Here is a 72,089-nt window from a genome sequence, read left to right on the forward strand (position 1 = left end):
AATTGCCTTCGACAAACTCGGCCTGGAAGAAAAAGAACTCAGAGCATATTCGGACAGCCTGTTCGGGCTAGGAGATACCCCAGTTCAATCGATGGGATACATCTCGCTCCACACAACTTTCGAAAAAGGAAGTCAGTCAAGAACACTCAAAATAGATTACATTGTAGTCGACGTAAGTTCAGCCTACAATGCTCTAATAGGTTGGACAACGTTAATCAGCTCGGCGCAATAGTCTCGACTCCGCATTTATGCATGAAGTTCCCAACTGCAGGAGGGATAGCTACGATAAAAGCAGATAAGAAGATGGCGCGCCGCTGTTACAACGAAAGTCTAAACCTCAGAGGCAGAGGAGAAGAATTCCACACAATTGAGCTCGGTGGAGTTCACAGGCGGGAAGAGCTCCGCCCATAACCTGAAGGTGAAATAGAGAAAATCCAGATCGGGGATACCCCGGACCAAACGACCAATATCGGCACACTCCTGAAAGGAGACATAAAAGAATCACTCATACAGTTTCTACGAGACAACGTCGACCTCTTTGCGTGAAAGGCCGCAGACATGCCAGGCATAGATCCCAAGCTAATGTGCCACAAGCTAACAGTCTACCCAGGATCTCGGCCGGTACAACAAAGGCGTAGAAAGCTAGAACCAGAACGCTCTCAAGTTGTGGAAGAACAGGTGCGAGCTCTACTGGAGGCAGGTTTCATAAGAGAAGTCAAATACCCGTTATGGCTTGCTAATGTCGTATTGGTAAAAAAGTCAAACGGGAAGTGGCGAATGTGCACTAACTATACCGATCTCAACAAGGCCTGCCCAAAAGATCCTTATCCATTTCCAAGCATCGACGCACTGGTAGATGCCTCCTCTGGATATAAATACCTCTCCTTTATGGACGCATACTCGAGATATAACCAAATCCCAATGTACCCACCCGACCAAGAAAAAATTTCATTCTTAACCCCAAAGGCAAATTACTGCTACATTGTCATACCCTCGGTCTTAAAAACGCGGGAACCACTTACCAAAGATTAATGAACAAGGTTTTTTTGGATCACATCGGAAAAGTCATGGAAGACTACGTGGACGACATGCTAGTAAAGACGCAAAACGAAGAGATGTTATTATCCGACCTGACACAAGTATTCAACACTATAAGACGACATGGCATGCGACTCAATCCCGCAAAATGTACCTTCGCAGTAGAAGCTGGTAAATTCCTGGGTTTTATGATCATACAGAGAGGAATCGAGGCAAACCCGGACAAATGCAGGGCCATACTCGACATGAAAAGTCCGACTTGTGTCAAAGAGGTACAACAACTCTATGGAAGGTTAGAAGCCTTGTCCAGATTTCTAGCTAGATCGGCAATAAGATCTCTTCCCTTCTACGCTACTCTAAGAAAAGGAAAGAAGTTCGAATGGATAACGGAGTGCGAGCAGGCCTTCCAAGATTTCAAAAAGTTCCTGGGACAGCCACCTATCCTAACTCGGCCATAGGAAGGAAAACCACTCGTGTTATACCTCGCAGTAGGAAGTCAAGCGGTAGCCTCAGTGCTAGTCTGAGAAGACGACAGCAGGAAATAGTCCGTATACTTCATCAACAAAGCATTACAAGGATCTGAGCTGAACTATCAGAAAATAGAAAAATTTGCTTATGCTCTCATACTAACATCACGACGACTTCGCCCATACTTTCAAGCCCACACCATTAAAATTCGGACCAACCAGCCCATAAAAGGAATCTTACAGAAAACAGACTTGGCGGGCAGAATCTTGCAATGGGCAGTCGAGTTGTCCGAATTCGATCTTCAATACGAAGCTCGAACAGCCATCAAATCGCAATATCTGGCCGACTTCATTGCGGAATTCACGGACACACCGGAAATCCCCACAGAATGGAATCTCTATGTGGATGGTTCCTCAAACAAAATGGGAAGCGACGCGGGTGGATAATTGAAAGCGACCAGGGAACCCAAATCGAACTCTCCCTCAAATTCGGGTTCCCTGCCTCAAACAATCAGGCGGAATATGAGGCACTACTAGCTGGTTTGAAGCTAGCTAGGGAGGTTGGAGCTCAAAAACTTATCATCTTCAGCGACTCACAGGTAGTTACCTCACAAATAGCAGGAAGTTACCAAGCCAAAAACCCCACTATGAAAAAGTACTTAGACAAAACCAAGGAACAGCTCGGACACCTCGGAGAATATGAGATCCATCACATACCCCGAGAATAGAATACCCGAGCTGACGTACTCTCAAAACTAGCCAGCACCAAACCAGGGGGCAACAATAGAAGCCTCATCCAACAAATTATACAGAATCCATCAATCTCAGAAGAAGAAAAAGTCCTAGCCATAACAGGTCGCGATCAGGGATGGATGACTCCCATAATTAACTACCTCAAAACAGAAGCTCTCCCCACAGAGGAAAAAGAGGCAAAGAGGTTAAAACGGGAGGCACAATACTATATCATCATAAATAATACACTTTATAAAAGAGGGATGTCAATACCACTGCTAAAATGCGTGCCGACTTCCACACAAAGGAAGTCCTAGAAGAAATACACAGTGGCATTTGTGGCAATCACCTCGAAGCGCAGGGGCACTCGCCAAAAAAGTACTTCGGACAGGATTTTATTGGCCAACCCTACAAAAAGAAGCCATAGAATTTGTAAGGACATGCTCACCATATCAGAAACATGCCAACTTTCACACCGCCCCACCAGAGGAACTCATCAGCGTAACTTCACCCTGGCCATTTGCAAAATGGAGACTCGATCTCCTCAGACCTTTTCCCCAAGGACCATGAGAAGTCAAATTTCTCATAGTAGGAATAGGCTACTTCACAAAATGGATTGAGGAAGAACCCCTAGCTAAAGCCACTACTCAAAGAAGTCAAAAAATTTTATATAGAAACATCGTCACAAGGTTTAGAGTTCCATACTCCATCACTACAGACAATGGTACCCAGTTCAAAGATGCAGGCTTCAGAAAACTTGTGGCCGACTTGAATATAAAACAACAATTCACCTCTATCGAACACCCCCAAGCCAATGGACAAGATGAAGCTGCTAACAAAGTCATATTAGTAGGGTTAAAACGGAGATTACAAGATGCAAAAGGAGCCTGGGCTGAAGAGCTCCCACAGGTCCTATGGGCATATCGAACAATGCCACATTCCACCACAAAGGAATCACCCTTCCGATTAGCATATGGAATGGAGGCAATGATCCCAGTAGAGATTGAAGAAAGGTCACCTAGAGTGATCCACTATAGCGAAGAAGCCAACTCCCAACTTCAAAGGGAAGAGCTCGACCTACTTCTGGAAGTCCGAGAAAGAGCTCGGATAAGGGAAGAGGCATTAAAACGACGAATGGCTTCCAAATATAATCGAAAGGTAATACAGCGAGCCTTTGCTGAGGATGACCTCATTCTAATCCGAAACGACATTGGAATAACACGACCTAGAGAAGGAAAACTGACAGCAAACTGGAAAGGACCCTACCGAGTCATAGAAGTGCTGGGAAAGGGCTACTACAGGCTTTCCGAACTCGACGGGAGAGAGCTTCCTAGGTCATGGCACGCCTACAACCTAAGAAGGTACTATAGTTAGGGATAATAAAGGACCTTGGGACAAGGCGCACTCTTTTTCCTGAAAAGGTTTTTTAACGAGGCGCCAAGACCAAGACCTACAAATCACCCGACTTAGGAAATTAACCCCCGCATGTATATATTTGCATTTTCTTTTAATAAAATCTGTTCAGATTTTCTACAAACGCTCAAGCCGCATTATTCCGAAACATTCATCGCCCGATTATAAAGCTACAGATTGATAGAAAGTGAAAACCAAATTCGCTGCCCGATCACGATAAAGACTAAAGATGAAAACCAAATTCCTTAAAAGGTCGACCAAACGAGGGTTAAAACCCGAACTTTTTGAAATCGGCAAAGATGAAAACAGAATAATGCAAGAAATTATAGAAAGTGATCCATAGAAAGGACATGACGAGGTCCTAATAAAATGGATTGCTATAAAATAACTTGAAGACTGGCCGACATAAAGAAGTCAGACCAGCCACAACAACTCAAGTTATAAGTAAAGCCCTGTAAAGAGGTCTGGCCAACCCTATAAAAGAGGATTACTATAACTTAGAAGAGCCCGACATGATGAAGTCAGACTCCTACGAAAAAGTTAAAAAAGGTAATCCCTGAAAGAGACCTGAACAAGGTCTAAGAAAGAGGGTTACCAAGTAACTCGACAGGGCCCGACATGATAAAGTCAGCCTAAGATATAAAGTTACAAAAGGTAATCCCTGAAAGAGACCTGAACAAGGTCCAAGAAAGAGGATTACCAAGTAACTTGACAAGGCCCGACATGATGAAGTCGGCCCAAGATATAAAGTTACAAAAGGTAATCCCTGAAAGAGACCTGAACAAGGTCCAAGAAAGAGGATTACCAAGTAACTCGACAAAGCCCGACATGATGAAGTCAGCCCAAGATATAAAGTTACAGAAGGTAATCCCTGAAAGAGACCTGAACAAGGTCCAAGAAAGAGGATTACCAAGTAACTCGACAGGATCCGACATGATAAAGCTACCCTTGAAAGAGACCTAAGTAAAGTCCAAAAAGGAGGGTTACAAACAAATAACTCGGGCAAAAACCAAGTTGAAGAAATCGGCAATCTCAGTATTATAATTCCTAACGAAGACCTGAACAAAAGTTTAAAATTGTTGAAAGCAGCGTCAGGCAAAGGAATCAAGTCGATCATCCCAATACTCTCAAAGACTACAAAGATACCAAGACAAGCGCAAACAGATATGATATAAAAACAGAGTCATAATAATAGCCAGCTTCAGAGGCCAACAAATTCAGCCTACAAAGCCGGAAAACTATTTTGTTTATCAAAATAAAGTTGCTAAAACCAACAACTAAAAAGGTGTCGAAAGTCAACAAAATTAAAAGTTCAAAAGCCCACAAACCGGGCTATCTACACAAAGTAATTACAGAAATCAATCAAGCACCCGAAGGCTTCTCGGCAGCATCAGCACGAGGTGAAGGAGGGTGAGTCTGGAGAGGCACTACGTCCACTATCCCGTCATCCCAATTCAATATCTGACAATCAGGATCTACGTCAGGACAAGCAGGAGCTGAAGAGGCCGACACAACAGAAGCTTTGGCAACAGGCTCAGAGGGAGGCTCAACATCATCATCATCAGGATCATCGGGAACGATCTTGCCATCCTTCACGACATTATCCAAACTAAACAAAGCAAGGTCGACCTCTGGGGCAAGAACCCGGACCTACTCTTTTAGATTCTCATAAGCAGCAGTTACGCTGCCCACAAGGTGATCCTGAAGCTCGGAATAATCAACCCGGGCCGACTCTAACTCCTCCCGAAGACGCATCACTTCCCGGTAGGACGTGACATAGCTTTCTTTGTGCCTCAAGGCTGTGTCCTCGGCCAACCACACAGAAGCTGCCAAAGCAAGGGAACTAGCCTTCTCCCCCTCCAACTCCTTCTTCAGTATAGTCACCTCCACTTCAAACTCCTCCTTCAGACCCTTCATCCGATCAAACTCTCGCTTAGCTTCCTCCATAAAGGCTTTGTAGCATGTAGAGGAAGATTTTGAGCAGTCTGATACAGAGCAGCTCCCATATGAGCCATCTTAATGCTACTCCGAGTTATGAAATCTAGGTGATGAAGGAAAGATACATCATCCATAGAGAGGGCACCATAAGGTGCGATCTGCTGGTCCACAAAGCCAATAGGGTCAAAATTCGGGCATCCAGATTGAAAGGTTCAACGGTTCGAGGTCTTTTAGGAGGAGGGACGGCCGAAGAAGAAACCACAGCAGCAGTAGAAGATTGTGAGGGATCCACTAAACGGACCCGAGGTGTCAGGATCATTCTCCTTGGGCCAGGAGAGCTCGGCACAGACGGCTTCAGTGGGACCTGAGAAGTCCCTTCCCAATCTACACGGGCCAAGGTGCTTTGAGCTGTAGTAGCTTTCCTCGCCTTCTTGAAGGCCTTCATTGCATCATTATTCTTGGCCATCTCTGAAAAATGGAAAACAACAATTTATCATACTGGGAAGAAAGGGGAAAAGCAAAAAATAAGAAATAGTATACATCAAGTAATACCCAATATATCTCGGACAAGGGAGGGGTCTCCCAAACATTTTTTGGTATCTAAATGAGGAGGTTCCCCCCAAAGATCCTCCAAAACCGTCACAAAGGCCTGTTCGACCTCATCAAGCATCTCCCACATATAACGGGACACTACTACATTCTGCTGCCAATGTAAAGGGAAGGATGGCTCTCCATTCGCTTCCAGAAAAAAGGGACGAGCTCCCTCAACAGCTCGAACCTTATAAAAATAATTCTTGAAGTCCCTAAAAGACTCATCGTACATGGTAAAAACCTTATGTCCTTGTGCAGATCTAAAAGAAACCCATGAGGCTTTTTTTTTGAAGAGATCCCGGGCTTAGTTAAAACAAACAAGTAAAGGAAAAGAGTTTGAGAATGGGTAACATTCAGTTCTTGACAAAGAAGTTGAAAAATCTTAATAAAGCCCCAAGAGTTTGGATGAAGCTGGGAAGGAGCTACATTACACGACCATAACAAATCGGTCTCAAACGAGGTAAAAGGAAAAGTGATATCCAACTGGCTGAAGAAATAGTCAAAGGCATAAAAAAAGGCGCTCCCCCTGGGTCAGGACAGTGAAGCAAACCCTCTCCTCGGAGTCAGGTGCCACCAACTCATAATTCTTCTCGTGATCCCTACTCTTACAGAGATGGTGATGCTTCCTAATCACCACACAGAATTCAGCATTAACCACAGAAGCACACATCAAAACAAGGGAGTCCAACCAATCGAACATACCCTCAGGAACCTTAGAAGATGTCTCTATAATATTTTTGCGAGAAGACATAACCAACTAGTCCTACGAACAAGAAAAGGGGAGTGGATTACTAAAAACATCTCGGATGAAATCAAAGCAACTCAGCCAGCACAATCCAAACACGGCACAAACAGCAAAAGGAAACCTCAGGACCCACACCAAGAAGGTCCAGGGGCATCCTTTGGAGGCAATCAGGGAACAAAAATTCAGAAAAATCTACAAGACTAATGTCCCAACAGAAACCCGCAGCAAGAACAAAGAGAAACCCTTTCCAAGAAAAACAAACGCGAAGAAGATCAAAAGAGCCGCCAAAAGAAAAAGTTACAATAGTTCAGAAATCAGCAGTAGCATACAAAGCCCTAAAGAGCCAAAACCAGGAAAATACACTCAGAAGCATACGTAAGGTCAAAAGGAAAAAGCATGCATCACAGTAACAAACCAGGCGCGATAAAAATTCAAGCTTTCCAACATGCACTCAAGTCAAAATCAAAGCTTCAAAATCAAACACAACGCAGCAGAAATAAACGGTGAAGGGAAAGCAAAACCAACCTGAGAAAGGAGAAGAATACGGAAGAAGGTTGAAGACGAGGAGGCCAAAAATCGCCGTCGAAAGCACTTACGATCGCCAAACAAATGTCGCAAGAAGAAACACCAAGAAACGTAAGTTTTCAAAAGAAAACAGAAGGAGAAGAGAAAAAGGGAAGTCACAGCAAAAGCAAGAGAGGAGAAAAACGTTTTTTGAGAGTAAATTTCAAAATAAAAGCCAAGAGAAACAGAGCATCAAAAACCAATTAATGGGGCATTAAAAACCCTCGCACGTTCCCAAGGCCAGGACACTAATCCAAAAGCGCGCGTTTTCAAAGGAAGCGAAAGGTTCTGCATTCAAAAAGGGAACCCTACAAAGACAAAAACGATGAAATGCTCGAGTTCGGCTTCACCCGAGAAGGATCAAAGTCTTAAAACTAAAGACTCAACCTCAAAAGGAAGACTGAGCTCGAGCAGGGGCACTGTTCATACCCTGGGTCGAGCTGTCCAACCCGGGATGTTCTACCGACAAAACGACTGACCTCCTTAGGTCAGGACAACCCGACCTCTTCTCAAAGAGCTCGGCCAAACTACCAGAAAAGCCGAATAAAGGGCCCAAACAGAGGAACACGACCCAAAATCCAAAGACAGCCCAAGCCTACAAAGAGAAGGGCGGTTCCCTTGAAGATGCGAGGACCCCAGTTAAAGATAAGATAAGATAAGATAAGATAAAGATAACTAACTTATCTCATCTAAAGAGGTCACTCTACACCATTATAAATACACTGGAGCACCCAGGTATAACTCATACTCTGATTCTACTCAATACCTGCTTAATACCCTTGCTAACTTAAGCATTGGAGTCCCTTGCAGGTACCCCCTACCCTCCGGGGATGAAGGATCAGCACTACCAACAAGTCAAATAGGTCGGACACAACAGCTCCGACCAGAACAGAAGATCTCATCCGAGATCGACCTACAGTTTCAGGTAATCCTCGGAATAAAAACCAAATGGGCTGAGAAGTAAAAGAAGAAAATTCAAGCCCAAGTTGATCCTACCAAGCTTCTCATACAATATTGATGTCTTCATTCTCTCTTATTGCTCCGGTCAGCAACAAAACACAAAAAAGAGAGCTTCGTCCTTCCTACTTATTTTATCAAAGAAGAAAGAATGAGAAAGCCTAATCACAAAGGCCTCAAATTTGATGAAGTGAGCCCATATTCATAAGCAAGCCCATTAGGTGATCTAAGTCCATTTCTTATCTAACTTAGTGGCTAACCAAGTAACTAAAGTTCATTTGCATCTGAACTAATCCCTTCTCCACGGAACCAACTCTCTGTTCTCGTTCTTCTCCTCTCTCACCCATGCATGACAAAATGGCAATGCCAGGGTTGACATCCTAGAAGAAAAGAAGAGTTCCTAGTCGCAAGCTTGGTCTTTCTGACAATACACAAAGAAGAAAAAAAAAAGAAGAAGCTTCTTGAAGAAAAGGTCAAATCAATGAAGCCAAAAGCAAAGGGCTCCTCTAACTTAATCAGAAGATAAATGTAGATTGTTTCCACTTATATGCATGTTGATAGCTTGATTGAAACCTACCTTCTTCTACTCATACCCATTTCTGGTAAAATAAAAAAATGGATGTTATAGAGTTCTGCTGTGGATCAACGGTCAAGAAAGGAACTTGAAGCTAAAGAAAAAATAAATGGTTTAGATTCAAGTTTACCTTTGAAACTTGTATCTTTGCTGATCTAAGGCTTTCGGTCAAGCAAAAAAGGGTCTGTTCCAGCATTTCATTTTTAGAGGTAAATAGAAGAAAGTGAACGGCTGGGTTGGTGAAGCACACTGCTCAAGGGTTGACCTAGGAAGAGCAACCAAGCTACATGCAAGGAGATAAAAGAGGATTTTTCTTCTTTCAGAACTAAGGAGAAAAAACCAGAGTTTGGTGAGTTATGTTCGGTGAAGAGTTCCCTAAAGAAGTTCCTCTACTTGGATAATGCTTTCTTTCAAAGAAGCATTCGGCCAATATTGAAGAGCTAAATCAGAGGCTTGCAAATCTGGTTTATCACATAGCAAAGAGGCTGTTGATGAGTAAATCTCCTTCGTGTTTTTATAGATTGTATTTTACTTTTCAGTGTTTATCTTTCCGTAATTTCTTGAGTAAAAAGGCATATTGAGAGAGCTCAAGTAAAAGCCTATGAGTGGAAAGAGGCTGAGTGATACACTTGAGAGAAAAGCCTAGAGTTATTTCAGATTTCTTTAGGTATGTCTGTGTCTTGTATCTTGTACCTGTGAGGTATCCCTTTCTTAGTTGGGTTAGCACTAAGAGTGAAGAGTTAGGTATTAGCATAGGCAATGTTAAGTTAGGTTAGAACTTGAGTGTGAAAGGATTGTGTCAATCCTGTGGAATTGGGGTATGTAATACTTATAACTATAGTGGAAATTCCTCCATTGTTGTGGAGGAGACTGGACGTAGGTTGCATAGCACATGGCAACCGAACCAGGATACATGCTGGTGTTAGCTTCTCTCTTCTCTGCTATGTTATGTTTTCTGATATTCACGAGACAAAAATAAATTGTCTCATAAATTTTCCGCTACTGAGTTCAAACAGAATCAGAATTGAAAGTTTGCTTTAAAGGGTCATTTCAGTAACTTAAAAGAAAGGCATAGATTCAACCCCCCTTCTCTAAGCCTATTTAACCTTCACTCTTGGAGGCTTTTTATTGGGGAGATGGGTTTATTATTTTGTATTTTCTCTAGTGATATAAAATTTTAGCCAACCTTTCTTCGCGTGTCGAGATTAGCACCTATTGTGTATAAACTCTAATATGAATTTTCTTAGTCAAACCTCTGATATTCCAACTTTCATATATGATGCTTATTGGCTTTAATACGTACATGTGTTGTAACGACTTACGATGTTTGAATTTTTCTTATGGGCTCCCAATTTTAATATTATCCTTATATATATATAAGTCTAAGTGTAGTAATGCTTCGCTATCATTGATTTATGACTTAAGCATAAAGTTCTGTATGGTAAGGTGTTGCACTAGAGATAATTATCCATAGCAATAACAAAAAGGTAAGAAGAAATGGGGTCTCTTTGTTGTATTCCCTTGTGGGAGAGAACTTTTCTATTTTCCTTCTATTCTAGAGAATGTTGTAGGTTGGTGGAGGTGACATGTTCCATTATAATTCTGGTCAATCTTTTTGGAATTTCAAACTCCTCTAAAAACCCTTTTATAAAACCCCATCTAAGCTTATCATAGGATTTTTCAAAATCAAATTTAATTACCATAAATATTTTCTTACCCCTCATCATCTTCATGATATGGGAAAGTTCTTTGACAATTAAAATATTATCCTAAAATTTTCTTTTAGGCACAAAGCTAGATTGGTGAAGGGCTATTCTGCTCTCTAACGCATTCTTTAGTCTTTCACAATGATCTTTGTAATGCACTTGTAGCTAACATTGCAAAGGGCTATAGGACAAAATTGTGTTATAAATTTTGATACCTGAGTCTTTGGAATAAGGGAGATCAACATTTTATTGCAGTTTCATACCACTCTCCTTTATGATGTCCCAATTCTCCTTATAGAAAATAGCAGAAAATTCATTAGGTTCAAGCGCTTTCAAGGTGCCTATGTTGAAAATTTCTCTCTTAATTTCCTAATCCCTTGGGGTAGAAGGGCTTATTCGACTACTGCTAACCTCGACTAGAGGACAAGTTCTATTGGTTTTGAACACTCTCGTCCCGGTCACCTCTTTCTTATACAACCTCTTGAAAAAGTCGACAATGTGGGGTCCCAAAGCTCCTTCTTCATCTATCCAATCTCCTTCTTGAGACTTAATTTTAGATTTTTGCTCTTTCTTCTTTTAATAATCATCTTAGTGTGGTAGTAACGGATGTTCTGGTCTCCATCCACTATCCAAGCATTTCTGGATTTTTGCATCCACATAATATTTTCTTTGCTAAGGATATCATCTAGCTCCTTGTTCAATTCAGTTTTCAATTCCTCCAAGAAAGGATTAATGCCACAGTTCGAAGATCTTTGGATGTCCTCTATTCTATTAAGAATTCTCCTATTTTGTTTTTTCATGTGGCCAAAGATATCTTTGTTCCATTTTTGTAAATTCCTAGTCAATGACCGGAGAGATGGGTCAAGAGGGCTCTAAGTATGACAGTTTTTGTTTACAAAATCCTTGAACTCTGGGTACATGCTTCACATGGCTTCGTATCTGAAAGGCTTCTCCCTTGAAGTATCGCTTAAGGGTTCTAGGGTGATTAGAAGTTGATGATGATCAGAGTTGGTTATAGGGAGCAAGTCAACTTTTGCATCCAAGAATCTGATTCTCCAATTGGCATTCGCTAGAGTTCGGTCTAGTCTCTTGAAAACTCTATCTAAGTCTTCCCATTTCGATCCCTTCTAGGTGAATCTGGAGCAAACATATCCAAGATCTATTAGGGAGCAATCATTTATCCACATGTTGAAGTTTCTACAAGCTTGTAAGTCAGTTTGCCCTCCTCTTTTTTTCTCTGTAGGATTAGCTAGTTCATTAAAATCACCTAGAATCATCCACTCCTTGCTCATTGTATTTGCTATGTTCTTGAGGGTAGGCCAAATTAGATTTTGTTACTTACTTGAAAGCTAGAATAAAGGATTGTGAGGTTCCATTCTTTCTTATTGCCTTCTATTATCTCCATGTGAACAAATTGTGGCTATGAGCGAAGGATAACAGTATTCAGGTTGGGATTATTCCACAAGGTCCATATTCCACTGCTGAAACCTATAACTTCTTCAAAATGGTTGAGCTTAAACCCTAACCTTTTGTGGGGTTGTTCCTCGCTGCACTTAGTTTCCATGAGGATCACTACATCAAGTTTATGAATCTTTATAATTTCTGTCAAGGCCCTGATAAAAGCTTGACTAGCAGCACCTCTACAATTCCAAGCTAGAACTATCATGAGAACATTATTAAAAAAGGGTCAAAATAGTGGCGACCAGCCTAATCAGGTTAGTGTCATATCTTCATCTCCTAGTGGGAATTATTACTTTGCATCACAATCTCTCCCTTTTCAACTGAAATTTCTCTTTCTTCCTCCTCCATGTCTTCATCGACATTTGGATTTCTCTGTTAGCTTCATATTAAAGTGCATCTTCAATCATTATATCAAAATCAATAAAGTATAAGTTTGGAGGTTTAGGATTTAAATGTTCCATTTGCTCTTTTCTATTTTGGGCTGTTTTTAAAACATCTGAATCTACCATGTTTGTGTCTTGAAGGGAGTTGTGTGAATGATGTTGGGTTGTCATATTAGTTGTGGTGCTTAAGGGCAGATCTGATTCATGGTTTGGATTTGTGAATCTTTTGGGGGTGAATCAGGTTGTGGGCACTATTAGAATATCAGATGTGTTGTTGGATTGGTTAAGGTTAGGTGTTTTCTGGAGGATGGGGCTGTTGTGTGATTGCTGAAGTGGGCTCAAAAATGGACTTATTGTGGACTTTTTATGTCTGGTATAATGAGGTGTTCTTTGTAGTTTTAGACTCTTTATGATTTTAGGTATTATGAGGTCGGGTGCTTTTTGGTTTTGTCTTGGGTCGGCCAGGGTTTGCTATGGTTGTTTTCAAAAGGGGGATATTCTTAGGCTCCACATGATTAGTGCTTCTATTCTCATTTTCCATTAGGATATTCTCGTTCACCTTTTGTAAGGCAACGTACCTAGTCTCGTACGAGGAAGATTTGCCTCTTGTGCTTGTCTCTCTCTCCAATCCACTACCTGTTCCACTACCTGTCCTTCCTGATTTCCCTCCATGCATTGGCTTTTGGACAACCATCCATGGGCCGTACGTGTTGTGTTCCTTTCTAATTACTTCTTTACCCTTATTTTCATTTTGTTTTTCAATATTACCCACATATCCTTTCCTTTGAAGTGTCTGCTCATTTTCTCTTTTTCTGCCATTATTGTCTGTTCTGGTTTGGGATCCATCCTGCTCTTGTGTCTTCTTGCTTTTTCTTGGACATTTATCTTTGTCATGCCCTACCATACCACAGGAGAAGTATATCATGTGTATTCTTTCGTACTCCACCATGCATCTTGTTCCCTTGATAGCATATTGTGAGACTAAGGGCTCTGTTAAGTCTAGTTCCACACACAATCTTGTAAATTTATCCCTGCTTTTTTCTTTTGTATTGGAATCTACTTTGAGAGTTTTCCCAATGACATTGCCTATGAATTTCAACATCTCTGTCTCATAGTATTTTATAGCCAGTCCTAGCAATCTCACCCAAGATGTTAGCCTATCATTGGTGGCCTCCATCAGGTTAAAGTTCGGCTTCCAAGACCTGATAAATATGTAGTGGTTGAAGATCTTTCAAGGACCTCCTGTTAGAGCAAAATCAAGGTCCTCTTGAGAATAGAACTTAACAATGAAAAAATCATTTTTTGAATCTATAACTTCAATATCTTTTTGCTTTCTCCACATTATCTCCAGTCTTCTACTAAGGACGGGTAGTGAGATTCTCCTCCCCATAAGTTTCACGATCAAAGCTTTCTACCAAGGGTTTCGTAAAGACTCCATGGCTATAATTTCATCTTTCTTTTCCACTTTGATTCTTAGTTTTCCTCCTGTGGTATTAGCCCCATGGCTTTTGCTCTTTTTGTTTTCTTCCTCCTCACCGTTCTTTGTCTCGTCTTTCCATTCAGAGTTGGTCGGATCGTCCTCCTCCATAGTGACAGTTTTTTTATCCTACTTCACTGAAAGATTTCTTTGGGCCTTCTAGTTTCTTGTCTCCCTCCCAATCATCAATCATCCAATCTTCTTCTCTAAGAACCAAAGTGGTGTCCCCCGTAAATGCTTCTCCTTCATCTCCTTTTTTCACTTTTTTCATGCTCTTATGATTCTGTTCTTTGTCCTTTTTTAGTGGTTTTCTTGGCTCATATGCCCTCGAATGTTCTTCCTGGACATAGCCACTTCTCATGGTGGTTGGTCAATGTTGACAGTTGTTAAAAAAAGAGAGAAAAAATTTTTTTATTAGGAGGATTAGACAGCCCTTAATATGATTTTGTTCTTTGTCCCTTCTTAGTAGTTTTCTTGGCTCATGTGCCCTCGAATGTTTTCCCTAGACATAGCCACCTCTCATAGTGGTTGTCAATGTTGACGGTTGTTAAGAGAAGAGATAAAACATTTTTTTGTTAGGTGGATTAGACAACCCCCTAATACTAGACATTATTCATGCACCACACACCCATATAACACACTCACACACACTACATAGATTCATTTTAGGGTTCATTTTTCCTTTTGTTGGACTTGAATCTATGTGGTTGTTAAGGAGGCATATGATATGCCGGATTTTTCACTAAAATAAAATAAAAAATGATTATTTTTCAAAATTCTATTTTTCAACTTTAATTTCCCAAAAATGAGTTCTTTTTCAAAGCAAGTTCGCCGCACCTCCCGCGAATTCTGTAATTTTTATAGAGTTTGCGTAAACCCAGGGTGAAACTCCCCTTCAAATTCTAAAAAAATGACTAACTCAACTTCTTAAGCTTTACAATAAACAATGGCAACCATTATTATCGTCTCCAATGGCCCGTTTGGTTGGTGTCCATATCTATCAGAGACATGAACACGGTGACACATGTATATTGTTTGTTTAATGAGACACAAAAATTATCATAGACATTGTGACACACACATGGACACAAAATACATATTTTTTGTGTCTCACCTTTAACATGTGACATAGATTTGAGACACAGATACAATTTTTTATTTCCACTTTTATCCCTGTTATCTTTTTTATTTTCATTTATACCCTTCTCCTTTTAACCCTAATCCACTTCTTTTTCTCTTCTTTCTCACATTCCTCCTCATTGCCTCCTTTCTTCCTCTATACCTCCCACCCCAACCACCGCCTCACCTTCTCTGTCCCTCACCACTACTTCCATTCCTTTGTCCTTTCTTGCCGCCTCTTCTCCTCCTCCTCTTCCTCCTCCTCCTCCTCCTCTCCACTGCCTCAACTCTTCTCTCCCTCCCTGGCTCCCTCATCTTTGAGCCTCCTTCTGCTTAGATTCGTCGTCGCCTCTACTTTACATCTGTCTTTACTAAATCCACTTCACCACCTCTGTCGTGCCTCCCTCTCCCTCTCTCAATGTGCCTCATAGATCTACTTTGGTCTCTCCAACTCTTCCAATTTTGCCTTCGCTTCTCTTCTACAATTCCTCCGTCTCTCTTCTTCGTTGCCAGATCCATTTAGTTCTCTGTTTTTTAATTCATATATTATTATTATTATTATTATTATTATTATTATTATTATTATTATTATTTAAATGTTGATTGAAAATTGTGTTTATATATTAAATTAGATTGGATTTGAATTTTTAATTTATCTTGTGTTTGTTATTATTAATAGTTGTAATTTGTATTAAAATGGTGGTAGAGAGGTGGTTATGGTGGTTTTAATGGTGGTAATTTGAACTGAAATAATGGTAAAGAAGTGGTGTTGATGGTTTGTGGCAGGGATAACATTGTCATTTTGTTAGAATGGTAAATTACAAATAGTGTTATGTCCTTGAGTATCGAACAAGTTCTCAAATTTCATGTGTCATTGTGTCTATGTCATTTTATGTATTTGTATCGGTGTCTTATTTATCTCCACCACTAACCAAACGAAAACCAAAGTACATAGGAGTACACAAGAGTAGACAGGAATAACTCATATTTTTATTGAAAAGATAATGATTTTTTTAATTTATAAGCCATTGCCATCGTCTCTAGAAATACACAGATACACGAGAATAAGCCATATTTAACAAGAATTTTTTCTCATTATAAATTAAAAAAATATATTTTTTTCCAATAAAAATATGACTTATTCCTATATACTCTGAAGACGATAATAATGATTGCCATTGTCTATTGTAAAACTTAAGAAGTTAAATTAGCCATTTTTTTTAGAATTTGAATTATAAAATTCGTCGGGTGCAATGAACTTTCTTTAAAAAACTCATATTTAAGAAATTAAAATTAAAAAATATATTTTTAAAAAATAATATTTTTTTATTTTATTTTAGTAAAAAATCCATAATATGCCCATCAACCAAACCTCCAACAAAATTTCTATTCTTAGTTAAGATAGTCTTTATTTTTTTTTTCGGTTTACGAAGATATTCTTCTTTCTTCCTAGTCAGTAGGCTTAGGCCCACTCTCAGCACCCAAAAAAATTGGAAGGCGCTTAAGAAAATTAGCCAACACGGACCAAAAGAACAAAAAAAAAAAAATGGAAAAAAATTAGGGCAACGTAAGCATGAAGTATAAAATGCATGAGGTGGCGTAGCTGCCTCCGAAGTCCGAAGCTGAAGCACTGCAACTGCGCATCTCGGCAACTATTCGGTTTGTTACGCTTTTCTTTCGTCCAATCATTTACCGATCTATCTCTTTCACCATTTCCATTTCAACTCGAATTTCTCATGCCTTGCGCACAATTAATTGTTTTGTGCGTTTTGAGTGGATATCATAATTGTTGAATCTATGTGATTCTCTCTGTCCTTATTCGCTCGCATAATGTTATTTGTGGTTAGGGTTTAGGGTTTTGGTTCCTTTATAAACGCCGGCTTACACTTCACATTCTCTTTGATTGCTGTAGCCACTGGTCCTGTACTCTGCCGCCTTCATATTAGCTCAAATCCAAATCCAAATCCAATGGTAATCGCTCAGATCTTCTCTTGTCTTCTTTAATTTGCTTGTTTGTGTGTTGATTTGGAATGTAAATGAGAACAGGCTTCGGAGAAGAAACTTGCGAATCCAATGAGAGAGATCAAGGTGCAGAAGCTCGTTCTCAACATCTCCGTGGGTGAGAGTGGAGATCGTCTCACTAGAGCCGCTAAGGTTCGCCTCGCATTGCTTCTTCTTTTAATTTTTCTTTTTATTTATAATTAAAGTTGTTGTCTGTTTTTTTGCAGGTGCTAGAGCAACTTAGTGGCCAAACCCCAGTGTTTTCCAAAGGTTAGTTATTATAATGATTAATGAATAGTTGAATAATTCTGGTCGTAATGAATTTGTATGACTCTCAGGTTCTATTGATTAGGGTTGTTTACAAAGTAATTTGCGTCATATTATGTATGTTGCAAGTGAAATGAATGTCAAAAAGGTTCTAACTTCAAACCTTAGTGTTGGTATTGAGTCTACTTTTTTATGGTTTCTACCCAGGGTTCTGTTTTTTTCTCCGGCTTCTCTTATAGAATAGAATAGTGAAAGCATGCGTTGTGTTAGAGATAATGGTTATTTGGGTTTAGCAATATATTTACTAAACAGATTTAATTATGCCATGAATGAGAACCAGCTGTGTCGTGTAATTCACTCTTCAGCTGTTCTGGGATTCAGAGAGGGATAGGGTTAGTACTAGCATTATGACTTATTTTACATCAAGTCTACTGTTTATCCCAAAGTTATTGCTGATTTACAATTTTGCATTTTTAGTATTACAGTTCATATTGATTAATACTGTTCTTATAGCTCCACTGAATTTGTAGTCCTCCTATCCTAAGTTAAATCTGTTACCAATTTATCTTTGCTCTGATATGTTGGCATCTGTGGCTGTCTTGTCATTGATTTAGTTTTATCTTATTTCTCTTGGTTTTGACAGCAAGATACACTGTCCGTTCCTTTGGAATTAGAAGGAATGAGAAGATTGCATGCTATGTCACTGTTCGAGGTGACAAGGCAATGCAGCTTTTGGAGAGTGGTTTGAAGGTTAAAGAATACGAACTTTTGAGAAGAAACTTTTCTGAGACTGGCTGCTTTGGCTTTGGTATTCAGGAGCATATCGATTTGGGAATCAAGTAAGCTATTGGATTTCTGTGACTATTTTACATTTTTCTGCTGCAGAACATCTGTATTCAAATTTTGGATTTATCTGAACTTATTTGCTCCACTTGCTGCAACCTTTGACTCTGCAGCAAAACTCCTAATGTTTTAGTGTTTTTCTATTTCATCAAGTGGTTGGTTAAGTTGTTTTCAAGGCTTGATGGGTTTAAGAAACCAAGACTTCTACATGGCACTGCCAATTCCCTCAGTTTTCAATTCGTTCCCGTGAATTTATGTTAATTGACTTTTGTTTCATTACCTTCCAAGTTCTTTGGTTGTCAGAATAAAAAGCGCCGAGGCTTATTATTTGTTCATATTAAACGATGTTCAACATAAAGAAACTTGGTGTCGGTTCAATTGGATTTGCTTTACTTTTGGACGTAGTGTAGAAAGATTTCAAAATGGTTTTTAATTGTGGGTTTTATTTATGCTTGGGCTTAATGTTGTGTTTTATTCTGCTTCAGGTATGATCCTTCCACTGGTATCTATGGTATGGACTTCTTCGTTGTTTTGGAGCGACCAGGATACCGAGTTGGAAGGCGCAGGAGACAGAAGTCCCGTGTTGGAATTCAGCACAGGGTTACCAAAGAGGACGCCATGAAATGGTTCCAAGTGAAGTATGAGGGAGTTATTCTGAACAAGTCCCAACAAATCTCTTAATATTTTAATAGATTGGTAGGATTCAGCCTTTGGTTGTCTAGGTGTCACCCAATGATTGGCCGTTCCAATTTTCCCTCCATTTTGATTCTAATGGTTATGCCCATTCTCTAAGGATGTTAAGATATGCTATTGTTGTAATCCTTTTAGACAATTCTGGTATAAAGATTTTATAGTTTCTATCGAGCACAGTGAACTTGCATTGTTGAATACTATGTTGGTGACATACATTCTCACATGGTATTACATTTACCAGATACTTTTGCTCCTCAAAAGAAAAAAACACCCTAAACACTGGAACGAACAAAGTATTTCTGTCAGCGTTATGATTTACAAAATAGTTATGATTACGACAAAACAATCTTATCCTTTTGAGGGGGAATCGGTTATATGAATTATAGTATTTTATTATGTACCATATATATAGTATAACTGTTTAAGCATACACCACCATTTTATGCAATGTTTTAACTTTAGTTTATTGTATTTGGTCCATATCAGGAATATTCGACAAAGTTTTACGTATGAATGGTCTAATAGAAATCTCTTTTGTCTGCCCTCGGATCAGTTATAGAATATTAGAATTCTCTATAAGTAGATTTGCATTTAAATTTCAAATGCTCTAGTTCTGTTTCTATGTTCTTTGTTCCCCTAAGATAGACATTGGATTTCTTTTGAAAAAGAAAAGAAAAGAAAACCTCCCAAGAGGATGGGTCAGTAAGAAATTGAGCTGGCGAAGAGGTAGGGTGTCGCCGAAATGCGATTATGAGAGAAAAGGTAGCAATGAGCAGAGGCTGGAAAAGGAGAATGAAGAGGAAGGATGATCAGAGAAAAGGGAGCAATGAGAAGAGGCTGGAAAAGGAGAACAAAGAGGAAGTACCCCAGTTGATCCACAGCGGAGGAATGATGCCCGTAGGTGGAGGGGAATAGAATAGAGATGAAGGGAAGAGTTCATGTACTGCATATAGATGGTACAGGGCCAGGAGCATAAGCGAGTTGATATTTAATTTGATCCCTTAAATTTAAGGTCGGATTCAAATCGACACCTAAAATTTTAAATGACTCAAATTAGACCTTCCAAATTTATAATCATAACTCGCGTTAGCCTTAAGTTCATCTCTGTTAATGACATTGATTTAATACATGAACTTGTCATGCCACATCGAACAAAACAAAACAACGTAATTTTATATTAGCATCTAATCTTCAATGAAATGATGTCGTTTCAAACAAATGGGGTAAAACGTTTGTCGTATTATGACCATCACTAATGAAAAAGAGAAGTGTTACGTGAAACTATGATATTTCGTTAAGGATTGAGCGTCAATATAAAACGACGTCATTTTATCTTATCCAGCATGACAAGTTAAGGTGCTAAATTAACATGCCTTTCACGGAGATGAGTTCAAGTACTAAGGTGAGTAACCTTGTAAATTTGGGGCTTTAATTTCGGTCAATTAAAATTTCAGAGATCAATTTAAGTTTGATCTCAAATCAGGGTCAAATTTTGTATTAACTCGAGCATATTTGTGCAAAATCAATGAACATGAACAGCCTCACATTATTAAGGATTCTCGTTCAAAGTCTCTTTTCTAATTTATACCTCCTTATGTGAAGAACATATTAGAGTAATTAGATATGCTTATTTCTTTTGGTTTATATTCTCTCTGACTTTTCACATCTTTTATCAGTTCTATAATTTTGGGTTTATCCCAAGTTTTTTCTTGAGAAAGCTTTGCATTTAGTCTGTTTGATGAAAAGAAAGAAGAGAATACGAAGAACGAAGTTTCAAAAGAACAGAATAAAAAGCATGAAGCTATTAATAAAATCTAATTCAGTTGGCAACATGGGTTTCTTTCTTTCTTTTTTTTTTTTGTTTGGTCTCTTTAGTTTAGCTTATATAATTTTGGACGAAGAATTTTACTATAACACTTAAATTGAATATGTATTATACTGCCATTACAAACTCTCTTATAAATTGTAAATTTATATATATGAACCCGCTTATTTTGTTTTCTAACCTTCTTCCATTGCATGGAAGTTCTTTTTGGTAATATGCTGTAAGCCTGTAAGGCTGTAAGTGCTATTTGAGTTTTGGATTTGGATTTTATCAACCTTCTCATTATTTCGTTGTAAAGATAATGAAACTCCAAACACCGATTGATAATGTATTTATAATATAATATGAGCCTTATTTTATGCATAAACAAATGAGTTTAGGTGGTAGACTAAGGATTATTACTTTAGCTACAATAGATTTTATTCTCCATTGGGTTAAAAAGAACGGAAAAGTTCTACATCCATGTAATACATGGATGTTATCCAAGTAACTTTCTCCACACGCGTGTTTTTCCATCCCACAGCGGTTTGTTATACACGCACCTCATATAACGTAAACCTTTTATGCCCGATAAACTTTTTTGAACGTAAACCTTTCTCAACATAAACCTTGTTCTCTTCTCGCATTTTCGTTCTTCTTCTTCTTCTCTGTTCGCGTTCTTCGTCTTCTTCTTCTTTTTCTTCTTCAACCTAATAAAATTCCTTGTTCTCTACATTATGGATCTGGATCGACTTTGACGTAATTAGCTTCATCATTCTTCTTTTTCTTCGTTTTTTCTTCGATATGGACTTTTGAATTGAAACAATGAATGAATCAACTTCAAATCAGTTGAATGAGTGCGATTTGGATTATTCTTCCGAAATGCATCAATTTGATGAGGTTTGAATTATTGAATTTTGAATCGAATTCAATGGAATGCAATTGCTAATTTTATTTGAATTGAATTGAATGGACAGATGTGATTTGAATCTGAATTGAATTGAATTGATAATATTTAAATTGTAGATAGAGTTGTTTCGAATTTGTATAATGGATTATCTTTCGTTTACTGTGAGTAACCTTTCGGTTCGGTAAGTATTATAGAATTGTTTCACCATTAATGACGTTTTCAGTTCACCGTGCAGACCAGCTGTGTTGTGGATGATAGATTTGTCCTAAAGGTGGGGATGATTTTCGAGACACTAGAAGAAGCTGCAAAGTTCTATAAACATTATTCCAAACTTGCCAGTTTTTCTACCAAAATAAGGAAAACGACTCGGGATGGAGACAAAATTAAGAATCAACTAATTGTATGTACCAGAGAGGTGAGGTGGAAATCCAAGATATCTCCAACTCTGAAAACAAACCCCTCAACTGGGTTAAATTGTCCAACCAGGATTTATGTACACATAATGAAGAACGTCGGTCTTTGGACAATTTCCAAAGTTGTTTTGAATTACTCACATCTTTGTTGTCCAGAACGGGTAAAGATGCTCAAACAACGCAGGGAGCTTAGCATGTTTTACAAAAGAGATAAAACCGACGAATAAGAAACAAAACTCATTAGGAAAAAAATATTTTATCTTTTATTCTTTTTTTATGGAATATACACATCAATCTTTATGGATCATACCTTTCATTCCGCTTCCAGTTCCTATGTTGATAGGGGCAGGACTTCTATTTTTTTCCCACAGCAACAAAAAATTTTCGACGTAGATAGGCTTTTCTCAGTATTTTATTGTTAGGTATAGTTATGCTTTTTTCCGTCGCGCTGTCGATCGATCAAATAAATAACAATAAGAGTTTCATCTATCAATATGTGTGGTCTTGGACGCACCATTGAAACCCACAAGGAAGATGGAATCAGACCGAGCAAAACTTACCAATCATTTGTGACAGCAGCTGGCAGCCACCGTGAACTAGGTTTTATAGAAAAAGACGTGAGGAATTACATCACAAAGAAAGTAAGGAATATTTCCGAAGAAGACGATGCCAAAGAATTTGGGAAGTACCTACTAAGAATGAAAGAGAAGAACCAAAATTTCTTCTTCGAGCTCAACCTTGAAGGCGATCACTGCATTAAACATGCATTCTGGGCTGATGCATGAAGCATGGATGCATTTGAGTATTTCGGAGACGTGGTTTCATTTGACACCACCTATAATACAAACAGGTATTTTGTTCAGTGACATATATTTTCATGTTCTTTGAATGTATATCTTTCAGTTCACCACGATCTGGGTGCGCTTATTTATGCAAGTACAATTTGGTTTTAGGTTCTTTTGTTGGCGTGAATCACCACGGCTAGTCGACACTTCTTGGATGTGCGTTGATTAAAAATGAGAACATTCAATCATTCAAATGACTATTTGAGTGTTGGCTACGTTGCATGAGAGGGAAGAAACCAAAAGGTATTCTTACCGATCAATGCGCATCGATTCAAAGGGAAATTGAGCTATGCATGCCAACAACAATTCACTTCTGGTGTATTTGGCACATCATGAAGAAGATCCGAAACAAACTAAACAGCTACAAGGGACACATCGATATTGAACAAGAGATGAGCCATGTTGTTTGGAACTCGTACACAAAAGACGCATTTGACAGAAACTGGAATGATTTCCTCACAAAGTATGGCCTTGGAGGTAACAAGTGGCTTTCAGGTAATTGAGGTTTCAATTCGAATTATTTTCATGCCCATACCTTTTTTTCTTCAAAACATGCACTGTTTTCGGTTCACCACACACCTTATGGGTTCAGTTTTTTATGTAGAACTGTACGAGGATCGGCATATATGGATTCCAGTTTACTTGGATTACCACTTCTGGGTTGGGATGTGAAGCACACAAAGGAGTAAGAGCATGCATTTATTTTTCAACAAGTTCATTACACGGAATAGCTCCTTGAGACAATTCGTGAAGCAATACGACAATTGCCTAGCAAGCAGAGAGAGAATTCGATGCTGCAGATTTTCACACTATGATACCGTGCACAACAAAATCAGCAATAGAGGCACATGTTCAGTATGTATATACCCATGAGAAGTTCAGGGAAGTTCAAGCTCAATTCAGAGGTAAAGTAAACTGTATCACAAGATCAATGCATTCCACTCTAGGTTTCACAACATATGAAGTCATAGAGCAGGTTTCCAACTCCACATTCAACAAGTTTTTCGTCACCTACGACATAGTATCACGAGAGGTAAAGTGCCAGTGCTTGCTGTTCGAGTCTAGGGGCATATTGTGCTGCCATTCCCTAAGCATCCTAAGCTTTGAGCGAGTGGATAACGTGGCACCAAAATACATACTGGAACGCTGTAGCAAGAACATAAAGAAGAGGCACACACACATCAAGAGCAGCCAAGATGAGCCTCTACTGGAGTCGAGAAGTAAGAGATTCGACGAATTGGTGTTTCAGCCATACAATATCTGCGAATTTGCATCCGAGTCTGAGAAGTTGACTAGAATTCTGCACCGGGCGTTTGACAAGGTCATGACTGAGATGCAAGAATATAAAGAGAGAAGCAAAAAAAAGGTTTGTTATGCCACGAAGAAGTGACACTGAGCGATGTGAATGACCTTCAAAGCCCGCCACGTGTCAAAACAAGAGGCCGGCCCAAGAACAGACTTGGATCAAACTTGGAGAAAAAAGATCTCAAATGCCATGAAGAAAAAGAAAAAGATAGCTCTAAGTGAGGTAAAATTAACTTGCTTTCGCTTAGCTAAAAATTCAATTGTGCATTTTGCTGATATACAATTAATTATGTCTTTTGTAGCTGAACCTTTTAGATGCTGGATCATCGATTCAGTCAAACTCCACTCTTTACAATGCACCAGATATGAATTATCCAAGAGAGCATTATACGAGTTTTAGTTTTTATTAGTATAATTTTTTGTTAATCTTTAATTATTAGTCATTTTTTGTGAAATTATTTATTCTGAAGTCAATTTTTTCTTTATTGAATAGTATTTCAATTATCAGAATTTTTGTACAGCGTGTTTGCAACTTTCGGTTTGGCCAGTGTATTAATTTCGGTTCACTGTGTTACTAATGTATTGGTAAATACACTGATTACAATCACTGAGAACCTGGAATAAAACAGTAGCCAAACAGTTCCAAGATATTTATAAATTAACATCTCAGATGAATACATTGAATAAATTGAAAAAAGTATTGATATTAAGATTAGATACGTAGATTAATATTTACATTAATATTCACATATATACATTGAAAGAAGCATTGTTTGCTTTTTTAAACAAGTTAAACAAAAGATTTTCAAATACAACTAGTGAATCACAGTATATCCTATTTATTATCTAAATTCCCAAATGTGAATTTACAATAAGGGCTGGAGAGGGCAGCAGATGGCTTTGGCAGTCTTATTGCTTCAAATTCCCAAATCACTTGCTCTTTGATTTTGTTCATTTCATGCAACAGAAGATTTGGACCATATTGGTACCTGAAGTCATCAATCTCTTCCTACATTTCAATTGAAAAGAATTAGTTACATAACAAATGAACCCAACTAAAATGAGAAAAGAAAGAAGTTTATTAATTTAGAAAGTACTTACTTGTATCCAAGCTCTATATTTATATCTCCTCCCGCTTTTGATCTTTCGTGGATCAATTATTTCGAGCCATTTCATGACATATATTCCACAATCATAGCTAAGCAAGAATTGAGTATAATACAATTAATAGTATACAAAATAAAATACATTAAATATAGCCCATCCTCCATTAAGGGTTCTGTCCCAGCGTAAACTCTCATCTGAGAAATTATTAATCCCTGAAAGGGACACAAAAATTAAAAAAATAAGCATCAACAGTGAATCAAACTCATTTCATGTACTAAATTATTTGAATAATTTACAAGAAAAATAACTTACAACAAATTTGTTCAGCATCACTCTTGAATTAGGTATATATTTTTTCGGCTTATTGATAGGGTCAAGCACATAGAATTTTTTTCTTGACATCAGCAATCCACAACCACCAATATGCTCCATTGCAAATTGGCACAAATAGCTTAATTGTGGGTAAATGATAGAATATTTCAGTGGAAACAAATAACAAATGAGAGAATTATTGAAGAATTTTTAGAAATTACAACTTACAAATGGATGCAAAGCAAGTTTTCTTTTGTCAAGAAACTGTCGGTGGTGGACATACTGCTCAATATCAAACCGGTATGCCTTATTTGTCGTTTTATCAATGTACTCTACGCCATGTATTCCGAGCATAAAATTATGCAAAACGAAGATCAGTTAAATCAAATTTCTACCGAACCGAACACAATTCATATGCTGAATATGACGTGAAAAATATTCAATCATGAAGAAAAAAGTTTTCTTCATGGAAAAGAACTTAACACAACACATAACAATCAGGTGAATCAATATGAATATTTCCAGTGAACCGAACAGCAATCGGTACAGAATAAGAAATTTAGCTTACCACAATATCCAGCGGCACAATGTATATTTGTTCCTGATACCGGCGAGTTTTTATTTGGTTGAGAATCATGCTATGTATACTGACCACCTACGTGTAGAAAATTTATGAGATATACTCTATAAGGGTGTTTAGAAAAATCATTAACGTTAATGCAATTGGGAAAGAATTTACCGTGACATGCACTTGTTATTTGGGCATTAGAGATATGAAATATTCTCTTAACCCCTCGTAAAGTGCCTCACGTTTCAAGACGAATATTGCATCATATTCATTGCTACTATCTTTTATCTTTTTTACATGTGTCATCTAATGATAACACTTTTCGATCAACTCCTTTGAGATTTTTATTTTTTTTCCGGAGTTTTTAAAACTGCAGCAGCTGGTAAGGGTGGCTCAGAAGTTATTGCTTCAGAAAACTTTAATGCTGCCGTCACTCCAGCATCTACCACCGCCTCTGCCAGGATTTCAAGCTGTGAAACAGGCGGCTCAGAGGGGTGAGTTGGTTGAGATGCTGGTGGACTTATCCCAAGGCTAAAGGAAGGCATATCATCTTCCCTTTGGCTAGGTTGCTGTTCTTCTTTTACAAGACTGCTGCATTAAACAGATAACAGTTCTAAAATAACCCATTAAAATTAATAAAAGAATTTTTATGTGTAACTTACTCATCATAAAAAATTTCATAGAAATAGTCATCTTTCATTAATTCTTCAATAACAAAACTCGTAATAGACAACATAGGTTTTGGCTCTATTTTCCTAGGTGAAGATATCTCGACAGCCTGCTTTTTAGGTTCTGGAGGGCAACTATAAGAAACAGAAAAGATAAAACTTACAATTAAAACATGTAGTGAAGTGAAATTATCGGGATTTATATAAGTAGTGAAACTTACACATTAACATCTACTTCTTCTTCCGATTGCTGCACTGTTGCTTCTTTGCTGGGGTGCTGTTGTGGTTCCAGAGGGCTGCTACATTAATAGATGTTGAAGTGATTTAAAATAACCCTAAATCCTGAACAAACTATCTATCAAGTGATTTAAAATAACCAAACCAACTGAACCTGAATTAAGCAATGTGGTGAATAATGGTAAAACTTACAATTCAGGTGGTTGTTGTTGTTGTTATTATTGTTGTTGTTGTTGTTGTTTGGGAGGGCTGCTGCATTAAACAGCAAATATTTCAGTAATGATTTAAAATTACCAAGCCCACAGAACCAAACAAGATTCATGAGGTGAATAAATATTTATAAACTTACTCTTTATTAGAGGTTTGTTGTGTTTGACTTTCTGGAGGGACATAGATAAATTCTTCATTGATAAACTCTTCCTAAAGAGAACTTGAAAGAGATAATGCAAGAGGATTTCTAAGGAATCTAAACAAGAAAGAAGTTAATATTGAATAATTAGAATTTGTTCTAAGAAATAGGAATCTACACATTGAAAAGCTCACATTTTCAAAGGTTCAAAATGAGTTTCTTGTTGAACCTGAATGATTTGTAGCTCAGAATTGGGTGTAGCGCTACTGACATTTAAACACGTTTTCCATGAGATTAATTAAACAAAATTTAATTACCTAAATCTAAAAGAGTAACATAAATATTTTTAACTTACATTGGTGGACTTTTTAAAGTTTTTCTTGGATGTATTTTCTTTTTTCTAAAATATTTTACCGTGGATTCCGGGATATTTTTCCTAAAAAAAAGATACAAATTAAAATTAGAAACAAAGATTAAAAGTAGAGGTCTAGAAACACATCAAATTTATTTTTGGAAACTACCGAACCGAAAGTAAAGAGTACAACGAACCAATTTACCTGATATTGTCTTGGGCATTTACAGATGGCGCAGAGCTTCCCTGAGTCTACAAGAGAGGTTCGCTTATGAGATTTATAGTCTGCAGTCTAAGCAAGTTAAATAAATATTAGTAATTGAATCCATAGGAAAGAGAAAAGGTTCTAGCAATAGTTAGCAAAGAAAGAAAAATAACTCGGCATAAGAAGCCAAATCTTACGTCTCAAACAAATTATTTTGTGGCTCCGTTGACTCAAACTAATTTGGAGCAATGTTTGTTGTTTGAGCTCCATCATTTTTTTTTCTTTGATCTCTTTTCTCTTATTTTCTCCAACGCTTCTCTTCTTTTTTCTGTAGCACTGTCTTTTATTTGTTTAGATCTAAAACTTCATAAAATAAGTATCAAGGAACGTAAAACAAAAGGATCAATAAAGTAAAAGAAAATATTATTCAAGAAACTTACTGCTTGTCAGATTGTGTTTTCTTTTTTGCCACTCTTTGTGGTTATTTTTTTATTATGGGTGTTTTCTCAATTTCTTTTTCTCTGTAACACAGACAAAGACATTGAATTTATACCGGAGAAAAATATAATCTAGAAAGATACTAAAAATCAGGTGAACAAAACAAACAGAATCTACCAAACCAAAAGAAATCCAGACGCCGAACAAAACATGATAGTCATTCAATCATCAAGAAAAATATTTCCGGATTAAAAAGAACTCGACTTGAGCAACTACACTGAAAAATATCACATATGTGATTTACTTTTACTTAACAAGCATACATAAACAATTTTCACTAAGGAATTGCAAAAACTAAACCGAATGAATATCATACAATCATATAAATGAACATCACCCAATATTTACTGGCTTTTAGATTTGCTTGTGCCCTCTGAATCTGTCCGCAAATGCTTTCTTTTTTTGCTTTGTTTTCTAACCACCTTCTGTGGTTGTTTTCTTTTCTTTGTGGCAGTTTTTTCAATTTCTTCTTCTCTGCAATACATAAGAACAAATGCATAAGAACAACTTTAAACAAATACAATTTAAATGAAATCAATATGAAGATCAAACTTACTGGTTTTCAGATTCACTTTTGCTTTCTGAATCCGTTGAAGTGTCAATAAGTTTTTGTTTTTTAACCACCCTCTTTTGTCTTGTTCTCTTTTATGGTGGTGATTTGTCGGATTTGGATTCAGTTTCAGATTCAAAAAATTTTTCTTCTTTCGAAGAAGATTCTAGATGAACAATTTTTTTTTCTTTCTTTTCTTTTCCTTCTTTTCTAAATTCTTTGTTTTTTTCTTCCTTCTTTAGGTTCTGGTACACAAAATCGTGATACACAACTTCATGCAGCTAACCAGCAAGTGCACTGGATCGTCCAAGTAATACCTTACGTGAGTAAAGGTCGATCCCACAAAGATTGTAGGCTTGAAGCAAGCTATGGTCATCTTATAAATCTCAGTCAAGCAGATTCAAATGGTTATGGAGTTTTGATAATTAAATGATAAATAAACATAAAATAAAGATAGAGATACTTATGTAATTCATTGGTCGAAATTTCAGATAAGCGTATGGTGATGTGTTATTCCTTCTGAATCTCTGCTTTCCTACTGTCTTCATTCAATCATTCATACTCCTTTCCATGGTAAGTTGTATGTTGGGGATCACCATTGTCAATAGCTACCTCCCGTCCTCTCAGTGAAAATGGTCTTCTACGGTTTCTGTACGGCTAATCAACTGTCGAATTTCTCGTCTCGGATGAAAAATACCAGGCACAGCTACCGCATGGCTAATCAGCTGTCGGTTCTCGATCGTGTCGGAATAAGATCCAATGATCCTTTTGCGCACTGTCACTGCACCCCACAATCGTGAGTTTGAAGCTCATCATAGTCATCCCTTCCCAGATTCTACTCGAAATACCACAGACATGGTTTAGACTTTCCGGATCTCAGGAATGCTGCCAATTGTTTCTAGCCTATACCACGAAGGTTCTAATATCAGATTTAGATGCCCCACTGTTAGAGGGGAAACGATGTGAATCATTGATTAAAGACCCAAGAGATATGCATTCAAGCTTGTTTTCATGTAGAACGGAAGTGTTTGTCAGGCACGCGTTCATATGTGAGAATGGTGATGAGTGTCACTTGATCATCACATTCATCATGTTCTTGTGTGCGAAAGAATATCTTAGAATAAGGATAAGCTTGTATTGAGTAGAAGAACAATAGTACTTTGTATTAATACTCGAGGAACAGCAGAGCTCCTCACCTTAATCTATAAGGTGTAAAAACTCCACCGTTGAAAATACATAAGCGATAATGGTGTTCATTGGTTTTGGCCCCAGAGAGGGAACCAGAATAACCAAGACCTAGGTCTAAGGACTAAACGTCCAAAGATCTCAGTACAATAGTAAAAATTCCTATTTATACTAAACTAGTTACTAAGATTACAAAAATAAGTAAATGATGCAGAGATCCACTTCCGGGCCCACTTGGTGTGTGCTTGGGCTGAGCATTGGAGCTTTCGTATGTAGAGACTTTTCTTGGAGTTAAACGCCAGCTTTTATGCCACTTTGGGCGTTTAACTCCAGCTTTTATCCTATTTCTGGCGTTTAACGCCAGAATAGGGCAGGAAGTTGGCATTTGAACGCCAGTTTGCATCGTCAAAACTTGGGCAAAGTATGGACTATTATATATTTCTGGAAAGCCCAGAATGTCTACTTTCAAAGGCAATTGAGAGCGTGCCAATTATGCTTCTTTAGCTCCAGAAAATCTATTTCGAGTGCAGGGAGGTCAGAATCCAACAGCATCTGCAGTCCTTTTTCAACCTCTGAATCAGACTTTTGCTCAGGTTCCTCAATTTCAGCCAGAAAATACCTGAAATCATAGAAAAATACACAAACTCATAGTAAAGTCCAGAAATGTGAATTTTGCTTAAAAACTAATAAAAATATACTAAAAGTAGCTAGATCATACTAAACTACCTAAAAACAATACCAAAAGAAAATAGAATTGTTGCTTGTCCCCAACTTAAATTGTTGCTTGTCCCCAAGCAACTGAAAACAAAATAGAATAAAAAGAAGAGAATATACAATGAATTCCACAATATCAATGAAACTTAGTACCAATTAGATGAGCGGGGCTAGTAGCTTTTTGCTTCTGAACAGTTTTGGCATCTCACTTTATCCTTTGAAATTCAGAATGATTAGCATCTATAGGAACTCAGAATTTAGATAGTGTTATTGATTCTCCTAGTTTAGTATGTTGATTCTTGAACACAGCTACTTTATGAGTCTTGGCCGTGACCCTAAGCATTTTATTTTCTAGTATTACCACCGGATACCTAAATGCCACAGACGCATAACTGGGTGAACCTTTTCAGATTGTGACTCAGCTTTGCTAAAGTCCCCAGTTAGAGGTGTCCAGAGTTCTTAAGCATACTCTTTTGCTTTGGATCACGACTTTAACCACTCAGTCTTAAGCTTTTCACTTGGACCTTCATGCCACAAGCACATGGTTAAGGACAACTTAATTTAGCCTCTTAGGCCAGGATTTTATTCCTTTAGGCCCTCCTATCCATTAATGCTCAAAGCCTTGGATCCCCTTTACACTTGCCTTTTGGTTTAAAGGGCTATTGGCTTTTTCTGCTTGCCTTTTCTTTTTCTTTCTTTTTCTTTTTCGCCATTTTTTCTCTTTTTTTTTGCAAGCTTTGTTATTCACTGCTTTTTCTTACTTCAAGAATCAATTTCTTGATTTTTCAGATTATCAATAACATTTTTCTTTGTTCATCATTCTTTCAAGAGCCAACAATTTTAACATTCATAAACTTCACTATAAAAAATATGCCCTGTTCAAGCATTCATTCAGAAAACAAAAAATATTGCCACCACATCAAAATAATTAAACTAATTTCAAGATAAAATTTGAAATTCATGTACTTCTTGTTCTTTTGTAATTAGGAACATTTTTTTCATTTAAAAAAGGTGAAGGATTCATGGAATTATTCATAGCTTTAAGACATAGGCACTAGACACTAATGATCATGTAGTAAAGACACAAAACATAATAAAACATAAAGCTCAAAGCCGAAAACAGAAAGACAAATAGACAAGGAGATTAAGGAATGGGTCCACCTTAGTGAGGGTGGTGTCTTCTTCCTCTTGAAGAACCAATGGTGCTCTTGAGCTCCTCTATGTCTCTTCCTTGCCTTTGTTGCTCCTCCCTCATGGCTCTTTGATCTTCTCTAATTTCATGGAAAATGATGGAGTGCTCTTGGTGCTCCACCCTTAGTTGGTCCATGTTGTAACTCAAGCCTTCCAAAGAGATATTGAGTTGCTCCCAATAGTTGTGTGGAGGAAAGTGCATCCCTTGAGGCATCTCAGGGATTTCATGAGGAATTTCCTCATGTTCTTGTTGAGGTCCATGAGTGGGCTCTCTTGTTTGCTCCATTCTTTTCTTAGTGATGGGCTTGTCCTCTTCAATGAGGGTGTCTCCTTCTATGATAATCCCAGCCAAATTGCATAGGTGACAAATGAGATGAGGAAAGGCTAACCTTGCCAAAGTGGAGGACTTGTCAGCCACCTTGTAGAGTTCTAGAGGTATGATCTCATGAACTTTCACTTCCTCCCCAATCATGATACTATGGATCATGATGGCCCGATCCAAAATTTCTTCGGATCGGTTGCTAGTAGGAATGATAGAGCGTTAGATGAACTCCAACCATCCTCTAGCCACAGGCTTAAGGTCCGGTCTTCTCAATTGAACCGGCTTGCCTCTTGAGTCTCTTTTCCATTGAGCTCCTTCCACACATATGTCCATGAGGACTTGGTCCAACCTTTGATCAAAGTTGACCCTTCTAGTGTAGGGGCGTGCATTTTCTTGCATCATTGGCAAGTTGAACGCCAACCTTACATTTTCCGGACTGAAATCTAAGTATTTCTCCCGAACCATTGTAAGCCAATTCTTTGGATTCGGGTTCATACTTTGATCATGGTTCCTAGTGATCCATGCATTGGCATAGAACTCTTGAACCATTAAGATTCTGACTTGTTGAATGGGGTTGGTGAGAACTTCCCAACCTCTTCTTCGGATCTCATGTCGGATCTCCAGATACTCATTCCTTTTGAGCATGAAAGGGACCTCAGGGATCACCTTCTTCTTGGCCACAACTTCATAGAAGTGGTCTTGATGGACCTTTGAGATGAATCTCTCCATCTCCCATGACTCGGAGGTGGAAACTTTTGCCTTCTCTTTCCTCTTTCTAGAGGTTTCTCCGGCTTTAGGTGCCATAAATGGTTATAGAAAAACAAAAAGCAATGCCTTTACCACACCAAACTTAAAAGGTTTGCTCGTCCTCGAGCAAAAGAAGAAGGAAAGAAGGGGAAGAAGAAGAAAATAGAGGAAATGGAGGGTGGAATGTGGTTCGGCCAAGGGGCAGAAGTAGTATTTGTGATGTGTGAAATTGAAGGAGGGATGATGGGTTTATATAGGAGTGGGGGGAAGAGGTAGGTTCGTGTATTTGGGGTTGGTTTTGGGAGGAAAAAGTGTTCGAATTTGAAAAGTGAGGTACGTGGGGTTTTTTGGGGAAGAGGGATGGAGGTGATTGGTGAAGAGAATATAGGGAAGAGTATATGATTTGATAGGTGAGTGGTGTTTCGGGTAGAGTGTTATAGAGATGTGTGAGGGGAAGAGAGAGAGAGAGGGGTGGGATATATGGGGATCCTGTGGGGTCCACAGATCCTGAGGTGTCAAGGATTTCTCATTCATGCACCATTTAGGCATGCAAAATGCCCTTAGAATGCAATTCTAGCGTTTAACGCCAGACTGGTGCCTGTTTCTAGCATTAAACGCCAGCTTTTATACCTTTTCTGGCGTTTAACGCCAAGCTGTAGCCTGTTTCTGGCGTTAAATGCCAGTCTGGTGCTTCTTTCTGGTGTTAAACACCCAGAATGGTGCCAGACTGGGCGTTTAACGCCCATCCTGCTACCCTTACTGGCGTTTAAATGCAGTAAGTTCTTCCTCCAGGGTGTGCTATTTTTAATGCTGTTTTTTGAATTTGCTTTGATTATTGCAGTTGTTTTTGTGACTCCACATGATCATCAACCTAAAAAAAACATAAAATAATAATGGAAAATGGAAATTTAACATAGATAAATAAAAATTGGGTGGCCTCCCAATAAGCACTTCTTTAATGTCAATAGCTTGACAGTGGGCTCTCATGGAGGCTCACAGATAATCAGAGCATGGTTGTGGCCTCTCAACACTAAACTTAAGAGTTTGGTTATGGCCTCCCAACACCAAACTTAGAGTTTGAATGTGGGGGTTTTATTTGACTCTGTATTGAGAGAGGCTTTTCATGCTTCTTCTCCATGTGTACAGAAAGAGAACCTTGGGTCTTGAATATAAGATATTCCTCATTCAATTGAAGGACCAACTCTCCTCTGTCAACATCAATCACAGCTTTTGCTGTGGCTAGGAAAGGTCTGCCAAGGATGATGGATTCATCCTCATCCTTTCCAGTGTCTAGGATTATGAAATCAGCAGGGATGTAAAGGCCTTCAACCTTCACTAGCACGTCCTCTACTCGTCCATAAGCCTGTTTCATTGATTTGTCTGCCATCTCTAGTGAGATTCTTGCAGCTTGTACATCAAAGATTCCTAGTTTCTCCATTAAAGAGAGTGAAATGAGGTTAATACCTGACCCTAGGTCACACAGAGCCTTCTCAAAGGTCATGGTGTCTATGGTACAAGGTATTAAGAATTTACCAGGATCCTGTTTCTTTTGAGGTAAAGGTTGCTAAATCCAGGTATTCAGTTCATTAATGAGCAATGGAGGTTCATCCTCCCAAGTCTCATTACTAAATAGTTTGGCATTCAGCTTCATGATTGCTCCTAAATACTGGGTAACTTGCCCTTCAGCAATGTCTTCATCTTCTTCAGAAGATGAATAGTCATCAGAGCTCATGAATGGTAAAAGGATGTTCAATGGAATCTCTATGGTCTCTGTATGAGTCTCAAATTCCTTTGATTCCTCATTGGGGTACTCCTTAATGGCCAGTGGACGTTCCCTGAGGTCTTCCTCATTGGGAATTACTACCTTTTCACTCTCTCCTGGTTCGGCCATGTTGGTCACAGTTATGGCCTTGCACTCTCTTTTAGGATTCTCTTCTGTATTGCTTGGGAGAGTGCTAGAAGGAGTTTCAGTAACCCTTTTACTCCGCTGACCCACTTGTTCCTCCAAGTTTCTAATGGAGGATCTTATTTCATTCATGAAACTGAGAGTGGCCTTAGATAGATTAGAGACTATATTTGCTAAGCTAGAAGGGTTCTGCTCAGAATTCTCTGTCTGTTGCTGAGAGGATGATGGAAAAGGCTTGCCATTGCTAAACCTATTTCTTCCACCATTATTATTGTTAAAGCCTTGTTGAGGCTTTTGTTGATCCTTCCATGAGAAATTTGGATGATTTTTTCATGACGGATTATAGGTATTTCCATAGGCTTCACCCATGTAATTCACCTCTGCCATTGCAGGGTTCTCAGGATCATAAGCTTCTTCTTCAGAAGATGCTTCTTTAGTACTGTTGGATGCAGCTTGCAATCCATTCAGACTCTGAGAAATTATATTGACTTGTTGAGTCAACATTTTGTTCTGAGCCAATATGGCATTCAGAGCATCAATTTCAAGAACTCTTTTCTTCTGAGAAGTCCCATTATTCATAGGATTCCTTTCAGAGGTGTACATGAACTGGTTATTTGCAACCATTTCAATGAGTTCCTGAGCTTCTGCAGGCATTTTTTTAGGTGAATAGATCCACCTGCAGAATGGTCCAATGACATCTTAGACAATTCAGACAGACCATCATAGAATATATCCAGGATGGTCCATTTCGAGAGCATGTCAGAATGACACTTTTTGGTCAGTTGCTTGTATCTTTTCCAAGCTTCATAGAGGGATTCACCTTCTTTTTGCCTGAAGGTTTGAACATCCACTCTAAGCTTGCTCAGCTTTTGAGGAGGAAAGAATTTGGCTAAGAAAGCCGTGACCAGCTTATCCTAAGAGTTCATGCTATCTCTAGGTTGAGAGTCCAACCATATTCTAGCTCTGTCTCTTACAGCAAAAGGGAAAAGCATAAGCTTGTAGACCTTGAGATTAACTCCATTGGTCTTAACAGTATCACAGATCTACAAGAATTTAGTTAATAACTGAAAAGGATCTTCTGATGGAAGTCCATAGAAGTTGCAATTCTGTTGCATCAGAGAAACTAATTGAGGCTTAAGCTCAAAATTGTTTACTCTAATGGTAGGGATTGAGATGCTTCTTCCATGGAAGTTGGAGGTTGGTGTAGTAAAATCACCAAGCACCTTCCTTGCATTGTTATTGTTGTTGGGTTCGGCCATTACTTCTTTTTCGAGATTCTCTGTAAGGTTTTCTCTGGATTGTTGTGCTTTAGCTTCTCTTAGCTTCTTCTTCAGAGTCCTTTCAGGTTCAGGGTCAGTTTCAACAAGAATGTTCTTGTCCTTGCTCCTGCTCATATGAAAAAGAAGAGAACAGAAAAGAAGAGGAATCCTCTATGTCACAGTATAGAGATTCCTTAAGGTGTCAGATGAAAATAAGAATAGAAGGGTGAGGTAGATAGAGGCGAATTCGAACATATAAGGAATGAGAGAGTCCAAATTGCTAGTAGAGGAGAAGTGTTAGTGATTAAATAAAAAGAGATGAGTGGGAGGTAATTTTCAAAAAATTAAATCAAAATTTAAAACAATTAGTTAATTAAAAAGAATTTTTAAAATGGTTAATGGTTTTCGAAAATCAAAAGTGAGAAAGTGGTTAGGTGGTTTTGAAAAAAGATAAGAAATGATAAATTTGAAAAGATAAGAAGTTAGAAAGAGATTTTGAAATCAAAATTTAAAAAGATATGATTGAAAAAGATTTGATTTAAAAAGATGTGATTTGAAAAATATATGATTAAAATTTGTTTTGAAAAAGATTTGAAAAAGAAATTAAAAAGATTTGATTTTTAAAATTAAAGTTGATGACTTGACTAACAAGAAACTAAAAGATATAATTCTAAAATTCAAATATTGAACCTTTCGTAACAAGAAAGTAACAAACTTGAGATTTTTGAATCATAACATTAATTGTTAGCAAAGATTTTTGGAAATACTAAAAGAAAATGAAAAAGATTTGATTTTTGAAAAAGATTTGATTGAAAAGATTTGATTTTGAAAGATATGATTTCAAAAATAAGAATTAAAACATGAAAATTTGAAAAAGATTTGAATTGAAAACAAAATCTCCCCTCCTGTGCCATCCTGGCATTAAACGCCCAGAATGGTATCCATAACGCCCAAAATACTACCCTTTTGGGCGTTTAATGCCCAGCTTTTCTCTGTGATTCCTCTGTTAAATGTTCTGAATCTTCAATTTCCTGTATTATTGACTTGAAAAGATATATTTTTGAATTTTTGAATTTTTAATAATGAGAGAGACAAACAACAAAATGAATTAAAACAAGAGAATGCAAGATCAAAACAAATAATGCATGCAAGGATACTTTGAATGTCAAGATGAACACCAAGAACACTTTGAAGATCATGATAAACATCAAGAACATATTTTTGAAAAATTTTTAGAAAAGAAAGACATGCAAGACACCAAACTTAGAAGTTTGTATATTATGGACACTAACAAATTGAGAATACATATGAAAAACAACAAATCATACAAAACAAGAGAATTTATAGATCAGACAAAGAAAATCATCAAGAACAACTTGAAGATCAATGAAGAACACAAGAACACACTTTCGAAAAATGCTAGAAGAATAAAGACATGCAATTGACACCAAACTTAAAAATTGACACTAGACTCAAACAAGAAACACAAAATATTATTTTTTTGTTTTGTTTTATGATTTGATAATTTTTTTTGTATTTTTTTGAAAATTATTTTGAAAAAGAGAATAAGAAACTCAAAATTTTTTATAAGAATTCCAGGAATCATGCAATGTTAGTCTAAAGCTTCAGTCTAAAAAGATTAGACATGGCTAGCCAAGCTTTAGCAAAGCATTACATACAATAGCCAAATTGATGGGAATCAAAAAGGCTCCTGTGATGATAAAAGCATCATCTGAAACACTAGAATTCATTCTTAAAAATTCTGAAGGAAAAAAAAGAAATAAAAAAGGAAAATACCTAATCTAAGCAACAAGATGAATCGTCAGTTGTCCAAACTCGATCAATCCCCGGCAACGACGCCAAAAACTTGGTACACGAAATCGTGATACACAACTTCGTGCAGCTGACCAGCAAGTGCACTGGGTCGTCCAAGTAATACCTTACGTGAGTAAGGGTCGATCCCACGGAGATTGTCGGCTTGAAGCAAGCTATGGTCATCTTGTAAATCTCAGTCAGGCAGATTCAAATGGTTATGGAGTTTTGATAATTAAAAGATAAATAAACATAAAATAAAGATAGAGATACTTATGTAATTCATTGGTGGGAATTTCAGATAAGCATATGGAGATGCGTTATTCCTTCTGAATCTCTGCATTCCTACTGTCTTCATTCAATTATTCATACTCCTTTCCATGGCAAGCTGTATGTTGGGGATCACCGTTGTCAATGGCTACCTCCTGTCCTCTCAGTGAAAATGGTCCTCTACGGTTTCTGTACGGCTAATCAACTGTCAGATTTCTCGTCTCGGATGAAAAATACCAGGCACAGCTACCACATGGCTAATCAGCTGTCGGTTCTCGATCGTGTCAGAATAAGATCCAATGATCCTTTTGCGCACTGTCACTGCGCCCTACAGTCGTGAGTTTGAAGCTCATCACAGTCATCCCTTCCCAGATCCTACTCGGAATACCACAGACAAGGTTTAGACTTTTCGGATCTCAAGAATGCTGCCAATTGTTTCTAGCCTATACCACGAATGTTCTAATCTCAGATTTAGATGCCCCATTGTCAGAGGAGAAACAATGTGAATCGTTGATTAGAGACCCAAGAGATATGCATTCAAGCTTGTTTTCATGTAGAATGGAAGTGTTTGTCAGGCACGCGTTCATAAGTGAGAATGGTGATGAGTGCCACTTGATCATCACATTCGTCATGTTCTTGTGTGCGAAAGAATATCTTAGAATAAGGATAAGCTTGTATTGAGTAGAAGAACAATAGTACTTTGCATTAATACTCGAAGAACAGCAGAGCTCCACACCTTAATCTATGAGGTGTAGAAACTCCACCGTCGAAAATACATAAGCGATAATGGTGTTTATTGGTTTCAACCCCAGAGAGGGAACTAGAATAACCAAGACCTAGGTCTAAGGACTAAATGTCCAAAGATCTCAGTACAATAGTAAAAAGTCCTATTTATACTAAACTAGTTACTAGGATTTCAGAAATAAGTAAATGATGCAGAGATCCACTTCCGGGCCCACTTGGTGTGTGCTTGGGCTGAGAATTGGAGCTTTTGTGTGTAGAGACTTTTTTTGGAGTTAAACACCAGCTTTTATGCCAGTTTGGGCGTTTAACTCCAGCTTTTATCCTGTTTCTAGCGTTCAACGCCAGAATAGGGCAGGAAGTTGGCGTTTGAACGCCAGTTTGCGTCGTCAAAACTCAGAAAAAGTATGGACTATTATATATTTCTGGAAAGCACTGGATGTCTACTTTCCAACGCAATTGAGAGCGCACCAATTGGGTTTCTGTAGCTCCAGAAAATCTATTTTGAGTGCAGGGAGGTCAGAATCCAACAACATCTGCAGTCTTTTTTCAGCCTCTGAATCAGATTTTTGCTCAGGTCCCTCAATTTCAGCTAGAAAATACCTGAAATCATAGAAAAACACACAAACTCATAGTAAAGTTCAGAAATGTGAATTTTGCTTAAAAACTAATAAAAATATACTAAAAAGTAGCTAGATCTTACTAAAAACTACCTAAAAACAATGCCAAAAAGCATATAAATTATCCACTCATCAGGTTCTTTCTGTACAGAAGTCCCTAAAAGAGAAATTTATTTAATGAGAAATACAGTAACAATCAGCTGTATCAACATTAGTAACTAAATCAACCAATAGTAATGTGCTGAAGAAAACACCATAAAATGTGATAATTATTTAATGATCAAAAAAACATTTTTGCATGCACAAGAACTCAACTGGAGATACTAACGATCAGTTAAAGCAAAGAGATCAGACCCACCGAAGTGAATAAACTTAATTTGGTGAATAAAATGTGACAAATATTTAATAATGAATAAAAATGTTTCTGAATGCACAAAGATTCAAATGAACACACTAACATTTGCCAGTAGGAGAAATAAATTAATTATAACCTAAAACACAAGTTTATTTAGATAGCATAGTATTTTAGAAGCATTTTAAATGAAATTTTAGGGGTAATTTTTTGTTTAATTTACCAATAGGTCACTTGCTTTCCTTGAAATATGGTCAACCATCATTTGCTTTGTCCAATGGGCCACCCACGGTGCTGGGGGAGCATCAGGTCCGAATGGGCGAGGGAACTTGGTTTCATGGAAGTATATCAGCATCAAAACAAAAACACAGCCATCAATGGACTGTTTCGTTCCCTTTCTCTTATTTTCTATTCCTTTCATCAAGAAGTTGAGCACGTGTTTTGCCAATCCCAGTCTTGAATGTTGTCCTCATGAAAGATTGGTGGCTTATGTATCGGGGAGGCCACGCTTACTGTGGTTGGCAGCAAGAAGCACTTTTGTATGAAGACGACAAAAGTCCTTTTGAATTTTCGCCGGTTCTCCTCGCCTTCAACGCTCATATCCAGCACATTCCTTGTCAAAGTTGCCAAGGAAATATTTTTGACGCTGTTAAATATTGCCTTGTCTTCCGGATTCAGTTTTGTGTATTCAACCTACAAGATTCCCTAAAATATTTAAATAGCAAAAAATAAGTCAAAAAGGCTCAGTTTAATTTTCTATACACTAATTAACAAAAAATAAGCAGGAAGTGGAAAGTCTATTACCGCCATTGTTTATGCCCAGTGCAGCTGCTACCTTGCGAGGAGTTATTTTAATGTTCCCCTAGAGAGTTTTCAAGCATCCCTTATACTCATCAAAACAATTAATCAATTCTCTCAACAGGGCGTGAGAGACATTTATTTTTGGGACATGTGCGAGGGCACTAAATCCCATTTGTTCAACTATATCTCTCTTTTCTTGAATCATATTTCTAAACATTGTTGCTATTGCCTTTGTTTGGCATCTGCAATCATGAGTTTTTTGCAAGTTTTAAAACAGAATGTTATGATATATTTATAATACAAAATAGATATTATTTAAAAGAAAGCGGATAAATATATTTAATGTGCTTACATTATATTGTGGCATCTCCTTTTTTGTCACCATTTTCTTGATGTGTTTTGCTGTAATGAAAAAATTTGGTCAATACTTCACTCAATACATTGAAAAGCACAAGCGTCCATATTTTAATCAAATCAATTAAAATATCCCAGACCACTGAACCGAATAAAAGCCATGTGGTGAATAAATAATTATAAGCTTTCAATTATCAAGAATAGTATTTTTTCATGCAATAGAAATTAAGTCAATAGAATAACAATCAAGTTCAAAGTCCTAGTTACACTATTCAATGGACTGAATGAAAATAGGAATATATTTTATTCAAAGTCCTAGTTATACAGTAAAAATGAAATCAGAATAAAGCCTAAACCCTGAACATATTAAATATCAAGTGAATGAGAATCACCAAGCCTACAGAACCGAATAAAATTCATGTGTTGAATAAATCATTATAAGCTTTCAATTATCAAGAATAGTATTTTTTCATGCAATAGAAGTTAAGTTAATAGAGTAACAATCAAGTTCAAAGTCCTAGTTACACTATTCAATGGACTGAATGAAAATAGGAACATATTTTATTCAAAGCCCTACTTATACAGTAAAAATGCAAACAGAATAAAACCTAAACCCTGAATACACTAAATATCAAGTTAATGAGAATAATCAAGCATACAAAACCGAATAAAATTCATGTGTTGAATAAATGATTATAAGCTTTAAATTATTATGAATAGTATTTCTTCATGCAAAGAAACATTGTTTGCTGTAATGAAAAAATTTGGTTAATACTTCACTCAATACACTGAAAAGCAGAAGCGTCCATATTTTAATCAAATCAATTAAAATGTTCCAGACCACCGAACCGAATAAAAGCCATGTGGTGAATAAATAATTATAAGCTTTCAATTATCAAGAATAATATTTCTTCATGCAATAGAAGTTAAGTTAATAGAGTAATAATCAAGTTCAAAAACCTAGTTACACTATTCAATGGACTGAATGAAAATAGGAACATATTTGATTCAAATCCCTAATTATACAGTAAAAATGCAATCAGAATAAAGCCTAAACCCTGAACACACTAAATATAAAGTGAATGAGAATCACCAAGCCTACAGAACCGAATAAAATTCATGTGTTGAATAAATCATTATAAGCTTTCAATTATTAAGAATAGTATTTCTTCATGCAATAGAAGTTAAGTCAATAGAGTAACAATCAAGTTCAAAGACCTAGTTACACTATTCAATGGACCGAATGAAAATAAGAACATATTTTATTCAAAGCCCTAGTTATACAGTAAATATGCAATCAGAATTGAAACTAAACCCTGAATACACTAAATATCAAGTTAATGAGAATCATCAAGCTTACAGAACCGAATAAAATCCATGTGTTGAATAAATGATTATACGCTTTAAATTATTATGAATAGTATTTCTTCATGTAAAGAAACAATGTTTGCTGTAATGAAAAAATTTGGTCAATACTTCACTCAATACCCTGAAAAGCAGAAGCGTCCATATTTTAATCAAATCAATTAAAATGTCCCAGACCACCGAACCAAATAAAAGCCATGTGGTGAATAAATAATTATAAACTTTCAATTATCAAAAATAGTATTTCTTCATACAATAGAAGTTAAGTTAATAGAGTAACAATCAAGTTCAAAGACCTAGTTACACTATTCAATGGACTGAATGAAAATTGGAACATATTTGATTCAAATCCCTAGTTATACAGTAAAAATGCAATCATAAGCCTAAACCCTGAACACACTAAATATCAAGTGAATGAGAATCACCAAGCTTATAGAACTGAATAAAATTCATGTGTTGAATAAATCATTATAAGCTTTCAATTATCAAGAATAGTATTTCTTCATGCAATAGAAGTTAAGTCCATAGAGTAACAATCAAGTTCAAAGGCCTAGTTACACTATTCAATGGACTTAATGAAAATAAGAACATATTTTATTCAAAACCATAGTTATATAATAAAAATGCAATCAAAATTAAACCTAAACCCTGAATACACTAAATATCAAATTAATGAGAATCATCAAGTTTACAGAATCGAATAAAATCCATGTGTTGAATAAATGATTATACACTTTAAATTATTATGAATTGTATTTCTTCATGTAAAGCACTAGGTATATTGTAAAAATGCTATCATACTATGTTGATCTACTGAACGAAGCAAATCACTGCGGTAATTCTAAAATGCAAGTAGGAGAAACGCTACATTGTAAGATTTCAATTGAACAGTAGTTTTTATCATATACCTTTGGTGGTCTTTGTTGCTATTTTCGTTCGTTTTTTCTTGTTCGTGGAAAAATCTTGTCGCGATTCTTCTCCAGTAGTGGTTTCCGCAGAGAACGTGACTGAAGTTTGAGTGATTTTGAGAGAGATTCAAAGAGATGAAATGTTTTCGTGTAGCAGCTTCGTGTTTTGGAAGAAGTAACTTTTTTTCATAATGAGCGCCAATAACAAAGGGATTTTTGAGCGCGTGTTTTTACACTTTATTAATAAACATATCTATATTTGAGTTTGGACCAACTTGATTACATGGTTATATGGATATGTAGCAGACCCGCAAAAAGAAATAATTGTGTTTCTATGTGGGTGGGGATTATCTCCCTTATGTTGAAAAGAACTTAAGATTAGCAATACTTTAGTTAGTAATAGAATTTATTTTCTATTGCGTTGAATAATCTATTAGGTAAATAATCTGTTATGAAACCGTGATAATCTAATTATCTAATTGAATTAGGGATGGTAATTTTACCTGACCTGCACCATTTCGTTCTGAACAAAACAGATTTATTTAATAGTTAACTAAATTTTGGAATGGATTTGGATTAAACACACGTAATTTTATTTGGGTATAAGATACGTATGGATAATAGTTATCCGCTCAATTATCCACTTTGATCCGTTCTAAATATATAATTTAGTTTAGTTTTTTTTTGTGACTATTTAATTTAGTTTTATGTGTGTAATATACACATAATTTAATTTTATAAGTATATATATAACGCATTTGGATTAAACACACGTGATTTTGTTTGGGTATAAAATATGTATGGATAATATCGCTCAATTATCCACTTTAGTCCGCTCTAAATATATAATTTAATTTAGTTTTTTGGTGACCATTTAATTTAGTTTTATGTGTATATATAATTAATATATAATATATAATATATAATATATAATTCATATTTTGTATATATATTTATTTAAATAGTTGTGTGTATATATATAATTCTATTGAACCTTCTTTATTTTAAAGGATAAATTATTTTTTGTTGTATGTTACAGTATTATTGATTGAAATAGATTAGGTTATCATGATTAAATTTAATTTTTTATTTAATCTAAGTTTAAATAACCCAACTAATTAATTAAGGTATAATTTTTTTTGCAACTTATAAAAATCATTTAAAAAATCTTACTTTGTAATTTATTTTTTCTCAAATCACATATTTATTAATCATTTCCAACAAAAAATTCAATAGAAATTAAAATTTTGAGTTAAATCTCAAAGTGGTTCCTGAACTTGCAATTGGGACTCAAAGTCGTCCCTAAACTTGCATTGGCCCCAATATTATCCCTGAATTTAATAAAAGTGACTCACGGTCGTCCCTAAAGCATTTTCTGTTGATGAAAAGATGACTTGGATTGACAGAAGTCACGCAGGACTTCCAAAACGGCGCCGTTTTTTATTATTTGGTGCCCAAATAGCATAGAAACGCCGTCGTTTTTTATTCCTCTCTCAATCCAACGCAGTCTCTTCTTCTACCATCGCCGTCACCATTACTTCCAATTTCCGATTCCGGAACCCATACATTCATTCGACGATTCATTAATGGTTCTCCCAAATCAGTTGCTCTATCCACTATCTCTCATCTTCTATCTCCTTCCTCCTCCTTTTCTCACCTCTCTTCTCTCGCCTCGCTGTAAGTGCCGTAAACCCTAAACCCTTTTCTTCTTTTCTCATTTTCTAATTCCCCTAAAGTTCGTAGTTTTATTCATGTATCGCCCAAGCGCCCTAGTTCACTTGGAATCCTGCCATTGTTTTTGACCTTGCAGTGCTTCTTGATCAACTGGGTTGTTCTGAGGAAGCTGAAGCTCTGGTCTTTGAGGCCACTTCCGAACTCGAATCTCAAAACAGAGAGTTTGCTCTTTTCTACTGTAAATTGCTTGGTGTTTGTGCACAATGGATAGGCCTCATGAAGCCGAGGATTTGGTTGAAGATTTGAGAGGCAATGGTAGAAGGATTGACCCTTCAGCTTTTGAGTTAAAGTCCATTATGTATGGTTATGGGAGGTTGGAGTTGTTCCATGATTTGCAGAGAGTTGTGGATCAAATGAAGAGAGGTGGCTTTGAGATTGACACTATTTGTGCCAATATGGTTCTTTCAACTTTTGAAACTCATGGTAAACACATGGAAATAGTTTCCTGGCTTAAGAAGATGAGAAGCTCAGGCATCTCATTCAACTCCTCAATCGACAATGACAACTCATTCAGGAGGTAATCGACAGTGGAAATGGTTTCCGGGCTTAAGGAGTTACTGGATTCTTATGTGATTTTGGAGGAGGTAATGGTGTGGGATTCTTCGGAGGCTAAATTGAATTTGCATGGATGTCATTTGGGTTCATCCTATTTGATTATGCTGCTTTGGTTGAAGGAGATGCGGCGGAGAAGAAGAAGGAGAGCAGAGAAGAAGAAAGAGAGTGACTTCAAATGGTGGACACAGCTATCTAAAACTTAAATTGGGGATTAAGGTTATAAAACACTTTAGGGACTAAATTGAGTTAAATAATGATAACAGCCACGTCATATAGCCTTTATCTGTCCACCATGGCGACTCTCCGTACACGTCATCACGCCGTTAAAGAATATTCCCTGAAAAATGCTTCAGGGACGACCGTGAATCACCTTTGTTAAATTAAGGGACAATATTAGGGCCATTACAAGTTTAGGGATGACTGTGAGACTCGATTGCATGTTTAGGGACCACTTTGAGATTTAACTCTAAAAATTTCCAAAACACTATATCTTGATAATCTCTCTTTCTTCCGTCAAAATTTTCAAAAAAGCTTCCTATATAGTATATTTGATAGTTACTAAAAAATCCTCAATTACAATAAAATTTATTTTTAATTATAGTTCAATTAGAGCCTACATGTTGAATGAACTTACTGAATAAATAAATTGAGATATATATATATAAGCACGTAAAATCACAGAAAATTTTGAGATAATAACATTTTATAAAATAAACCCCTTCAATTTTATCCAATTGAATTTGAATTTCAAACTGTGCGTAAATTGCATGGTTCTTTTATCTCCTATTTTTTTCTCTTATTGTTAACAACCCCGAATTTAACTTTTTTTGTTCCAACTTCGTCTCTATACGCTCGTACGAAGAATGATTTTTTTTTTTAAATACGAAGGAAGTAAGATAGAATTATCAAGCGATAGTGTTATGAGAATTTTTTATGTCTTTTGAATTTTTTTTATCTAGTCATTTTCTTTTTTGAGATTTTCTTAGTTAAAAATGATTAATAAATATGTGACTTGAGGAAAAAAAATATAAAATCGAACTTCTTTAATAATTTTTATATATTATAAAAAGAATTATATTATAGTTCATTGGTTAATTGATCAAAATTTAAATTAGATGAATAGTTAAATTTAATTATCATAAATCAATTTATTTTAACCAATAATACTATGACATGTAATAAATAATAACTTACTCTTTGTCTCGAGGGTTACCTGAAACGTTGATTTTGGACCGGAACATGAGGTCCAAACTCCTTCTGAGGCAGCGTCCGGCTTGTTTTTACGCCTAGGTACCACCATCCGAGTTCCTCGTGAGGGGTGTCAGTATATTTATAGTAGAGTGTTAACCACCTTTGTTGAAGTAGTTCCACCTTTATTGGTGGATAACCGTTCCCTTTATTTTAGGAGTTGTTGATATCTATCTTTTAGGGGAGATAGAGATAGTAGGAGATTCGTAGAGGTAGTTATTTATTTTAAATAAGCAGGGCTGGACTCGCTTGTCGTACTGACCTCTTATGAGGTCGGGCAAGTAGAAGATGTAACATCCCGTTACCCTAAGCCTTACCTCTAGTCATAAAGTAAATGATAAAAAAGTGCCACGACAGTTCTAAAGCTTACAATATATAATATATGTCCAAAAAATTACATAACTAGAAGCCCGATGAAGGAATGAAGCTCAAAGTAGCACAAAGCAGAATTATGAAACGCGAAGCGTTCACACATGATAACTAAACGCGTAGGCATGGACAAAACAAGACACAATATATATGAAAACTTGTAGATAGCTCTAGGATACACAAGGTAATACTTAAATTAACATGATATAGATATACAAATAGAGGACTAGTCACAGTCGGCAGAATTTAGGCCGGCTAGTCAACTGAATATAACAAAGTTTTTGAAGTTTAAAATAGCTTGTACAAAATATCTCTCAAATCAAGCCTCTAAGGCCATAAAGTCTAAGATGAAAAGGTGAGAGAAAGTACTACAACAAAATAAAACAGGAATAAACAAGGAAGAAACCATACTCCGCTCTATCACCATGTCCGCAATTTCACCGAGGTGAATTACGACCTGCATCTGAAAATCAAGAACAACATATGGTTTGAGAACCAGATGTTCTCAGTATGGTAACAATACCCAATATGTAAGATGTAAGGTTCCGGGACGCCGAAGGCAATCCTAGAACTTCACATCAATATAGATATTCAAGCTTAACAATAATAAATAAATAAATTAAACCATAAACTGGGTATTCTATGTTAAGGGATTTCTAACTAACATAGCACCGCTGTCCCACAGCCTTCGCCAGCCTAACCTCCATGCAATCTCCTCGCCATCACCTACCGAACCTCCTTAATCTCAGCAGAAAACACAGGTAATGTAGACAAGTAAAGCATAAGTAATATACATATACAGCAAATAGACATGTGATTCGTTTAGGCATAACTGAAGTTAAGCAAAGCAAACAAACAGGTAGAAGATGCACATAATGAATGCCTTTACTATTGGCTCGTGATATCACTTGTCGGTTCAAAATCCCAACCCGACACATCCCCGGGATGTTGCCTTTCCCCCACGACCAGGGTTATAGTGCGCTGCTCACTCTTTCTAGTGCCTAGCACTTTATCTTCCGCCCCGTGAGATATAGTGCCGGGAACGCTTTCGGGTTATAGTGCCCAAGTTCACTCTAGCGGCAGAAAGGTTATGTGAGTGGGGGACTACCACAGTCCTCACATCTCAATGTAGACAGGAGACTGCCTCAACCCCTATGATGGCACTGCTACCTCAACAAGCGGGAGACTACCACAGACCTTGCCCAAGGCGTATAGCGGCTTACCAATCATAACAATTCAATAATATAGCATAGCTCATTAATCAATATCAGTATTCCTCAAGTTCACCAATCTCAGATCAATCCCAACTCATTCTCAAGTTCCAAACTCATTATCCATCATCAATATCTCAAGTTTCTCATCATTCAATCCACAACAACATCATCAATCATCATTAATCATCTACATCATCATTTAACATCATAAATTCATCAACAATTCAAAACCTATCCTAAAGTCCACTAGCCTAAATGTCCAGAAACATTACATATTACATAAAGAAAACCGAAACCATATCTTGGCCGATTCCCAATATGCACCCAACACCAAAAGCTTGATTCCAACAAGATCAACAAGCCTCAAGTACCAACACCACTTCCAAAACTCACCAACTATCAAGGCATACATATATAACATACCAACACCAAGCTTAGGGTTTACAAAAATAACAAAAAATAAGGGTTTAGTGAGACCTTACTTTACCCAACAAGATTAGGGATAAAACACAATAATTACCCACTACTAGAGATTACCTAAACGATCAAAATCACAAAACTTGCTCAAAAACCAAATCCAAAAATACAGAAAAGCTAGGATAGGATACTGGAGCTTGAGTTTCAAAATCTTACCAACAAAACTTAGATAGAAACAAAGATCTCGACGAGAGCTTCGCGTGGCTGTAAACAGCTTGTCAATCGGAGCTCCGGATCAAAAGGTATGGAGCTTTGAAGGAGAAGATGAATAGTAGCATGTAGCTCTCCTCCCTCCTTCTCATTTCAGCGTGCCCTCACCCTCTTTGGTGAGTGAATGAGCTGAAATGCTCATTTAATGGGTTTATATATGTTGGGCCATAGGCCCGATCTAACCCGTTAGCATTTTAGGTCCGTTTGGCCCAACTTTGGGCCAAAACTTTTAAAATTAGCGTCTGGTTTTCAATTCTAAATTATTTTTGTCTTTTGAAAACAATAAGTTCAATTTTCAAAATCTCATTTTCCAAAATACGTAGTAACAGACAGACTAGAGCCGATACTACCGGCTTAAGCACTGGTACGTATTTTTATAAAATTTTCTGCAAAAGATACATTTTTCAATTCAGAAAAATTCATTTATATCGAATTTCACCTATATATTTTAAAAATAACATTTTTATATTTTTGAACAGATTTCAGGTAATTAAAATTTATTATTTATTAAAACGGTTATATGTGAAAATTCCGGTTCTTACAGATGAGGCCACCCTTTTTTAGGCGGATCTTTATCCTTATTGGGACTGGCTTTATATTTTGGGTCAGGGTATGAATAGTGCCCCCTACTCGAGGTCCAGCTTTACAAAGTCGGACTCGAGCAATTAGGTGACCAAGTTGAAATATTGAGCTGTGGAGAAGTTGATTAGTAATTTTGAGTTCTGAATCCATGGAGGTTGGTCGATTCAACATGATTAACATTTTTGTAAGGTTACTCTGTAACTATTTATGCGCTTTTTCCGTGTGCTATCATTTTGTTGTAGTGTAGTTGTTACTTTGTCGTATTGTAATATGATATTATAAGTCATTTTTATGTTCTGTGAAACTTGCTCTCTTTGTACGACTTGTTTTTGGCCAAGTCTTTTTTCTAGAACTAATTTGTACAACTCGTTCTTTCCGAGTTGTTTAAGGCTTGTAGGCTTTATATGATTAGTTTTAGCACATCTTACTTAACCTGAGAATATTTCTTATCCTAGTTTCGTACAACTCGTTTAGTTTGAGTTATTTTGAGGATGCATGGCTTGTTTTAATACAAATCACCTTTCTGAAACTTATTTTGATTTTGCACAACTTGTTTTATACCGAGCTATTTTGTAGATTTGTTGCACAACTTTATTTTCGGTACAAATCGGTTATTTTGAGACATGATTACTTCTTGATCGGATTTCATGCAACTCATTTAAATCTGAACTGCTTTTAGGACTTCACAACTTGTTTTACAACTTATTTACTTTGAGTCCTTTTAAAGTATCATATCATCTTTATAGCCATCAGATTTTGTTGCTTTATCCATTGTGCCCCTACTCGAAGTTGAGCTTTATGAAGTCGGACTCAAGCAATCAAGCGGGTAGGATTAACGAATGAAGTTTTTCAACGATTTGTCCAACTCGTTTGATTCGAGTTGTTTCTAAAGTGATAGAATTTTATATGACTTGTTTTTAATACAAATTGCTTAGATTATACGGTTATTTTTAACTCGATTTCGTTCAACTCATGAGATTGAGTTGATTTAAATTATCAAGCTGTATTATAACCACTGGACTAGGCATGGCAATTTTTCCCAGCGGGACGGGTATCCGCGGGGATTTACCTACCGGGGAACAGGTTTGGGGACCATTTTCTCTCCGCGGGGACGGGGGACGGGGACCAGTATGATAAACGGGGCGGGGCCATGGATGGGAGTCCCTGCCCCGTGGGGACCTGTATAATCCCCGTTGCAGTAAATTACTTAAATGCCCTTCATATATATTAGTTTGTTTCTCTTTGGCCTTTGTAACCCTATGCCGCCTCACTCCCTCTCAGTCTCACTCACCGATTCACTTCCTCTCTTCTTCGAAGAACCCCAACCTCTCCAGTCCACATCTCTTCCATCGTCTGCTCCCCTCTAAACCCCTTTACCGTCGCAATCCTCCTTCTTATTGCTTCTTCATCTCACCCTCAAGGTCATCGCAGGAATCGTCAGTTCGTCACGCGCCGCCGAAGACTCCCCTGCCAAGGAGAACATCGTCATCATCTTCACGAGAGTGTCGCCATCTTCACGGGAGGGTTGCTATTCTGAGGGTTACCTGAAACTATAGATCGATCTCGGATGAGATCTTCTGTACTGGTCGGAGCTGTTGTGTCCGACTTGATGATGGTGGCCGGAGCCGCCGTGTCCGACTTGTTGGACTTGGTGGTAGTGCCGATCCTTTGTCACTGGAGGGTGAGGGTACCTGCAAGGGACTCCGATGCTTAAGTTAGCAAGGGTATTAAGCAGGTTTTTAGTAGAATTAGAGTATGAGTTATACCTAGGTGCTCCAGTGTATTTATGATGGTGTGGAGTGACCTTTCTGGAGATATGATAGTTATCTTATCTTATCTTTGAGTGAAAGTCATCTTATCTTTAGAGGGAACCACCCTTATCCTTCTAGGCTTGGGCTGCCTTTAGATTTGGGTTGTGTTCCTCTATTTGGGCCTTCTTGGGCTTCTGTAGCAGTTTTGGCCGAACTCTTTTGAGAAGAGGTCGGGTAGTTCTGATCTAAAGAGGTCGGTCGACTAAGCCCGGGTCAGACAACTCGACCCAGGGTATGAACAGTGCCCCTGCTCGAGTGTGGTCTTCCTTTTGAGGTCGAGTCCTTATTTTTAAGACTTCAATCCTTCTCTGGAGACATCTTCCAAGGTCCCCGAGGGTATGTCCGATTGGCTGGACTCCCTCGTCCTGATGTGTGTTTTCGTAGTTAATTCTGAGTTTTGCGCGGAGCTTAGAAAACATCATCGAATCTGTAGTAGTAGGGATCAGGAGAAGAACTACGAGTTGGTGGTGCCTGACTCTGATGAAAAGGTTTGCTTTCTGGCTCTGACCCAAGGGGAACACCCCTTCTTTTATGCTTACGACTACTTTTTCAGTGAAATGAACATCACCCTTCCTTTTACCTCCTTTGAGACTGACTTGTTGTGGTCGTGCAACGTAGCTTCATCCCAGCTTCATCCTAACTCCTGGGGTTTTATCAAGATCTTTCAATTCTTTGCCAAGAGTTGGATGTCAAACCTTCTCAGACTCTCTTTCTTTATCTTTTTGTTTTGACTAAGCCCAGGATTTCTTCAAAAAAGAAAGCTTCTTGGATTTCCTTTCGATCTGCTCAAGGACATAAAGTGTTTGCTATGTATGACAAGTCCTTTAGGGATTTTAAGAATTACTTTTTTAAGGTCCGAGCTATTGAGGGAGCTCGACCATTTTTCTTGGAATCGAATAATGAACCTGCCTTCTCCTTGTGCTGGCAAAAGAATGTTATGGTGTCTCAGTACTCATGGGAGATGCTTGACGAGGTCGAGCAGGCTTTTGTGAATGTATTGGAAGATATTTGGGGGAACCTCCCCATGTCGATACAAAGAGATTTTTGGAGGACCCCTCTCTTGTCCGAACTGCGTTGGGTAGTGACCGACTTCTTTTTGCTCTGTTTTATTTAGTTTGCTTCTTTTCCTTCCTATTTGTAACTTGATTTTTGGTTGATTTGTTTTTTAGAGATGGTTAAAAATAATGATTCTATGAGGGCCTTTAAGAAGGCGAGAAAGGCTACAGCTGCTAAGAACATCTCAGCTAAAGCTGCAAGGGAGGGATCTTCTCAAGCTCCTCCTAAGAAACCGGTCTCCAATTCTGCTAGGCCGAGGAAGATGATCCCAACTCCTCAGGTTCATTTGGTTGATCCTCCCCAGACCTCTGCTGCTACTTCTTCTCCTACTGTTGGGCCTCCAAAATTGCTCTTTATGGTGTCATTCCTACAGACGAAGTTTCCCTCCTTCGTCACTTGGACTTCATTACCCGGAGTAGCATTAAGATGGCACATATGGGGGCGGCTTTATACTGAACTGCCCAGGATCTTCCTATTCATGCAACGAAGGCTTTTATGGAGGAGGCCAAATTAGAGTTCGACCGGATCAAAGGTTTGAAGGAGGAGCTTGAAGTGAAGGTGGCGAAGCTAGAAAAAGAGTTGGAGGGTGAGAAGACTCGAGCTACTGCTGCTGTGGCTTCTGCAAAGTTGGCTGAGGATATAGCGCTGAAGCATAAGAAGAGTTATGTCTTAACTTATGGGGAGATGATGGATCTTAGGAAGAGTTTGGAATCTGTTCGAGCTGACTATACCGAACTCCAGGGTCATCTTGTAGGCAGTGTGAATGCTGCTTATGAGAATTTGAAGGATCAGGTTCGAGTTCTTGCGCCCAAGCTCGACCTCTCCCTTTTTAGCTTGGACAACTTTGTAAAAGATGGTAAGATTGTCCCTGATGACCCTGATGATAATGATGATGATGTCGACCCTCCTCCTGTACCATCTGTCAAAGTCTCTGTTGCCCCGCCTTCCTCAACCCCAGCAGCTGAAGTCGGTCAGCCCAAGTCTGATCCTGATGTCCAGATCTTTAATCGGGATGATGGAACAGTAGATGCAGTACCCCTTCAGACTCGTCCTCGTTCACCCCGAGATACTGCTACTGGGTAGTCTTTGGATCCTCTATAATTTTTTCTTTGATGTATGAGGTACAACCCGATCTGTGGGCTTTAAAACTTTTATTTCTGTAATTGGTGGTTTGTTTGACTTTGGATACTTTAGTTGCTTTACTTTTAGCAACCTTCTTTTGTCAAAACAAAGTAGTTTTTCAAGCCTCTTGGGGTCGACTTCAAGCGGGCCTCTTGAGTCTGTTATTTTGTGACATGCTTGTCTGCATCTTTTTAACACTTTTCTGGAATCTTGAGAGTATTGGAATCTTGCTGTCCGACCTCTTTTGATTTCCTTTGTGTTTTATTTCCTGCTTTAGTTGAAGCTAGCTTTGTTTAACTAGTCTTCTTCGCATTTTTTCATACAATACTTGTGGATTGGTTTATTGGTTTTCTGGGTCCGCCTTGAGTCCCTTATAGTGCATGCCTTCTGTCGGCTGACTTCTTCATCTCGGTCTGTCCGAAATTATTTCTAGTAATCCATATTATTTGGACCTTTGTCAGGTCTTTTTTATGGATTACTTTTTATAACTTTTGTAGGTTTCTTGGGCCGACTTCATCATGCCGGTCCCTTCTAAGTTATTTCTAGCAATCCATTTTATTTGGACCTTTGTCAAGTCTCTTTTATGGATTACTTTTATAACTTTTGTAGGTTTGTTGGGCCGACTTCATCATGTCGGTCCCTTCTAAGTTATTTCTAGTAATCCATTTTATTTGGACCTTTGTCAGGTATCTTTTATAGATTACTTTTATAACTTTTGTAGGTTTGTTGGGCCGACTTATCATGTCGGTCCCTTCTAAGTTATTTCTAGTAATCCTCTTTTTTAGGGCTGGCCAGGCCTCTTTCTAGGGATTACTTTTTATAACTTTTGTTATCGTAGTCGACTGGTCCGACTTCTTTATGTCGGCCCGTCTTTAAGTTATTTTTATCAACCCCTTTTTATTAAGACATCGTCAGGTCCTTTCCTATGGATCACTTTTGATAACTTCTTGCATTATTCTATTTTTTCCGCTTTTCATCTTTGCCGATTTTGTAGAAATTGAGTTTGATCCTCACTTGGTCGACCATTGATGAATTCGGTCTTTCATCTTTGTTGGTCTTTATCATGATTGAGCAGTGAATTTTGATTTTCACTTTTTGCCGATCTGTCGCTTTATAATTGGGCGTTGAATTTTTTTGTGTATCAGATTAATGCGTCTTGATGAAAGGATTTGTAGAAAATATGAAAAACTTTATTCAAAATATGCAAATATATACATGTGGGTGTTTTACCCTTCTAAGTCGGGCAATTTTATAGATCTTGGCTTGGTGCCTCGTTAAAAAAACTTTTCAGGAAAAAGAGTGCACCTTGACCTAAGATCTTTATTACCTCTAACTATAATACCTTCTTAGGTTGCAGGCATGCCACGACCTTGGTAGCTCTCGCCCTTCTAGTTCGGACACCCTGTAGTAGCCTATTCCCAGTACTTCTGTGACTCGGTAGAGTCCTTTCCAGTTAGCTGCTAGCTTTCCCTCTCCCGGTTGACTTGTTCCGATATCATTTCGGATTAGGATGAGGTCGTTGTTGGCAAAGCTTTGCTGTACTAACTTCTGATTGTATCTTGAAACCATTCGACATTTTAATGCCTCTTCCTTGATCCGAGCTCTTTCTCGGATTTTTGGATGTAGGTCAAGTTCTTCCCTTTGAAGTTGGGAGTTGGCTTCTTCACTGTAGTGGATTACTCTGGGCGATCCTTCTTCGACTTCCACTGGGATCATTGCCTCCATTCTGTAAGCTAATCGGAAGGGTGACTCCCTTGTTGTGGAGTGTGGAGTTGTCCGATATGGCCATATGACTTGTGAGAGCTCTTCAGCCCAGGCTCCCTTTGCATCCTGTAATCTCCATTTTAGCCCGGCTAATATGACTTTGTTAGCAGCTTCTGCTTATCCATTAGCCTGGGGATGTTCTACGGATGTGAATTGGTGTTTTATGTTCAGGTCGGCAACTAACTTTCTAAAGCCTGTGTTTGTGAATTGAGTGCCATTGTCTGTGGTAAAGGGGTATGGAATCCCAAACCTTATGACAATATTCCTATATAGGAATTTCTGACTTCTTTGAGCAGTGGCATTAGCTAAAGGCTCTGCCTCAATCCATTTTGTAAAATAATCTATCCCTACGATGAGGAACTTGACTTGTCCCGATCCTTGAGGGAAAGGACCGAGGAGATCGAGTCCCCATTTTGCAAATGGCCAGGATGAGGTTATGCTGATGAGCTCCTCTGGTGGGGCGATGTAAAAATTGGCATATTTCTGACATGGTGGACATGTCTTCACGAATTCTGTTGCCTCTTTTTGTAAAGTCGGCCAATAGAATCTGGGTCGGAGTACTTTTTTGGTGAGAGCTTGCACTCCGAGATGGTTGCCACAGATGCCACTGTGTATTTCTTCTAAAACATCCTTTGTGTTAGAAGTCGGTACACATTTCAATAGGGGTGTTGAAATCCCTCTTTTATATAGAGTATTGTTTATTATGGTGTAATATTGTGCCTCTCATTTTAACCTCTTTGCCTCTTTCTTATCTGTAGGGAGTGTTTCTGTTTTGAGGTAGTTAATTATGGTAGTCATCCATCCTTGATCCAGACCTGTTATGGCTAGGACCTTTTCTTCTTCCGAGATGGATGGGTTCTGCAGTATTTCTTGGATAAGGCTTCTATTGTTGTCCCCTGGTTTGGTACTGGCTAGTTTTGAGAGTGCATCAGCTCGAGCGTTCTGTTCCCGAGGTATGTGGTGGACCTCATATTCCCTGAGTTGTCCAAGCTATTCCCTGGTTTTGTCCAAGTACTTTTTCATGGTGGGATCTTTGGCTTGGTAGCTCCCTGCTATTTGTGAGGTGACTACTTGTGAGTCATTGAAGATGATAAATTTTTGAGCTCCGACCTCTTTAGCCAGCTTCAAACCAGCTAGTAATGCCTCATATTCGGCTTGGTTATTTAAAGCAGGGAACCCGAATTTGAGGGAAAGTTTAATTTGGGATCCCTGGTCGCTTTCTATTATCACACGTGCGCCACTTCCAGTTTTGTTTGAGGAACCATCTACGTAGAGATTCTATTCAGTGGGGATTTCCGGGGTGTCAGTAAACTCTGCAATGAAATCGGTCAGATACTGTGATTTGATGGCTGTCCGAGCTTCATATTGAAGGTCGAATTTGGACAACTCGACTACCCATTGTAAGACTCTTCCTGCTAAGTCTATTTTCTGCAAAATGCTTTTTATGGGCTAGTTGGTCTGAACCTTGATGGTGTGGGCTTGGAAATATGGGCGAAGTCGTCGAGATGTCAGTATGAGAGCATAGGTGAATTTTTCTATTTTTTGGTAGTTTAGCTCGGACCCTTGTAGTGCTTTGCTAATGAAGTATATAGGATGTTGTCCACTTTTGTCCTCTCTGACCAATGCTTAGGCCATTGCTCGATGTCCTACTGCGAGGTACAATACAAGTGGTTCTCCTTATCGTGGTCGAGTTAGAATAGGTGGTTGTCCCAGGAACCTTTTGAAATCCTGGAAAGCCTGTTTGCACTCCGTTGTCCATTCAAACTTCTTTCCCTTCCTTAGAGTAGCGTAGAAGGGGAGAGATCTTATTGCAGATCTGGCTAGAAATCTGGACAAGGCTGCCAATCTTCCATTTAGTTGTTGTACCTCTTTGACACAGGTCAGACTCTTCATGTCGAGTATAGCCCGGCATTTATCTGGATTTGCCTCGATTCCTCTTTGTGTGAGCATAAAATCTAAGAATTTGCCGGCTTTGACTGCGAAGGTGCATTTTGCAGGGTTAAGTCGCAAGCCATGCCTTCTTATGGCATCGAATACTTGGGTGAGGTCGGACAGTAATGATTCCTTGCTTTGTGTCTTTATTAACATGTCATCCACGTATACCTCCATGATCTTTTCGATATGGTCAGTGAAAACTTTATTCATTAACCTTTGGTAAGTGGCTCCTGCGTTTTTGAGTCTAAATGGCATGACGATGTAGCAGTAGTTTGCTTTTGGGGTTAAGAATGAGGTTTTTTCTTGATCGGGCGGGTACATCGGGATTTGATTGTATCCCGAATAGGCGTCCATAAATGAAAGTTATTTGTATCCGGAGGAGGCATCCACCAGAGCATCGATACTTGGGAGTGGATGCGGATCTTTTGGGCAAGCTTTGTTGAGATCGGTGTAATCAGTGCACATTCGCCACTTTCCATTTGATTTTTTCACCAAGACGACGTTGGCTAGCCATAGTGGGTACTTGACTTCTCTTATGAATCCCGCCTCTAGTAGAGCTTGTACCTGTTCTTCCATAGCTTGGGATCGTTCTGGTCCGAGCTTTCTATGCCTCTGCTATACTGGCCGAGATCCTGGGTAAACTGCCAACTTGTGGCACATTAACTTGGGGTATATTCCCGGCGTGTCTACGGCCTTCCATGCGAAGAGGTCGACATTGTCTCTTAAGAACTGTATGAGGGACTCCTTTACGTCTCCCTTTAGGATTATGCTGATATTGGTTGTTTTATCTGGGACATCTCCGATCTGGACTTTTTCTATTTTGCTTTCGGGTTGTGGACGAAGTTCTTCCCGCCCTCAAACTCCCCCGAGTTCGATGGTGTGGATTTCTTCTCCTTTGCCTCTGAGATTCAGACTTTCGTTGTAATAGCGGCGCGCTGTCTTCTGGTATGCTTTTATCGTAGCTATCCCTTCTGTGGTGGAGAACTTCATGCACAGATGTGGAGTCGAGACTACTGCGCCGAGCTGATTTAGCGTTGTCTGACAAGTGCACGAAAATTACACTCACACTATATAATTCTACACAACTAACCAGCAAGTACATTGGGTCATCCAAGTAATACCTTACGTGAGTAAGGGTCGATCCCACGAAGATTGCCGGTTTGAAGCAAGCTATGGTTATCTTATTATTCTTAGTCAGGATATCAATATGGTTCTTTAGTTTGAATTGTAAAAAGTGAAACAGCATGAAATGAATATTTGTTACGCAGTAATGGAGAATGGGTTGGAGTTTTGGAGATGCTTTGTCCTTTGAATTTCTACTTTCCTACTGTCTTCTTCTTCACGCACGCAGGTCTCCTTCCATGGCAAGCTGTATGTTGGTGGATCACCGTTGTCAATGGCTACCAGCCGTCCTCTCAGTGAAAAGGGTCTATGTACATGGCTAATCATCTGCCGGTTCTCACTTGTGTTGGAATAGGATCCAGTGATCCTTTTGTGTCTGTCACTACGCTCAACGTTCATGAGTTTGAAGCTCGTCACAGTCATACCTTCCCGGATCCTACTCGGAATACCACAAACAAGGTTTAGACCTTTCGAATCTCAGGAATGCTGCCAATTGGTTCTAGCTTATACCACGAAGACTCTGGACTCACGGATTGAACGCTCTGTTGTCAGGAGAGGCAGTCAAACTCATGAGCCAGAAATCCAAGAGATAAACGTCCAATCTAAGGTAGAACGGGAGTGGTTGTTAGGCACGCATTCATAGGTTGAGAATGATGATGATTGTCACGGATCATCACATTCATCATGTTGAAGTACGAACGAATATCTTAGAATAGAGACTAGTGAGATTGAATAGAAAACAGAAATACTTGCATTAATTCATCGAGACGCTACAGAGCTCCTCACCCCCAATCATGGGGTTTAGAGACTCATGCCGTCAAAGATACAGGTTCAGATGTAAAAAGTCATGAGATACAAAATAAATCTCTAAAAGTAGTTTATATACTCAACTGGTAACCTAGGTTTACAGAAAATGAGTAAACTAAGATAGATATTGTAGAAATCTACTTTTGGGGCCCACTTGGTATGTGCTGGGACTGAGCATTGAAGCTTTTACGTGCATAGGCCATTCTTGGAGTTAAATGCCAGTTTGTAACCTGTTTCTGGCGTTTAACTCTGCTTTGCAACTTGTTTCTGGCATTTGACGCCAGAATAGGGTAGAAAGCTGGCGTTAAACGCCAGTTTGCTGGAAAGCCCTGGATGTCTACTTTCCAACGCAATTGAGAGCGCGCCATTTGGATTTCTGTAGCTCCAAAAATTCCACTTCGAGTGCAGGAAGGTCAGAATCCAACAGCATCAGCAGTCCTTTATCAGCCTCTGAATCAGATTTTTGCTCAGGTCCCTCAATTTCAACCAGAAAATACTTGAAATCACAGAAAAATACACAAACTCATAGTAAAGTCCAGAAATGTGATTTTTGCATAAAAACTAATAAAAATATACTAAAAAGTAGCTAGATCCTACTAAAAACTATATTAAAACACCCCCAAAAAGCGTATAAAATATCCGCTCATCACCGACCTATCAGGGCATTGTAGGCTGAACTTACGTCGACCATGATATAATCTATGTTGAGCGTTTTTGACCGATTTCCTTTTCCAAAGGTTGTGTGCAGTGAGATGTATCCAAGTGGTTGGATTGGAGTGTCTCCTAGTCTGAATAAACTGTTTGGATATGCTCTGAGCTCTTTTTCCTCTAGGCCGAGTTTGTCGAAGGCAGTTTTGAACAATATGTCAGCCGAGCCTCCCTGGTCTACCAGCGTGCGGTGGAGATTAGTGTTGGCCAATATGATAATGATGACCATGGAGTCATCATGTCCTGAGATGACATCAGCTATGTCTTCTTTAGCGGAAGTGATAGTGGGGAGGTCGGGTGCTCCTTCTCCTCCCTCGACATGATATACTTCTTTGAGATGTCTTTTGCGAGATGATTTAGAGATCCCTCCTCCCACAAATCCTCCTTGTATCATGTGAACGTGTCTCTCCGGAGTACGAGGTGGTCGTTCAGTTCGTCTAACTTCTTCGTCCCTTCTTCTTTTTCTTGGCTCATCTGATTTGTTGGCTAAGTACCGATCTAGTCTCCCCTCTCTTACCAATTTTTCCATGACATTCATCAAATCAAAGCACTCGTTGGTGGGATGTCCATAAATCCGATGGTATTTGCAGTATTCTACCCGATTTCCTCCTCCTTTCTTGCTTTTGAGTGGGTGAGATGGTGGTATCTTTTAAGTATGGCATACTTCTCGATAGACATCTACAAGGGACATCCGAAGAGGGGTGTAATTGTGGTATTTATTGATCTTTTCTCCATGCTAATCTTCTTTTTTCTTGGACTCTTTATCCTTATCTTGAGAGGAGTAGGAGAATCCGGACTTTGAGGTCTCTCCTAGTCGAGATTTTTTCTCCATGTTGATGTATCTCTCTGCTCGTTCTTGTACTTCGTTCAGAGATGTGGGATGTTTTTTCGATATGGAGTGACTAAAAGGTCCTTCTCGTAAGCCATTGATGAGACCCATAATGGATTCTTCTGTTGGTAGACTTTGTATGTCTATATATGCTTTGTTGAATCTTTCCATGTAGTTGCGAAGAGTTTCCCGATCTCTGGTGCACGAATTTGCAATCCGTACAACTAACCAGCAAGTGCATTGGGTCGTCCAAGTAATACCTTACGTGAGTAAGGGTCGATCCCACGGAGATTATTGGTTTGAAGCAAGCTATGTTTATTTTATTAATCTTAGTCAGGATGCCAATAAGATTATTTGGATTTAATTGTAAGAAGTAAAAGTGTTTGGAATAAGTAATTGTTACTTTATTAATGGAGGATATGTTGGAGTTTTGGAGATGCTTTGTCCTCTGAATTTCTGCAATGTAATATTCAACTCAATTGTTTGTAAAGTTCCACCCATGGCAAGCTGTATGTAGGGTGTCACCATTGTCAGTGGCTACTTCCCATCCTCTCAGTGAAAACGGTCTAGATGCTCTGTCACAGCACGGCTAATCAGCTGTTGGTTCTCGATCATGTTGGAATAGGATCCATTGATCCTTTTGCGTTTGTCATCACGCCCAGCAATCACGAGTTTGAAGCGCGTCACAGCCATTCAATCCTTGAATCCTACTCGGAATACCACAGACAAGGTTTAGACTTTCCGGATGCTCAAGAGTGGCCGCCATCAGTTCTAGCTTATACCACGAAGATTCTAATTAAGGAAGCTAAGAGATGCTCATTCAATCTGATGTAGAACGGAGTGTTTGTCAGGCACACGTTCATGGATTGAGGAAGGTGATGAGTGTCACGGATCATCACCTCCTTCACAATTAAGTGCGAATGAACATCTTAGATAGGAACACACACACGTTTGAATGGAGAAATAGAAACAATTGCATTAATTCATTGAGACGCTGCAGAGCTCCTCACCGCCAACAATGGAGTTTAGAGACTCATGCCGTCAAAGTGTATAAAATTCAGATCTGAAAATGTCATGAGATACAAATTAAGTCTCTAAAAGTTGTTTAAATAGTAAACTAATAACCTAGGTTTACAGAAAATGAGTAAACTATGATAGATAGTGCAGAAATCCATTTCTGGGGCCCACTTGGTGTGTGCTGGGGCTGAGACTTAAGCTTCTCACGTGTCTGAGCTGTTTTGGGCGTTCAACGCCAGGTTGTAACCTGTTTCTGGCGTTGAACTCCAACTTGTAACTTGTTTCTGGCGCTGGACGCCAGACTGCAACATGAAACTAGAGTTGAACGCCAGTTTACGTCGTCTATCTTCGCGCAAAGTATGGACTATTATATATTGCTGGAAAGCTCTGGATGTCTACTTTCCAACCCAATTGAGAGCGCGTCAATTGGACTCATGTAGCTCCAAAAATTCTATTCCGAGTGCAGGGAGGTCAGGATCCAACAGCATCAGCAGTCCTTTTCAGCCTAACTCAGATTTTTGCTCAGCTCCCTCAATTTCAGTCAGAAAATACCTGAAATCATAGAAAAACACACAAACTCATAGTAAAGTCTAGAAATATGATTTTTGCCTAAAAACTAATAATATTCTACTAAAAACTAATTAAAACATGCTAAAATCTACATGAAATTACCCCCAAAAAGCGTATAAAATATCCGCTCATCACAACACCAAACTTAAACTATTGCTTGTCCCCAAGCAACTAGATGATCAAAATAGGATAAAAAGAATTTAAGGAGTAATAAAATCTCTGAGTTTTAAGTGAAGCTCAGATTCTAATTTAGATGAGCGGGGCTAGTAGCTTTTTGTTTCTGAACAGTTTTGGCATCTCCCTTTATCCTTTGAAATTCAGAATGATTGGCATCCATAGGAACTCAGAATTCAGATAGTATTATTGATTCTCCTAGTGTAGTATGTTGATTCTTGAACACAGTTACTTTATGAGTCTTGGCCGTGGCCCTAAGCACTTTGTTTTCCAGTATTACTACCGGATACATAAATGCCACAGACACATGACTGGGTGAACCTTTTCAGATTGTGACTCAGCTTTGCTAAAGTCCCCAGTTAGAGGTGTCCAGAGCTCTTAAGCACACTCTTTTTGCTTTGGATCACGACTTTAACCACTCAGTCTCAAGCTTTTCACTTGGACCTGCATGCCACAAGCACATGGTTAGGGACAGCTTGATTTAGCCACTTAGGCCTGGAATTACTTCCTTGAGCCCTCCTATCAACTGATGCTCAAAGCCTTGCATCCTTTTCACCCTTGCCTTTTGGTTTTAAGGGCTATTGGATTTTTCTTTTTCTTGATCCAATGATTTCTTGTACAAGTTTTTTTTTTCACTGCTTTTTCTTGCTTCAAGAATCAAATTCATGACTTTTCAGATCATCAATAATATTTTCGTGTTCCTCATTCTTTCAGGAGCCAACATTCGTAAAATTCAGGATAAAATATGCACTGTTCAAGCATTCATTCAGAGAACAAAAAGTATTGCCACCACATATAATTAATTATAATTTTTATTATTAAGAACTCGAAAAATATAAATTACTTCTTTATTCTAAAAATCTACTATTTTATTCATGTCTGATGATGATGAGAAAAATAATTTATAACTTAATTGGAAATAAAACCAGAATAGATATGCTAATTACTACTACTACTACTACTGTATAACTTCTAAGGTAAATTTCTATAATAACACTATCACAGAGTTAAAGCTAAAATTAGAACTCAACAACCTGTGTTTTGGGAAGTGGATGTTCCTCTGATCTGTGGGGTGCTTGGTCCTTCAAGGATTAATTTCTGGCGCTTCAGCTCCCTTAAATCACGCCCTTGCTCTTCTTGTTCCTTAAGCAGTTTGCAAAGCATGCTACTTTGATTGTTCTGTTCTTCCTTTATTTGGTTCATAGCTTCTTGCAATTTGGAAATAGATGCCTCAAGATGTTCCCAATATTCGAATTGACGAAGTTCTGGGAGGACTTCTTGTGCTCTCCTCTTGATTGGATCATCCTGCAGTTGTTGTCTTTCCATTGATATTTTAGTGATTGGCCTCTCAACTGAGATATCCTCTGTTATTCCCATCTTCACTCCGGCATCTCTGCAGAGCATAGGAATTAAGCTTGGATAGGCCAATCTGGCATCCTTGGAATTCTTGTTTTCTATTTTGTATATTTCACACGAGATCAGTTGATGGACTTCTACTTCTTTTCCCAACATGATGCAGTAAATCATCACTGCTCTTTTAACAGTAACTTCAGAACGGTTGCTGGTGGGCAATATAGAATGCCCAATAAAATCCAGCCAGCCTCTGGCAGCTGGTTTGAGATCTTCTATTTTGAGTTGCTTTGGGATGCCAGTGGTGCTGGTGGTCCACCTGGCTTCAGGGATGCATATATCCTCTAGAATCTTGTCCAGGCCTTTGTTTACCCTCATCATTCTCCTATTAAAGGAGTCTGGGTCATCCTTCAGTTGAGGAAGCTTAAAGATCTCCCTGATTTTGTCAGGATGGGTGTGAACAATCTTTCCTCTGACTAAAGTCCGATGATAATAGAGGGCAGCTCCAATTATTCTTTGCCTGTCTGTCTGCCATAGATTTGCATAGAACTTCTGAACCATATTCCTTACCACTTTCGTTTCAGGATTAGCTAGGATTTCCCAGTTCCTGTTTCGAATTTGTTCTTGGATCTCCGGATATTCATCTTCTTTCAGATCGAACTTGACTTCCGGGATCACTGATCTTAGACTCATTATTTTGTAGTAATGGTCTGAATGTTCTTTAGTTAAGAACTTCCCTTGATTCCAAAGTGGCTTTGAAATATTCTCTTTCTTACCTCTTGGGTTGGGTTGTTTTCCTTTAGGGGCCATGATCAAAGTGAGTATGTTTTTGTGATCACGGATAAGCACACCAAACTTAGAGGTTTGCTTGTCCTCAAGCAAAAGAAAAGAGAGAAGAGGGATAGAAGGAGAGCAAGTGTGGAATGGTGGATGATGAGAGGGGCGCCGAAAGTGGATATAAAGGGAGGGGTGGGTTTTCGAAAATAAGAAAAAGATATAAGATAAAAGATATGATTTATAAAAGATAAATATGATAAGAAAAGGATATAATTTAAAAATATGATATTTAAAAATAAATCTGAATTTTTAATTTGAAAAAGATTTTAAAAGATAATTAAGTTTTTTTAAAAAAATTGGAAAAAGAGTTGGATTGGATTGGAAAAAGGTTTATGTTTATGTATGAAGCCATATTATTTTTGAAAAAGGGATTTTAGAAATTAGGGTTCTTAGAAAATTATTTTGATTTGAAGGAGGACATTTTGAAACATGTTTATGCAAGAAATCATGATTCGAAACATAAAAATATGGAAAATTTGTAAAGAAAAACGAATTTTACCTCCTCCCCACCATCCTGGCATTAAACGCCCAAATGCTGCATGTTTTGGGCGTTTAACGCCCAATTGCTGCTTTTCCTGGGCGTTCAACGCCCAGCTGTTGCTTCTTTCTGGCGTTGAACGCCAGGCAGTCCTTTGTCACTGGGCGTTTTTCTAAACGTGCAGGATGCTGTAATTCTGGCGTTCAACGCCCAGAAGATGCTCCTTTCTGGCGTTCAACGCCCAGATGGCTATCCTTACTGGCGTTGAACGCCCAGTGGATGCTTCTTTTGGGCGTTCAACGCCCAAAACATTTCTTACTGGCTTTTTGACGCCAGTGAGCTTCCAAATTTCCCTGTAACTCTGTGAATTCAATCAATTGCTTTTTTACCTTGAAGATACTTTGACATATACCTGTAAAAATCAATTAATTAACAAAAACAAATAAAATTAAATTTTGTGAATGGCTGGGTTGCCTCCCAGCAAGCGCTTCTTTAATGTCGTTAGCTGGACTATTACTGAGCTTTAATTAAGTCTCAGTTTTGAGCATTCTTGCTCAAAATTGCTTTCAAGATAATGTTTAACTCTCTGTCCATTAACAATGAACTTTTTGTTAGAGTCATTATCCTGAAGCTCTATGTATCCATATGGTGATACACTTGTAATTACATATGGACCTCTCCACCGGGATTTTAATTTTTCGGGGAATAATTTGAGCCTAGAATTAAATAGCAGAACTTTCTGCCCTGGCTCAAAGACTCTGGATGACAATTTCTTATCATGCCATCTTTTTGCTTTCTCTTTGTAAATTTTTGCATTCTCGAAAGCATTGAGTCTAAATTCCTCTAACTCATTTAACTGAAGCAATCGTTTTTCTCCAGCTAACTTGGCATCAAGGTTCAGGAATCTGGTTGCCCAGTAGGTCTTATGTTCCAGTTCCACTGGCAAGTGACATGCCTTTCCATACACAAGCTGGTATGGAGAGGTCCCTATAGGGGTCTTGAATGCTGTTCTGTATGCCCACAGAGCATCATCTAAGCTTCTTGCCCAATCCTTTCTACAGTTAATTACAGTCCGTTCCAGGATTCTTTTAAGTTCTCTGTTAGAGACTTCAGCTTGCCCATTTGTCTGTGGATGATATGGAGTGGCTACCCTGTGGCTAACTCCATAACGAACCAAAGTAGAGTAAAGCTGTTTATTGCAGAAATGAGTGCCCCCATCACTGATTAATACTCTAGGGGTACCAAATCTGCTGAAGATGTGTTTCTGGAGGAATTTTAACACTGTTTTAGTGTCATTAGTAGGTGTTGCAATAGCTTCCACTCATTTGGATACATAATCCACTGCCACCAGAATATAAGTGCTTGAGTATGATAGTGGGAAAGGTCCCATGAAGTCAATACCCCATACATCAAACAACTCAATCTCCAAATCCCTTGTTAAGGCATGGCATAACTGTGAGGCAGATTACCAGATCTTTGGCAACTGTCACAATTAAGTACAAACACTCGGGAATCTTTATAGAGAGTAGGCCAGTAGAAGCCACATTAGAGGACTCTTGTGGCTGTTCGCTCACTTCCAAAATGTCCTCCATACTGGGATCCATGGCAATGCCATAGAATCTTCTGCGCTTCTTCTTTAGGCACACATCTACGGATTACTCCGTCTGCACATCTCTTAAAGAGATACGGCTCATCCCAAAGATAATACTTTGCATCCGTGATCAGCTTCTTTGATTGCTGCCTACTGTATTCTTTGGGTATGAATCTCACTGCTTTGTAGTTTGCAATGTCTGCAAACCATGGCACTTCCTGGATGGCAAAGATTTGCTCATCCGGAAAGTTTTCAGAGATCTCAGTAAGAGGGATGGACGCCCCTTCTACTGGTTCTATTCGGGACAGGTGGTCTGCTACCTGATTCTCTGTCCCTTTTCTGTCTCTTATTTCTATATCAAACTCTTGCAGAAGCAACACCCATCTTATAAGTCTGGGTTTCGAATCCTGCTTTGTGAGTAGATATTTAAGAGCAGCATGATCAGTGTACACAATCACTTTTGATCCTACTAAATAGGATCTGAATTTGTCAATGGCGTAAACCACTGCAAGCAGCTCTTTTTCTGTAGTTGTGTAATTCTTCTGTGCGTTATTTAAAACACAACTGCCATAGTAAATGACGTGCAGAAGCTTGTCATGCCTCTGTCCCAACACTGCACCAATGGCATGGTCACTGGCATCACACATTAGTTCAAATGGCAATGTCCAGTTTGGTGCAGAGATGATTGGTGTTGTGACCAATTTAGCTTTCAGAGTCTCAAATGCCTGCAGACACTCTTTATCAAAGATAAATGGCATGTCAGCAGCTAATAGGTTGCTCAGAGGTTTGGCGATTTTTGAAAAATACTTTATAAACCTCCTATAGAATCATGCATGCCCCAGAAAGCTTCTGATTGCCTTAACATTGGCAGGTGGTGGTAATTTTTCAATTACCTCTACCTTAGCTTGATCCACCTCTATTCCCTTGTTTGAAATTTTGTGCCCAAGGACAATTCCTTCAGTTACCATAAAGTGACACTTCTCCCAGTTTAAAACCAGGTTAGTCTCTTGGCATCTCTTTAGAACAAGTGCTAGATGGTCAAGACAGGAGCTGAATGAGTCTCCAAATACTGAAAAGTCATCCATGAAAACTTCCAGAAATTTTTCCACCATATCAGAGAAAATTGAGAGCATGCACCTCTGAAAGGTTGCAGGTGCATTGCACAGGCCAAATGGCATCCTTCTGTATGCAAATACTCCAGATGGACATGTGAATGTTGTTTTCTCTTGATCCTGGGGATCTACTGCAATTTGATTATAACCTGAATATCCATCCAGGAAGCAGTAGTATTCATGACCTGCTAGTCTTTCTAGCATCTGGTCTATGAATGGTAAAGGAAAATGATCCTTTCTGGTGGCTGTATTGAGCCTTCTATAATCAATACACATACGCCACCCTGTAACTGTTCTTGTAGGAACCAGTTCATTTTTTTCATTATGAACCACTGTCATGCCTCCCTTCTTAGGGACGACTTGGACAGGGCTTACCCAGGGCTGTCAGAAATAGGATAAATAATCCCAGCCTCTAGTAATTTAGTGACCTCCTTCTGCACCACTTCCTTCATGGCTGGATTCAGCCGCCTTTGTGGTTGGACCACTGGCTTGGCGTCACCCTCCAATAGGATCTTGTGCATGCATCTGGCTGGGCTAATGCCCTTAAGATCACTGATGGACCACCCAAGAGCTGTCTTGTGTGTCCTTAGCACTTGCATTAGTGCTTCCTCTTCCTGTGGCTCTAAGGTAGAGCTTATGATTACAGGACAGGTATCATCTTCTCCCAGAAATGCATATTTTAGGGATGGTGGTAATGGTTTGAGCTCGGGTTTGGGAGGTTTCTCCTCTTCCTGAGGGATTTTCAGAGGTTCTATTATTCTCTCTGATTCCTCCAAATCAGGCTGAACATCTTTAAAGATGTCCTCTAGCTCTGATTCGAGACTCTCAGCAATATTGACCTCTCTTACCAGAGAGTCAATGATATCAACACTCATGCAGTCATTTGGGGTGTCTGGATGTTGCATGGCTTTGACAACATTCAACTTGAACTCCTCCTCATTGACTCTCAGGGTTACTTCCCTTTTTTGGACGTCAATGAGGGTTCGGCCAGTTGCTAGGAAAGGTCTTCCTAGAATGAGAGTTGCACTCTTGTGTTCCTCCATTTCCAGCACCACAAAGTCAGTAGGAAAGGTAAATGGCCCAACCTTAACAATCATGTCTTCAATCACGCCTGATGGGTATTTAATGGAGCCATCAGCAAGTTGAAGACATATCCTGGTTGGTTTGACTTCTTCAGTCAAACCAAGCTTTGTGATAATAGATGCAGGTATTAAGTTGATACTTGCCCCAAGATCACATAGAGCTTGCTTGGTACAAGTACCCTCTAATGTGCATGGTATCATAAAGCTTCCGGGATCCTTAAGCTTCTCAGGTAAGCATTTTAGGATAACTGCACTGCATTCTTCAGTGAGGTAAACTTTTTCAGTTTTCTGCCAATCCTTCTTATGACTTAAGATCTCTTTCATGAACTTGGCATAAGAGGGTATTTGCTCAAGTGCTTCTGCAAACAGAATCTTTATTTCAAGAGTCCTGAGATAGTCTGCAAAGCGGGCAAATTGCTTATCCTGTTCTGCTTGGTGGAGTTTTTGAGGATAAGGCTTTTTGGCCTTGTATTCCTCAACCTTAGTTGCTGCAGGTTTATTACCTGTAGAAGTGGGTTGGGAAGCCTTTTTAGAAGGGTTGTTATCAGCACTTGTATGTGACTGATCCCCCACTGGCGTTTGAATGCCAGGGGTGGAAGCTGGAGTGGTGTTAGATGCCAACTCCTTATCTGTTACTGGCGTCTGAATGCCAAAACAGTGCTCCCCTTAGGCGTTCAACGCCGGATTCATGCTTGTTTCTGGCGTTGAACGCCAGGAATGAGCATGGTCTGAGCGTTCAGCGCCAGCCTTATTCCTCTCTAGGCTCTGATTGTCCTCAGAGGGATTTTGAGTAGCCATTTGTTCATTTCTTGGCTTTCTGCTGCTTTGAAGTGAGGTATTTAATGTTTTCCCACTTCTTAATTGAACTGCTTGGCATTCTTCTGTTATTTATTTTGACAGTTGCTTTTCTGTTTGCTTTAACTGTACTTCCATATTCCTGTTAACCATTCTTGTTTCCTGTAGTATTTCCTTGAATTCGGCTAGCTGCTGAGTTAGAAAGTCTAATTGCTGATTGAAAATTCATTAGCCTGATCTACAGGACTGAGTTCAGCAGTTACTGTTTTAGCTTCTTCTTTCATGGAAGATTCACTGCTTAGGTACAGATGCTGATTTCTGGCAACTGTATCAATAAGCTCTTGAGCTTCTTCAATTGTTTTTCTCATATGTATAGATCCACCAGCTGAGTGATCTAGAGAAATCTGAGCTTTTTCTGTAAGCCCATAGTAGAAGATGTCTAATTGCACCCACTCTGAAAACATCTCAGAGGGGCATTTTCTTAGCATCTCTCTGTATCTCTCCCAGACATCATAAAGGGATTTATTATCTCCTTGTTTGAAGCCTTGGATGCTTAGCCTTAGCTGTGTCATCCGTTTTGGAGGAAAATAGTTATTCAGGAATTTTTCTGACAGCTGTTTCCATGTCTTTATGCTGTTCTTAGGTTGGTTATTTAACCACCTCTTAGCTTGATCTTTTACAGCAAATGGAAACAGTAGTAATCTGTAGACATCCTGATCTACTTCCTTATCATGCACTATGTCAGCAATTCGTAAAAATTGTGTCAGAAACTCTGTAGGTTCTTCATGTGGAAGACCGGAATACTGGCAGCTTTGCTGCACCATGATAATGAGCTGAGGATTCAACTCAAAGTTACTAACTCCAATGGAGGGTATACAGATACTACTCCCATATGAAGCAGTAGTGGGGTTAGCATATGACCCCAGAGTCCTCCTAGACCGTTCATTTCCACTTAGTTCCATGATGGAGCAAGGGAGATGGTATAGATGTTGATATTGTCTATTTTATTTAATTTATTATATAAAGAAAATTGATTTTCGAAATAATAAAATAAAATAAAATAAAAAATTGAAATAAAAATAAAATAAATAAAGAAAGAAAATTAAAAATTAAAAATTTGAAAACTTTTATGAAGATTTTCGAAAATTTGAGGAGAGAGAAAGTCGTTAGGATATTTTTGAAAAAGATATATATATATATATTTTAAACTTAAAAAGATAAGAATTGAAAAATTTTGAAATTGAAATCTGAATTTTTATATAAAAAAATTCGAAAATCTAATTTAAAATTAGTTAGAAAAGATATTTTTTTTTTGAATTTTGAATTTCATGATGAAAGAGAAAAACACACAAAAGACACAAGACTTAAAATTTTTAGATCTAAGGCTCCTTATTTTTGAAAATTTTGGAGGGAAAACACCAAGGAACACCAAACTTAAAATTTTTAGAAAACCAAGATAAATTTTCGAAAATTAAAGAAAGATCAACAAGAAAACACCAAACTTAAAGTTTGGCACAAGATTAAATCAAGAAAAATTATTTTTGAAGAAAAGATTTTAAAAAGAAGATACGAAATTGCCAAGAACATAAGCCAACGGTCTAACCAACTGAGCTAAAAATGTAACGTATTTTAAAGATGTATTATTTTTATAGATAAGAATAAATTTTTTTTTGAAAACTAATGTTTTGAAAAAGCACAAGAAAAACAAGAAAAGACACAGAACAAGACAAACCAAAGATCAAACAAGAAAAATTGACAAGAACAATTTGAAGATCAAGGAAGAACAAGAACATGCAATTCAAAAAAATTAAAAGACAAGGAAAAACATGCAATTGACACCAAACTTAGAACAATACACTAAACTCACGAAAATTAAAAATTGATAAAGAAAAATAATATAT

The 72,089-nt window shown here is 38.2% G+C and overlaps 1 protein-coding gene across 1 annotated transcript; it reads left to right on the forward strand.

Annotated features, from left to right (window-relative positions):
• Nucleotides 1-16,655: 16,655 nt before the first annotated feature.
• Nucleotides 16,656-19,143, forward strand: LOC112710884 (large ribosomal subunit protein uL5). Its single transcript, XM_025763331.3, has 6 exons — nucleotides 16,656-16,824; nucleotides 17,078-17,136; nucleotides 17,212-17,319; nucleotides 17,394-17,436; nucleotides 18,077-18,272; nucleotides 18,762-19,143. Exons 1-6 carry the CDS (start codon nucleotides 16,755-16,757, stop codon nucleotides 18,955-18,957), a joined length of 672 nt encoding a protein of 223 aa, XP_025619116.1. The 5' UTR covers nucleotides 16,656-16,754; the 3' UTR covers nucleotides 18,958-19,143.
• Nucleotides 19,144-72,089: the final 52,946 nt, after the last annotated feature.

This window comes from Arachis hypogaea, chromosome 9, assembly GCF_003086295.3.
Source record: "Arachis hypogaea cultivar Tifrunner chromosome 9, arahy.Tifrunner.gnm2.J5K5, whole genome shotgun sequence".
NCBI lineage: Eukaryota > Viridiplantae > Streptophyta > Magnoliopsida > Fabales > Fabaceae > Arachis > Arachis hypogaea.

Bases quoted from the DNA above. Each gene is read 5' to 3' on its own strand.
- LOC112710884 (XM_025763331.3), top strand. From the start codon at position 16,755: ATGAGGTGGCGTAGCTGCCTCCGAAGTCCGAAGCTGAAGCACTGCAAC. The intron at 17,437-18,076 runs GTTAGTTATTAT...TGGTTTTGACAG, and splicing joins AACCCCAGTGTTTTCCAAAG to CAAGATACACTGTCCGTTCC. The intron at 18,273-18,761 runs GTAAGCTATTGG...ATTCTGCTTCAG, and splicing joins CATATCGATTTGGGAATCAA to GTATGATCCTTCCACTGGTA.